This window comes from Empidonax traillii, unplaced genomic scaffold (assembly GCF_003031625.1).
Source record: "Empidonax traillii isolate 1590-97213 ecotype Southwest subspecies unplaced genomic scaffold, ASM303162v1 scaffold1674:size75124, whole genome shotgun sequence".
NCBI classification, from domain to species: domain Eukaryota; kingdom Metazoa; phylum Chordata; class Aves; order Passeriformes; family Tyrannidae; genus Empidonax; species Empidonax traillii.
In genome coordinates, this window is record NW_020956867.1 from 6,455 (window position 1) to 75,124 (window position 68,670).

The following is a 68,670-nucleotide window of genomic DNA, read 5'->3' on the forward strand; positions in this document are numbered from 1 at the left end:
GGCTGTGGGCAATAACTTGTGCCGACCTTTGGCTTCCTTCAGGCACAATCTCCATGATGCTTTATAGCACTCGGGTCATCTTGAGATAATAATCTTGCCAAGAGATAAGAACATTTGAGTGCTTCAAATAATAACCATACTCTCCACCTTTGGGTCTAAAAGCCAGTGATGCCTCAGAATTCTTTAGGTGATGCTCAGAGTCTGCACCTCGTACAGCAACACTGAGAAGAGCCTCAGTAGCAAACTCTCTGCAGGAACTCCTGAGATAATTGCCTTCAGCAGGGGTATAACCAAGACTCAGAGACCACGGTGACAGAATTGGGTATTCATTTCCACAGTTGTGCAGACAAGGAAGTTCACTGCCTATATGCAGACAGTTACTACATATATTCCTTTTTGGTGAGATTCGGTCTTTTTTAGTACTCTCACTCTTTCCCTCCAGATCTGCTACAAAGCATCATCATTCTTCAAGTAATTAACAACAGCAGTAATAAAGGAGTTTAAAAGTCTTACCTGAAATTTCCCACTGGGTACTTGAATCCAGGTCTAAAATTTTAAAGAAGAATATACCGTTAGAAGATATTTCTCCTCTAAGTGACTGCCACATTGTTAAACATCTCTAAGTACATATCATCTTCATCAGGTTTTCTATTTCTGAACTTCCTTTGGGGAAACAATTACAGCACCAGCTTCTGAGGAGAGTTTGACACGCAGTGCCTCGAGCACCTCAACTTTAGCAAACAAGACCCGGGACACGCAAACTAGAGCTGAAACCAGCGCAGGCTTCATTTTATATTTCCATTAAAAGAACTGCAGAAAATGAAGAAAAAGAGAGAGTGACCCACCTCCTTGTTCGTTAGAGCCAATAGAACCTTGAGGTTTGCTTGAAATTCTCTTACTGCGTCTCCCATGGAGCCAGGTAAGCAGCAACTCACTAGGAGGACAGAGAGCAACAGCATTTTGGCTTCGAGGAGGGCTGTGTTTGATTTATGCCCTACACACTGCCTATATATACTCATGTACACCTTGAATATTAAATGAAAGGGAAAGTTTTCTCACATAGGAAAAGGCACAAGACCATAGTGTGAATTATCACAGGCGCTGTGGGATGCCTCAGTGGGGACAGGTTGGGGGTTTCCTTCCTTCTGACATCAAGTAAGGGGAAAATACCTTTGTGGATAAGAGATGTCATTTTCTTACACGATATCAAAAACTCATCACAGGAAATAGGAGCATTCCTTGTACAATACAGATCTTTATGTGGTTCTAGTCTTACTTTTGCATCACATAATCGGAGAGATGGAGATCTGAAAAGCTGAGCAGTTTTTACATCCCACTCAGTAATATGCCATCCTTTCTTCAAAGGGATTTTCTAACATGAGCTGCAGTTCTAGGCAGAGGAAAAAATAATAGCAACTTCTTAGACACACAAAGACCGTAACACCACTTCAACAATTTGAATTTTTCAGCCTTCCTCCCTCACCCTCACTGCTCTGTGAAACTCAGCATAGAACACAGGGCTGGGAAAGGTATGGGTTTCAGCAGCAGCAGCCCAAAGTGAGAGCATGGCAGGCATTAATGGCAGAAATTAGCTGTCCAGGCATCAAGGGAAAACCTTGTCCGTCAACGTAAGCGGAAAAACACTGAAGCGCTTGTAAGTGGCTGAAATCTACTTTCAGATGCCTGGCAAGGGCTTGTGAGAGGGTAACAGTCAGTCATTAAAAGGTTACAATTTTCCAGCAAAATCGGACTAATTATTCAACGATGTGAGAAGAGTCATCTGGTTTTCCACAGCTACCTGCTTGAGAGTCACAGAAACAGAGAATATTGTGCACATCAAATGATTAATTTCTTAATACATCACTTTATGAGCAGATCTGTTTAAGTTTTGTTGAAAACACTGCTTAACTAAGTTTTTAAATTTTTTTTTTTTAATTCTTGTCCTAAAATTCCTCAAGAAAAGTATAACTACAGGTTAAACTTTGACTGCTCTTACAGTAGTTTAGAAGGGAAATAGAAAAGCTTGTAACCACTATTTATTCCTTTACTGAATGTTCCAACCAGACTGACAGATTTCTAGAAGGGATGACATGATAATATTCATCGCAGAAAACAGCGACTGAGGAAGTCCCTTCTGCTCCTCAGCCCTTCATGTTCACACTTTTGCATTCACAGATTTAGACTCTGAAAGGCTGATAACTGTGCTGGTCAGAGGAGACCGATCACAAGTGAAGAAATCATTCCCACTAAACCATCCCACGGTAGCATAAACACACACACTATTTAGAGAGTAGATTTCATCTTGATGGGAAAACAGTGAAACAGGAAACTTAACAGAAACACCGCCAACAGCTGTCTGCTCATCAACAGCTTGTGGAGAATATTCCGGAGGTCAGACCGGCTGCGGAGTCAGGACACGGTCTAAGCATCATCTAAAAGCAATGCGGAAAAGCGTTGCACTGGAGAAAGGGTGACAGCAGAGACTGATGGCGTTATTCTGCTGAACAGCTGAGTCATACTGAGGCAGCTACGGGGCAGGAGGCAACACAAAACTGGAGTGTAATCCGGTAGCATCTCTCCAGAGGAGTTGTATTTGCTTCTGGAAGACGGGCGTGGGGTTTACCTCCGGCAATATTTTTTACAGCCTGTTGTGCCAGTGTGGATCCTAACCTGCTTCAAAATCCGAAGCGGCTGTAGCTTATGCTTCGCGAACCCTTTCCGCGCTCGTAAAAAAAAAGCCGAATTATCACCGGGGCCCAACCATAGAGTGAAAGCCTGGACTGCTGGCTGCGAAACCACCTGCTGGCCGCCCGCTTCTGATGAAGGCCCAGGCTTACTTTCACACATCACCTCTGTTTACTCAGTTCAACTGAGGGGCCCGTTTTCCAAAAGACCGAGAACTCGACGCGACACAAGGCCAAGCCGTGTCGTTTCCCCCCCGCTCGCAGCAAGGAAATACAGCAAGCGTGGCGTAGTTATTAATCGGTTTTTGGAGTAGGCTGGAAGTCTAAACAAGTTAGATTCCCAGGACCAACCTGAGACTGATCCCATTGGCCTGGGGGGGTGAGGGAAGGGTGTTCATGGCATCTTTAGTCTGGCCCTACAGCTGGTCCTGTTGGGACCCCTGCTCCCCAAAGGGAGCAGGGGTCCCAACAGGACCAGCTGTAGGGCCAGAAGAGAAGGGGGAGGAAGGGGCAGTCCTCCTCCAGCTTGGGCTTTTTTTCTAACAACTGGAAGATTTAATAGTTATGGAGCAAAGAGGGAGTTCCATGCCCATAAACCGGCGGAGTTACCTGGAAGGCTGGGGGAAGGGGGGGGGAGCTGGGTTTGGGGAAGGGGGTTTGGCGGCGGGTGGCGAGCATCGGTTCTTTGGGCTCCTCCTTTCCCTTTTTTTATTACCACTATTATCGTTGTTGTTTACCCTTACTAGCGTGTTTGGCTTTGTTCTCGGTTATTAAGCCGTTTAACGAGTTTCCCCCCCCCCCCCCCTCACGTAGCGGGTGCCGGTTCCCGCGGCCCCTCAGGCGGAGGGGGCGGGGCCGCCATGGCGGGGCGGGGCGGGGCGGGCGCGGGGGCTGCCGGGCCGGGAGCGGCTGTGGCGGTGGCGGCGGCGGGAGGAGGTACCAGCAGGGCCCGGAGGAGGTACCGGCAGGGTTTGGGGGGGGGCACCGGGAACGGGGAGAGGGTTCGGGCGGGCAGGGCTGCCTCATGGCCTCCCCCTGGAAAGCGCCCGCCCCCGGCAGCAGCGCGGGAAAGCCCCGCTGCCGCCTCTGGCCCGGGCAGGGAATGCCCGTTCTGGGGGCCGAGCCCCGCCGGGCGCCCCCGGGAGGGCCGAGGCGCAGGGAGGGGGACGGGGGGAGCCCTGAGGGCAGCGTGGGCCGTGGGCCCCTGGAACAGGGGTGGAATACACAGCTGTACATCCCTGGAATACACAGCAGTACATCCCTGGAATACAGGACCATACACACCCCTGGGACAGGCGTGGAATGCATAGCTGTAAATCCCTGGGATAGGAATACACAGCCATACATTCCTGGAATACACAGCTGTACATCCCTGGAATACAGGACCATACACACCCCTGGAACAGGGGTGGAATGCACAGCTGTACATCCTGTACATCCTTGGAATAGGAATACACAGCCATACACCCCTGGAACAGGGGTGGAATGCACAGCTGTATATCCCTGGGATAGGAGTACACAGCCATACACTCGCGGAATACACAGCAGTACATCCCTGGAATACACAGCAGTACATCCCTGGAATACAGGACCATACACACCCCTGGGACAGGGGTGGAATGCACAGCTGTACATCCCTGGAATACACAGCCATACACCCCTGGAATACACAGCCACGCACACATGGCACTGACGTTTATCCCGTGGGTCACTGCTAGGCCTTGGGGTTGGAGTTGCCTCCCCCAGACAGGGGCAGCTCCCACCCCATGGCCTGGGAGGCTCCGGTGTCTTCCCCTTCCCAGCAGGAATCAGGACAAGGTGATGCTGGATGTACCTGTGAGGAACAGGCAGTGGTGAACGGTGTTGGGTGTTGCAGTACAGCAGTGGGTTATCAGAGAGAAAAATATTGGGGCCTCTCTTGTGTTTTGGGTATTCTAAAAGCACATGCATGGGGTTTGTGGTGTGGAATAAAGGGTTATTTTGGGCCATTGTATTTGATTTAATGATATATACTCTCTTAACTGCATTGATTCATATTCCACTTAACTTAGAGTTGATTAATTTCTGAGTTTAAAACAAATAAGGGGTTTGCCCACATATGTTTTCTACCTCGAACAGTAACTGAGAAGCCTCAGCTGTGTTTTTAAGTATATTCATCATATGTTGTGCTTGTATAGGTATTTAGTCAACTTTCGGTGATCTACTGTGATTTCTGCCCACTGGATTTTTCACAAAGCTCTGTTTTACAGGATTTACAACATTTGCACCTCTGACTTTGGAAGAGAAGAAGTTCAGCAAAAATGTCCAGGATTGAGAAAATGAGTATCCTTGGAGTGAGGAGTTTTGGGGTAGAGGATAAAGACAAACAAATTATCAGTTTCTCTGAGCCATTAACTATTTTGGTGGGACCAAATGGTGCAGGAAAAACGGTAAGGCTTGCTATATGTTTGGGCTTGAGCTGTAAAAGGCCTCAACATTAGAATAATGATCTTTACAGAAAGGTATTAATAATATTGCAAAAGTTGTGCTGTTTGCTGCACTGTTGTTTAGTATTATTAGAGATCTGCTTTCTTGCCTGGATTTTACAGATTTTTCCTAGAAAATTGATATCCTCATTAAAATGGATTTTTCAAAGTATTGTGTTTTCATGATACTCAAAAAATAAAATGTTATTTCTTATTTCTCTCTCCTCACATATTTTACTCATTTGTAAATATTTGGGCTGTTACTGTGCTTTTATCTGTAGTCCATCTTGGTTTCTCTAAATTGCCATTATAAGTTGATATTCATTTCTGTTTTCTTAGACTATAATTGAATGTCTTAAATATATATGCACTGGAGATTTTCCTCCTGGAACCAAAGGGAAAACATTTGTTCATGATCCAAAGGTAAGAGTCATAATGACTAGATGTAAATGTGTATTTACTCCTAAATAAAATACTTCCCTGCACTGGGGGTTGTGAGTGAAACAGGGATGCTCAGGCTGTAGGCAGACCTGGGCTGACTGTATTGATTCAGGAAAAGCAGAGAGCTGGGGGAGAACAGAACAGTCCCCACAGCTGGGGAGGCACATATTCATTCGGGCCTTGGGGAGAACTTTCTGTAACTGGGTTTCTCTTTGTTTCTCCCGAGGTTGCCAATGAGACAGATGTGAGAGCTCAGATCCGGCTGCGGTTCCGGGATGTGAATGGAGAGCTCGTAGCTGTCCAGCGCTCCATGATCTGCACCCAGAAGGGCAAGGCTCCGGAATTCAGAACGCTGGAATCTGTCATTACCAGAACAAAGTAAGTTGTCAAGTGGTTTTTTTCTTACTTTGACATGAAGATCTGTTTGATTTTGGTATATCTTTATGCATAAGATTAGAGAAAACTCCATAGTATATTCCTAAAAGCTACCAGAGCCTTTAGATTAAAGGTGGGTAGTTTCACCACTGTATCTGTTAGGTGATGGAAAACCCCTGCATTTCTTAGCCTCTACGTTAAGAAACCTGTCAGCTTGAATTTATTTGAAAATTGTCTTAGTAGTGATGGTGGTGAGGCCCTGGCACAGGTTGCCCAGAGAAGCTGTGGCTGCCCTTTGGAAGTGTCTAAGGCCAGGTTAGATGGAGCAGCCTGGTCTAGTGGCATCCCTGACCACCACAGAGGTTTGGAACAAGATGAGCTTTAAGGTCCCTTCCAACCCAGGCCATTCCATGGTTCTCTGATTGTATGATACAGTTTAAAATTAACATTGTGTGGAGTATGTAGGCTTTGCTTCCTTTAGAACATTTTCGGTTTCAGATCATTTTTGGCCTGTGTTTAACTCCCATCTGTTTAAATGTGTTCCCTTTACTCCAGAGCGTTTCTGCTCCCTCTGGTGGTTCCACCGAGTTTTGAAATGTGTAACAGTCAGACTACAAATACTGACACTGTTAAAAGCGCATGGTACTTATGGACTTGAAAATTGTTAGTTGTTAAATTTTTTAATCATTATGTTACAACGAGATTATACTGTTAAGAATGCAATTTACTTCTCAAAGAACTTGCTGGTAACATCTTTGGGGATTTTCTGTATCTGTGCTCCAGCGAGAGCGGGGAGAAGATCTGCAGCCTGAGTTCCAAGTGTGCAGAAATAGACCGGGAGATGATCAGCGCCCTCGGTGTTTCCAAATCGGTGCTAAACAACGTCATTTTCTGCCACCAAGAAGAATCCAACTGGCCCTTAAGTGAAGGAAAGGCCCTCAAGCAAAAATTTGATGAGATCTTCTCCGCAACAAGGTTTTTCTCTTTACTGTAATTAAATAAAAACTAAGTAAGAAAATGTCTTCCCTAATAATGTAGTTGTTGATGAAAATGTCTAAGGCACTGTTTCACACAGCAGTGTTGCTGCATTGCCAAAAGATCTGAAATTTTGTCTTTTTTTTTTTTAAAGGTACATTAAAGCACTCGAGGCTCTGCGTCAGGTACGACTGAAACAGGGCTTGAAAGTAAAAGAGTGTCAGACAGAACTGAAATATCTGAAACAAAACAAAGAGAAAGCCCAGGAAATCCAGGATCTTCTTAGCAAAAGAGAGGCTCAACTGGCTGCTTCTAAGGAGAATGTAAAAACAATTGAGAGCCAGCTTGAACCTCTAAAGGTAACTGATGATTGTGTTAATACTTGAATACAAAACTGTCAAAAATCTTACACTTTTATGTCTAATCCTTTGCCCTGAAGCAGAATCAAGCACACGTCAGCTCACCTGGCAGATGCTGTTCTAACCTGTAAACAGTCACTGGAGATTTGAAAACATAGAATTCTTTTGTTGCTTGATTAAAAATCTTTCAAATTTAGCTGGTATCTGAAACTAAACTAAACTAAAACTTAGCCCCTCCTACTTTTTACAAGTATTTTATAATGCTGAAGGTTTTACACTTAATTGATTATGAGATTCATAAGCTGGTGAGATATTTTACTTCTTTGTTTTACAGAGTTCTCTGACAGCAGTTGAGCAGAATCTCACAAAAGTAATGAGGCTGGACAATGATGTGAAGGCCCTGGAGAGCAGGAGGCAGCAAATGGAGAAAGATAATCAAGATTTGCAACAGAAGATGGAAAAGGTTTCCTGTGTGACAAAATCTGGGATTAATTTGTTTTATCAGCCTAAGAAAAATAGGTTTTCCAGTTTTGCTTATAGCAGTTTTTCCCCTTACATGTGTTAGTATAGAAATTCTGCATGGGAAGTGTTTGTCTTTATTTCTTGAATTCTGTTAAGGTAAAAACTGTACATTTTAAAAACATCAATAATTGACTTAATAAATAAATTTAATTAATAGAGAACAAAGATAGCTTTTTGTATTTGGTGTACAGGTTTTCCAAGGAACAGATGAACAACTGAGGGACAGATACCAGAACCACCAGAGAATAGTGAAGGAGAAGGAGAAGAGATTGTTGGACTATAAACGTGACTTGGACAGAGCCACTAAAGAATGCCAGAGGTTCAACAGTGAGAAATCAGAGCTGCTTGTTGAACGAGGTATTTTCGACTTCATCTCTAATCTTGTATTTGTTTTTAGTTACAACATGTAGTACATCTTGTCTTAGAACTGAGAAAACCATGAAAGCTGGAAGCCCAGCGTTCTCTGTGTCTCACGTGGGGAATGGGGATGAGTCAGAGGCTTTTGGGTGGTGTTCTTTCATATATTGGGTATTCTCTTCTTGATGGATTATGGGAACTTCAGCAAAGCTGCAGTAGTTGAGGCACAGAATACATGCTTACATAAAATAAGTTTGGGGGTTGTTTTTTTATCAGAATAATATTTTTAGTGTTTTAAGAGGCTTGCTTTTAATTTATTGCTTTATTAAATTAATAAAAATTTAGTTACCTGAAATAACAATCTCTAGCTACAGCTTGTTTTTACTCTGTAGCTTTTTGTTTTCTCTAACAATACTTCCATTTCAAAGGCTTCAGTAGTTGCAACTGCCTTTGAATCCTAAATATACCTTCAGGTTTTGAGCACTGACATCACTCTCTCCCTGTGAAGGTCGTCTGCAGCTGCAGGCAGATCGGCACCAGGAGCACATCATGACCAGGGATTCCTTGATTCAGTCCCTGGCAGCACAGCTGGAATTGGATGGGTTTGAGCGAGCCCCTTTCAGTGAAAGGCACATTACCAGCTTTCACAGGTTGGTGAAGGAGAGACAGGAGAGAGACACAGAAGCTGCAAATCAGTTGATGGTGAGAACTTTGTTGTTTCAGTAGTGCCGTTCTCCGTGTGTTACTGATCCTTACGTGTCTTGAAGGTGCTGGGAGGGAGTGTTGAGGGGGGAACTGAAGCCATTTTTCTTCTAGAATTTTTACTTGTGGGTTGCCTGGATCTTTCCATGGGAATTAGTTTTGGAACTGGGAGCGGTCAACAAGGCTGTTGGACAGGCAGCTTGTCAGATGGGTTTTTCTAGCAGCCCTCATGCAGGTGGATCACTGACAAGCTCAAAAGCCTGAGGAAGAATTACAGTGGGCAACTGGTTTAAAAATAAGCAACTTTTTGTTGAAGTCATGTTAAAAATGGAGTTCCTCTCACAGAACACTACTGCTATGATGCATCTGCATTTTCCTGTCAAAACACTGCAGCAGAAAACTTTGGACAAGTTATAATTTTCTCGGTATTTCAATGTCTTGTGTTACAGTGATGAGTATTTGCAAACCAATGTGGAAAAGTATTTTTAAATATTTCCTGTGAAAAAAATTAATGAATATATTGTCACTGACTTCTTTCAGAGAGACTTTGCACGAAAAGAAGCAATGAAACAAAAGCAGATAGATGAAATAAGAGACAAGAAAACTGGGCTAGAAAGAACCATTGACCTGAAGTCAGACATTCAAAATAGGAAACAAGATGAGCTGAAGAAAGTGAAATGTGAATTGCAGCAGTTGGAGGGGTTTTCAGGCAGAATTAGTGAGCTGGATGAGGAGATTGGCAAGACGGTAAGTTAATGTGTAACTGAGAAAATTATAGAAGTTTGAAGTAAGAACTTTGGGCTTTATCATTAAAAAAATTGATAAACCCCAAAAAAACATAAAACCCCCTTGATCTTTAGTCTGTCAGCTGCAGTTTTGCCTTTTACATGTGTTCTTTACAAATCTTGCGTCATTCCTGCAGCAGCTGATGAGCTGAAGAGCTTTCTTGGGTTTCCTTTAGTTAGAAATACACTGATTTGTGTCATTATTTGTGTTTTCTGACCATTTGTTTTTTTGAACAGGAACATGACCTGGAGAAGGCTGAGAGGAACAGCAATGTAGAAACACTGGAACGGGAAGTAGAGAGTCTGCAAAATGAGAAAATGAGCCTGGACAGAGCTCTCAGGAGGCTGGATCAAGAGATGGAGCAGTTGAATCTACACACCACAGCAATTACCCAAATGGAGATGCTGAAGAAAGACAAAGTAATTTTTAAATCAATATCTCATAAGAGAGGGACATAAAATTGATACAGTCCCTCCAAGATTTGTGTATTTTTCAGGTGTTTATCAACAATCAGATGTAAAGCCCTCATAGAAGCCATTACCTTAATTAATGCATGGACTGTTATAAACTTGAAGATAGGAAAACTTGAATTTAAAATGCTTCCTTTCCCCAGGCAGAGAAAGAAGAGCAGATTAGAAAAGTAAAATCAAGACATTCTGAGGAGCTAACATCCCTGTTGGGATACTTCCCAAATAAAAAGCAACTTGAAGACTGGCTTCATGGTAAAAATAAAAGGATTAATCAGACAAGGGATACCCTTGCTAACCTTAAGTAGGTATTAATTGATTATGTCTCCATATGTATTTATGGTTTTAAACGTTGGAAAGTTTAATATGCTCAACATACTTTTAACCTAAATTCATGACTGTTTATTTAGGTACCTGCAAAATCAGAGAAAGCATCTTACAGTGCTCTTGTAATGTAGAGCTGATACAGTTTGTGCTAGTTATTAAAATCACAATGTTTGTTGTGTGTCAAGGAGTGATAACAATCTGTGCTTGACGGGTGCAATAATATCTCATAAGCAGCAATGGATGATCCTGTTCTGTAAAGTTTTTTCAGGTTTTATTTGTTAGGAATGAGTTTCTCATCATAAGCACATAGAAAGCTAAAGGGATTTCAAATGAAACACTCTGATCTGTAGCATAGTCGATGCTGTAGATTGGCTGAAAAATCAGTAAAGAAGAAGTGGCAAACAGCTCTGGAATACCAATTGCAGATTAACTTCCTGTGGTTTTGGTTTTGCTTCAACAGTTTAAATCTTTGGTTTTGGGTAATAAAAGAGTTTCTTCACTGATGTTTCAGCAAGCGGCTGGCATTGATAGAAAATGACAAAACTTATACCACTAATGAACTAAAAAAAAAAGAAGCACAGTTGTCCCAGCATGAAGCAAAAATTTTTGATGTTTGTGGAAGTCAAGATTTTGACAGCGATCTGAACAAACTTCAAGATGAAATTGAAAAAAGTTCCAAACAGCGAGGTAAATTCATGCCCAGCTCTGCTTTCTCTCCCTAAAGCACTGATTTAGCTCTGATTATGAACTGTTTATTCAGCATAAGTCTTCTGTTTGTTTTTGTCCCAGCTGTGCTTGCTGGAGCCACTGCAGTCTATTCACAGTTCATTACCCAGCTGACAGAGGAGACCCAGTCTTGCTGTCCAGTGTGCCAGCGAGTTTTTCAGACAGAGGCTGAGCTGCAGGATGTCATCAGTGACCTGCAGTCCAAGCTGCGCCTCGCCCCAGACAAACTGAAGTCAACAGAGACTGAGCTTAAGAGGAAGGAGAAAAAACGTGATGAAATGATGAGCCTTCAACCAGTGAGGTAAAGTTCTTAGCAAACCATATTGTTGCAAGCTGTTTCCTTGCAAGTGCTTGTTTTCTGATTACTAAAACTATGCAGATTGTCAAAGAGGCTTCATTTTAGGACTGCTTAGTTCATCTCATTGTTAATTTATCAAGTTAATTTATCTTGTTGAGATAAATATTTTGAGAGCATCTGAGAATATGTGAGGGTAGAACTTTCCTTCACAAGAGGGCACTCTTGTACAGTGGATTATACCTTCTCATGAGCACTTGCTGTAATTAAGGTAAAAACCAAAAGAGATTTTGCTTGTTTTGTTTCATCTCACCTGTCTAAAATGAGAGATGTATTACCTTAGCTGGGTATGAAACGTAAGCTTAGTTAATTGTGGGCAAGGTTAAGGGCTTACTGTTTGGGTTAAATTTAATCTTCCACTATTAAATCATATCACAGATTTTGTGATCTTGAATGTCTTCAATTTATGCTGCTGTTTTTGACAAAAGAAATTTTAGGGATTTATATTTTATTTAAGGCAAACTGTAGCTGAACTTGAAAAGGAAATTCCAGACCTGAAGAACAAGATCCAGAATGCAATCAGAGATTTAACAGTCCTGAAGAATGAGATAGAAGAACAGGAATCATTCCTGCAGACAGCTTTGTCTGAGGAGGGCAGTGCCAAAGCATGTTTACAGGATATAACACTGATGGAAAGGTACCAGGTATGCTTTGGTTATTTTTTTAATATATAAATTATAGTCGCTTGATAGAATTTAAATTTGTAGTTATACACTAATATGACATAACTTTAAGGTCTTTATTTTAAAATACTTAAAAAGACAGTATAACACAGATGATCTTGGTACTAATAAAATTCACATCTTACATCATGATTTTTTCTTTTAAGGACCACAGAGTACCTTGAGTTCTGATTCAGTTCTGTGCTAGTAACTGGAAAAAAATGTATAATACAGAACTTGAGCAGACCAAAAGTACACTAAAGCATTTCTCAGTCCTTCTAGTTGTTTGGGTTCAGTGTATTGTCAGCATCTCCCACCTGCTTCCATTCACATGTCTCTGTGCCCTCTGAATATTTGGGAAAGGGAAATCCTACACTACCTGTTGTTCTGGCATAGCAGACATTTTGAACACTCTTCACGCCATTGTCACAGGGACAAGCTGTTCCTGTAAGTGTCCTGAGGGGGGCTGGGGTGCCAAAAGCCCATCCATCCACACAGAGTGATTTCCTCCACAGTTAGGAATTCCAGTTTCTCGCAGCCTGTGGCTGACACAACCCACCTGCTAATGATGTCACAGTGCTCCAGAAGAGGAGGGGAATTTGAAAGTGCCTCAAGCTCTGAGCTTATTCTTATGTGCCAGAGATGAAAAAAATACATTGTTGAACACTATTACAACAGTAATAATATTTTTCCTTCTACTTTCAGATTGATATTAGGGACGTTGAACGAAAAATTGCTCAGCAGGAGGCTAAACTGCTGGGGGTCAATTTGAGTAGGACTGTTCAACAAGTAAGCCAAGAAAAACAAGAGAAAAAACACTCTTGGGATACAGGTAGGCCTTACCAAACTGGTATTTAATTTTGATACTGGAAATAATGTTCCAAACTTCCTGCCATTAAAATTTTGGTTTACTTATTTTACATTCTGAAGTAACCGTATTCTCCTAGTTTGTCGTCACGAGTTTTTGGAGCCATGCTAGCTTGATTTAGAGTTAAATTTTCATAAGGAAGGCAATAATGGTTTTAAGAACAGATTGACCGTTTCACTCTGTCTTCATCTGCAGTCGCTGGTAAAATTGATTTAAAGCAGAAGCTGAAGCAGGACCAGCAAAGTGAGATTCAGCAGCTGAAGAGCACAGTGAATGAGCTCAGAGCAGAGAGGCTGCAGATGGTGAGCAGCATGCAGCGCCGGCAGCAGCTGCAGGAGCAGACCGTGGAGCTCACCACCGAGGTTCAGTCCTTGGGCAGAGACATCAAGGCAAGAAATACTCATCATTATTTAACCCTTGGCTGTGTTGTCCTTGAAATAAAAAATAATAATCTTGGTAAATTTAACACTGTCTCTAATCCTGCATTTTGAGAAGTGTCTGTCCTGTGCTGCTGTTGTGTATCTTGGGCAATACCCAGAACTTTATTAATATGTTTTGGGGTTTTTTAATGCACCCAAAAAAGAAACAGAATGTGAAAATTAAAAAGGACTTTTTCCAACTGCTTTTCAGGAAGCAAAAGAACAGGTATTTCCTTTGGATGCAACTTTAGAAAAACTGCAGCAGGAGAAGGAGGATCTAGTGAATAAAAGGACTGCAAGTAATAAAGAAACACAAGAGAAGGTTTGTTTGCTCTTGGCATAGCCGGGACATAGGATTAGATACTGGTTTTCAGGCATGTATGCAAACTGTGGTAATGAGTTTGTTGGGCAGTAACTTCAGCAGATGCATTAGATTGGTGGAGCTTTTAGGGAAGAAAAGGAACATAAGTCAGGCAGGACATGAACTCAATTGTAATTAACCCGTGGCAGTCTTGACAAATGGTTTCTTGGGACATTTGGAAATATTTATTGGCCAATGGATTGCAAAGCCCTTCCTGATAGACCTGAGAGGAACAGCAAGGATGGCCATCACCTGTCCTTGCCAAGAGACACACTTGCTTTTCCCAGGTGAAGGGACTCTTGTGCAAGCACAAATGAGCCATTCACCATTTGTTTGGAGAGACATTTTCATGGTTGTAAGGAGTATCTGGATTTCAAAAGCTGAAGGCTTTATTAGCAAATAAAAGAGAGTTATGATAAGCGATTGTACTTTGGCAAGTGTTACCCAGTGCCTCATCTTTGATGCAGGCATATCTGTTCTTGGACTTAAGACCACATTTCATTTGAGATCTTTTCCCTGCAGATAAATGGCATAAATGAGAAAGTTAAAGATATAAACAAGTACATGAAAGAAATTGAAAATTATATTCAACAAGGAAAAGAAGACTATAAAAAGGTAATCTAAAAACCAGACAATAAAAAGTTTGCATGGAGAGTACTTCTGTGCTTAAATCATACACCATTTTATTTCTTTTTAGCAAAAGGAGTCTGAACTTGCTGAAGTAAATTCTCATTTGGCTGCCTGTGAGAAACAGAAGGAAAAGATAAGTAAAGAGATGGAAATGACTCGACAAGATATTGACACTCAAAAGGTAGATGTATTGCTTAAAGTAGACTTTTCGTGGTTGAAATAATTCCTGGTTTTGATTTAAATCTGCCTAGGTCTGTAGTGGTGCAAAATTTGTTTCCTTCTAATTTATTTAATCAGCTGTTAGTCAAAAGGCTGAAAAAAATCTTGAGATTTGTGTATGCAAATTCAAAAAACATTTAATTATCATCTTATGGTATTTCCAAAAGGGTTAAGTCTGTCGGGATAGCAGCCAGCCTTTTCAGGAGTATCTTTGTGTGGAGAGAACGTGCCTTTTTAAGTGAAATATCAAAAGTTGCCAATTGCTGCAGATTTTATCATGTACTTTAAATTCCTGTGTATATATTTCAAATACTGCTTACGTTCTTCATAGGAAATATGTCTTACCCATTCTACCCCTCCACTTACTGTCTAACTTGTAGAAGTGTGATAGGGGGCTTGGTTAAATCTCATCCTAAACCACTTACCCCCTTTGGAACACTGATTAATATTCACACACAGAATCACTTGTGTTCACCTGTAAAGGAAATACTCTGAGTATTGAAAGATGAAATAATACTGCTGATTTCCATTGTGCTCCATTTCTAGCACAAGATCAGTGCTGAGTGTGACGATTTTCGTTGTTGTCAATTATTTTATGCTTTAGAGCTGTGCAGAACTCATACATTGTAGTTGAGAACCGATAGACTGAAGCATTGTGCACCTCCTTGCTTTCTGGGGGGCAGGTGCAGGAGAGGTGGCTGGAGGATAATCTTACTCTGAGGAACCGGAACGAGGAGCTAAAAAAAGTAGAAGACAAGATAAAACAACTTATGAAGGAGATGGGAGAAATGAAAGTCCCGCAAATGAAAAAGTAAGTACCTTGTGCGTGCTGTGCAGAAGAATTCAGGCAATATCTGAATGTTGTGCTCGCTGTGTTTTAGTGTGTCCTGGTCCTCTCTTCTCCCCACTTCCTTCACACCTGTGTTTGCTTCACATCCCCGTGGCAACAGCAGAAATGACTCAGTGAAATGAAATAGTGCTTCTGGCTAGAAACAGAAATATGTGCTCCTACCTGTTCCAAGCTAACTCTTTGTCATGATGTTCACTGCTAAATCCACATTTAAATGATTTATACTTCCGGAGAAGAATATTTACTTTTCATTTTCAGTCTGCTCACTTGGTCCCAGCAGCAAATTCTATGTTTGTTTCAGTAGTTTAATAATAAACACTTTTGAAAAGTGATTATCCCTCTGCCGGTTCTTGCATGTGAAATATTTATTTAGCTTACTGGAGCTTACCTCATAATTTTTCCTATTTTGCTCAGTATCCTAGCTAAATTCCACCTATGAAATTAATTATTTTTTATAATTCTATTATTAGCACTTTAGCATTGGAACGTGACAACGTGTTTCTCCCACTCAGAACAGTGATTTGAATATGTTCTTAACAACCTTTAAATGTTTTTATTTCAAGGATGTCTTTGTTTCAGTGGCATTAGTACTGTAATTGTAACTGGTAAAGACTTGGAGGATACAACATAATGAGCTACTGTCCAGCGTGAATGAGAACCCTGATTAAAAAATTGTGTAACAAACACTAAACACAAAAGACTTGTGTATCAATTGTGGTTTCACAGTGAACAAAAGCATTTAGAGGAGGAAATAGAATCTCTGAAAAGGAACCATCACGTTGCCCTTGGGCGCCAGAGGGGCTTTGAGGAGGAGATCGTTCGGTTTCGGAAGGAGCTTCGAGAGCCGCAGTTCAAAGATGCAGAGGACAAATACAGGGACATGATGATTGTTATGAGGACAACAGAGCTGGTGAACAAAGACCTGGACCTTTATTACAAGGCTCTTGATAAGTAAGTATTGTCATGTGTGAGGGTCATTCTGAAATGTTTCCATCTTTATCAGTAACCTTGATGCAAAAGCAGCTTTCAATTTCCGGCTTCCAGGATAGCCTGGAAATAGTAAATGGATACAATTCTTTGAGATGCATAACAACTCGTCTTTATAAATTTTGGCATTTAAACATAAGGATAACAAGGTACAACTTTTTAAGTAAATTAATGCAACTGCACTAGAAACTGCACAGGATTGGTATGATGTAGGATATCTGTAAGTTAATGTCTATAATGCACAAATAGTAAATACATTGATGATAATAATTGGATTTTAACACATAGATAAGTCTGATGATCGTTACAATTCCATTCCCAGTTCTTTGTAGGACTTGTTTGTATGGTTGTACATGTTGGGGCTCATATTTGCAGTGCAGCAGTTGGAGAGAGAGAAGGAAAGGTGAAATCCATGTTTAAATCCTTGATTATTAACCTGGGCCTTTCTACTTTCACTTCTATAGCAGTGTCTTTTAGCATCTTCTGGTCATACCTTCACATCAATAAGATAAGCCAGGTAGATTTTTTGTTTCCCATGATCATCTGCTGAGGTAAACTGTTGTGTTTTACTAAAGACTATTACCATATAGAGGTGTTTTTTCCCCTTTTCCAGTGTGGGTGGTTTTGTGCTTATATCAAAGAGGGCAAGATCATAAGAAACACGTCTGGCATTTGATGGAAAGTGTAGCAAACTTTGTGATTGTTTCTGTTTCCTCTGGAAGCTTATTTGCTAGTCTTGGACTGATTGGCCAGAAAGGGCATCTCCAAATTTGTAACCATGTACAAAGTAAAACATGTGGCTCCCTAAAACCCCCTGTTTGCTCAGTTAGAATGGTGAAATAGCACAATGTGTATAATTCTTCCCTTTCAGCTGTAATGGAAATGCACTCCAAGAATTTCCTTTTTAGAATTAGACTCTTTTTGTATGCTGTCAAATCATCTATTGTTTCTATTTAAGGCTAAACAGGAAAACAGTCTTGTAATTTCAAGAAAAATAGATAAGCATCACTTATGGGTAATCATCTGAAAAATCGGTGAGCTGAAATGCCTCCAGTGGCCAGAGCTGAGGATGGGGCTGGGAAAGCCAGCACTGTGGGTGTTCTGTGCTATCAGCTGATCTTTATTGACTCAATATTTAGAGGTGGTGATAAATATTGATGAGGAATGCATTCTTGGGGTTCATTTAGTAAATTGTTGAAAACACTTCATTTTTAACTTAACAAATTCCAGTTAGACTTGATACCTCAGTATTCCCCAGAACAGGTGGAAGAGCAGAAGTGGGAAAAGTATATGTAAAAGTGCATTTCAGAAGGATTATTTTATTTCTGCCATGTTTTTTGTGCTATGTTCACTTGCCATAAAGTGAGGGAGCATTTTTTTTTATTACAGAGTAGTTTTTTTAAAAAAACCAAGTCAGAAATGCAGTGTCCTGTCCTTTCCTGAATGCTTTGTAGGATTTCATCTGTTAATCATCTAAAATCATGGTGATATATTCACCAGGGAAATTAAATTCAAAATAATTATTGACATTCTGTGTTACTCTTGCTGCTGAAGAGAAAGGCAATTCTAGTCATAATGCCTGTTTGGGTAATTATAAAGTGACATTCTTGATAAAAATTCTCTGCTCTGGGGAGACTTCAGGTTGTCCTTTCCTATTGCTGTTGGCACTGTATTGTTCTGGAAGGCTTACCTTCAGATTCATCTCCTTGGTGTCCATCTGAAAATACACCTCACACAGAAATTACAGTTCTTGTCAAAAGTCATGTCAAGTCTCTCTCCATGCAACGAGTGGAAATAACTTTGTCTGCATTACTTTCCTACTTCTTGAGACTGAGCTGTTTCTGACAGTAGAATTATTTACACAACAGTGTGTGTTAGTCTTCAGATCCTTCTGCATTCAAAATGAACTAGTATTTACTCAGTTTTTAGTAAAAGTGTTTATCCAAAGCAGTCCATCGTTTCATCTCTAACATTCTGTGGGTTTTGTTGCTGTTCTTTAGAGCAATAATGACATTCCATAGCATGAAGATGGAAGAAATCAACAAGATAATTCGTGACCTTTGGCGAAGCATTTACAGAGGACAAGGTTTGTGATATTTTTTATTAGTTTATCCCATGTGTATCCATTTGGTGTTGAGCACTGCATATGGAACAGTGTTCACAAGACGAAAAATCTGGGATCTGAAAAGAGCTGGTTATATGGTAAAGGCCACATGTATTCTTCACCACTGTAATTTTTTTATTACACATTATATAGTAAGTTGCAGGATAAATAGAATTAACTTTCCCTTTTCTATGTTTTCCAAAGGTAAGGTTTCCTTGAGGCAGAGGAAATGCAGGAGTTCATTCTTTCCATTTTGGAAAAATTAATTTCAAAGATGTATCTATTAGTGGGAGTTCTGAAGCGAATTTTTGTTGTGACTGGATATTACACCTCATCTCCCGTTAATCCTGTGTTATTTTGGAAGATTTTTGATACTGTAAAAACTGTCTCCTTCTCATTTTCAGATATTGAATATATAGAAATTCGTTCTGATGCCGACGAGAACGTCTCGGCCGCTGATAAGAGACGAAACTACAATTACAGGGTGGTGATGGTGAAGGGGGATACGGCCCTGGACATGCGAGGCAGATGCAGTGCTGGGCAGAAGGTGAGGGCTGACTGTGTTCAGTGCCAGGGGTTCTGAGAGCTCACCCAGGGGTTCTGAGAGCACACCCAGGGGTTCTGAGAGCACACCCAGGGCATGCAGACGATCCCCTGTTCAGAAGTGACCGAAGCTCAGGCAGCCCCAGCTCCCTCCCCTGTCTGGGTTATGTCAATCTGTTGATATATATATCTGCAGTTCATGATTCTGAACATCTGAACCTTACATGGTTTCAGTTGGGCACCAGACTGGTTCCCTGCAGGGGTGAAGGCTTTGACTTCCCTCTCTTCTCGAGTTCAGCTCCTCCCAGCCTGAGGTTACCACAGCTTTAGGTCAATCCGTTTTTCCCAGGTTTTTTGTCTTCCTGAGCCTTTGGTCTTCTTTTTGCATCCACCTCTTGAGTTGACAGGACCTCTTTCCCTCCACATTTTGTTTCTCCCCTGTTGCTGACTGTAACCTTTCAGTTCATGTCACCAAGATCACGCCAAGCCATCCTTCCAGGTATTGCCTTTCCTTCTGCGCTGTCAGCTCGCAGCTCTGCTCTGCCCATTCCCGTGTCTCGCTGCTTTAGTACCACCCTGATGTCAGCAGCCATGCAGTGCTGTGGTCAGCTCGTCACAGCCACACCCACACACGCTGGGGCTGCAGGGTCGTTGTCACCTGCCTGTCACACTCTGCTGTCTCCCCGAGCAGTTTAGGATGTTGCTTTGCAGTCTCATGTAAATGAGAGTGAAACCTGAACACGTTTGTGAGCCGATATTCTGAGAATTCTTTGATCATGAACTGTGGTGCCAGCAGTCGTGATAGTTGGAAAATATTTTTGGCAGCACAGTTTCCATCGAGTGGTCTATAATTCGCACTAGTTCAGAAGATCTTATAGGTATGATTAGGCATGTTGATGCAAAACTAAAATGTAAGGGGGCAAACCCTATCTTCAGTTTTAGTAAGTATCAGGAGTTTAGTAACTCAAACTCAGTGATGCAGACAAATTTCCACCCTCCCTGTGCAGTAGGATGGGCTTGCACAGAGAGTGGAGGCAATGCAGGTGGCAGTGTCATAGCCTCCTTTCCTCATATCAGAACCCTTAACTTCCAATAGCTCCTGAATTTTGAGTACTTGACTTCTTTGTGGAGTCCATCTGTCAGTTCAGACTTGGAAGCTGTAATTTAGTTTTTCAGCAATTAATCAGCTATTGTCATTTTGTGAACTATCAGCACGTTGTTCTGTAAGCTGCATCACAGATCGTAATGGAATGAAAAATAGTTCCTTACATGTAGAACCTCTTTAAACACTCTGAGGAGTGAGATTTTTGTGTTGGTTTTTATTTCTTTCCCTCAGGTGCTCGCTTCTCTCATCATTCGCCTTGCCCTGGCAGAAACGTTCTGTCTCAACTGCGGCATCCTGGCACTGGACGAGCCTACGACCAACCTGGACCGAGAGAACATCGAGTCTCTGGCACATGCCCTCGTGGAGTAAGTGAGCTCTGCTTCTGACACTTTAGATGGCATCTGCAAATACACGTGCAGAGCAGCAGCCTTAAATTCCTTCTGTCTGGAAAAGGTATTTCTTAAATAATTATAGAGGGGATTTTTTAATGTGGGTAAAAAGAGTGGCCCATCAGCATTAGGTTTGTCGATGGTTCCTGTCATTCGTTCTGGGCAGCTGATTTTTTGTGCCCTGTGTTTGCAAGTTCTCTGAGAGGAGCACATGATGTAGATAAATACTCACTGGGCAATATCTCTTTGCAGGATAATAAAAAGCCGCTCCCAACAGCGGAACTTCCAGCTCCTGGTGATAACTCACGATGAGGATTTTGTGGAACTTCTGGGCCGTTCTAAATACGTGGAAACCTTCTTCAGGATCAGGAAGAACTCTGACCAGTGCTCTGAGATCATGAAGTGCAGTGTCAGCTCCCTGGGCTCGTATGTTCATTAGAACATCCAGTGACTGCACATCACAGACCTGACACATCCCACACTGCCTGCCTTGGCACAGCTCAGGTGAAGGTGCCTGGAAATGCAGGTCCTTTGTGTCGCATTCTGTCGAAGATTTGTCACTGTTTTAGCCGAGTCTAAAACTGTAAGACTTTTAAACTTTATAGCTTTCCACATATTTCTGTGCCTGGGCTTAGGAATTGCCATGATTTGAAAGAATTCGAGTGAATACCAGGCAGTTTAATTCAGGTGTATTCTATGCTTTAAAAGGGAAAATAAAGTTGTGAGTTCTTTGTGTATGTCCTGTTGGGGAGATCCGCTGCAGATTTCTCTGCAATGCCCTTCAACTAAGGATTATGTCCAACTCAGCCTTCTGAAAGCCACCAGGCCAGCGTGGCCCCAGCCCTGGGAAACCACTCAAAGATAAGCGAATGAATGGGACTTCCTAGCAATTACGTTTTCACCAATTCCCCAAAAAAAAGCAATGACCACACAGCTGGGAAGTGGGGAGAGCAGGCAAAGGAAAATGCTACTAACAGGCATCATGTTGCAGTTTTAAACAAGAAGCTTCACTGACTAGTACTACTTCCTGAAGGGAAATTTTCTTAAAGATACAATCAAGTCACACACAAAAAACCCCCAACTTTGAAATTTCAAGTTTTCCTGTGCAACCTGTTTATTTTAGCATGACATGTACACCCCAGTTCTGCATTGTCTCGAGAAGCAGCTCCCCAACCTCTGTGTATTCTGTGCTGCTCTTTCCCTCGAGCTAAAACCGTGACTGGCAGTTTCTCTAGGAAGTACTTGGGGCACATTTTTGCCTAAACCAGCCTTTCTCTGCTCCCCAGCTGCAGAGTTTATCCTCACACACACATTGAACATTTCGCCAAATCTTGGAAAACCGACCTCTTGGTGGGAAACCAACCTCTCCTATATCAACTCCAGTAAAATGATAAAAAACAATCCCCTTAATGATTTGAACAGTGGAGGTAGCTAACAGCAAAGAGACTCCACCAGCCCCAGGGTTTTCACATGGACTGGAAAACAACAAAAAAAGTGCTTTTGTGAATCAAGTGTAGGAGAAACTTGAACCACTTCTCATGATCTGCTCGTGGGGACAGAGAGGGCCTGGCTGTGCTGAGGGGCCACCCCAGGGGACCCTGCCCTGGCACAGGGCGGGTGAGGGCAGCAGGAGGAGCAGGGTATCCCAGCACAGGGGTTGCTGCCCCTACAAGGTGCCACACAAAGTGCAGAACCAAGCAGAGACATCTCAAGGCAAGCAAGGCACAGATTTACTGTGGTGACTCACTGGGCTGGTGATTTAAAGTGGTGAAGAAAAGGACTGTCCACTTACCATGGTGGCTGGAGTGGGGTTGGGTTTCCAGCAGAGGTGCCAGCACGGGATGCTCTGCACAGCAATCCATGCACATGACTCCACAGGAACACCCAGAGACACTGTGATTGAGCCCACAATAACCCCTGCAAAAACAACACTAGTGAGTGGAATTGCCATTGGGTCAGGAGTCCAGAATCAGGCAGGTGCCTGGGATGGTGTCTGCAAAGCAGGAAGGCACCCAGCACCTCTGGGAGCACCAAACGTTTCCCATGGCCCTAATCTTGCCCTGGAAGGGCTGGTTGGGTGCAAATCCCTTTCAAGGGCTTTGGATCTGGCTGCAGCCTCAGCCCTGGAAATGCTTTTGGAGCTGGGATCTGCAGGAGATGGAGGGCTCTGGCATCCACTGCTCGTGCAAGAGCCCTTCCTCCCCTGTCTGTGCCCCAGCATCCATCGCTTCAGTGCCAAGGCTTATTTTCAGTTTATCATCTGCCAACAACTTTCATTGGGAAAAAAAACCCAGAGGCCTCCAAGACATCCCTGTCTGAACACCTTGTTTCTTCGTGGAATTTAGAATTGGCAATAGAAATCCAACACTTTGATTTTCTGATGCTTCCTTCAGTGTCACCTCTGCAGTGCAGCTCTGCTTGAGGCTGCTGCAACACCTGCCCCAGAGGACACGGAGTTTAAGAACTTCCCAGAAGACTTTTTAATCAAAGGAGAATTTTTAATTTCTTAAATTTTTTTTTTAAGTGGTTTTAAACCAAAACTGCTCTCTGATCTCCCTGAAGTAAAAAAACTGACTTAGAGAACAACACATAACTCACTTCTTCCCGCAGTTTCCTCCTACATGGCATATTTTAGGCCAAAAGCTTTTGCATGCCCTAAAAATTACATTAGGAAGCCCAAACAGATATGATTATCTACAAATAAACACCACAAACCAAACCAATAAAAATAGATGATGCTTCCAAAAGCTTAATCATTTGCTGTCTCCCTGAGACTTTGCATTTAAATGTCACACAAGTATCATCTCATCTATTTCAGTATGACAGGGTTTGCTGCCCCCCTGGGCGAGCTGCCAGGAGCCAGCGCTCACTGCACCTGCTGCACCATCCCACCTTTGGGAAACGGGATGCAATCTGCAAATCCTCCTTCACCCGGCTCCGTCCTACCCGTGTGATTTGATTTGTGCAGGAGAAGGGAATTGCTGGCCTGTGCCTTTGCCTGCAGCTGCAGCAGCTGGAGGAGGTGGGATGGCTCCAGCACAGGGAGCATCCACTGTTTGTAAACCCAGCCACTGATGTAAGAGATACTGCGTGTGCTGATGCTACACATTACACCCTGACCCACATTTGGGCTTTTTTTTCACCTTGTAAAATGTCTTATTTAATGTCTCTGCCCCCTTCTGAAGGTAAGGAACAGCACACGTGGCCTGGAAAACGTGTGGTGGCTTCTCCGTGGGCATTTGGTAAAAGGGGCAGCTGGAATAGTGCTGGAAGTGAGAAAATGATTAGAAGGGTCATCTAAAATCAGGCCCTCAAGAACAACTGAAGTTGTTCTTCACCTCAAATTGAGGTGTTCTTCACACTTCAATTAAAGCATCCCCTGAGCCTCTTGATTCCAGCATTGTTTTTAATGCTGCGATCCCGTCCTGTCCCTCCACAGACCCCCCTGCCCAGGGTTGAATTTGGCTGCCAAAGCAGGTGGGGAGGTGACTCAGTTGCCTCCCTTTGCTCAAACTGCCAGGGAGGGACAGCTGAGCACGAGGAGACTGCGAGGAAGGAAAGGCAGAAGGAGAAGCAGATGCTCTTCCTGCCAGCAGTGCCAGGTCCTGTCCCACCCTGAGCCAGGGGTGGCCAAAGCGGCCAGATGGGACCTGCCATGGAATGGTCCAGCCCCCAGATGAGAGACTGCCTGTTCAACTGGGCAGGCACAGATTCAGCCCAGCTAAAGCTACAGACTGACACTCCCCTATTTCCTACAGAGCCAGGGAAGAGAAGGGGAGGCTGCCACGGAGAGCTGCAGCCCCTTCAATCTGCCAGCAATTGGTCCTACCTGTTTCTTTCCACTGATGTCCATCAGTTCCATCCGTGTCCACCAAGGCCATCCCATGCTGGTGGTGGTCGTGGCTCCAGCCAACCCTCTGCTCTCCATCTGGGTGTGATGGTTGTGGCATCCAACCTTGGCTTGGCTGCTGGGGAAAAAAAAACCAAAAACTGCTGCAGCAGATGGGCTGGGGGGAAAAACCCAAAAACTGCTGCAGCAGTTGGGCTCAGGGCACGCTGGCTGTGGGACAGGCAGACACACACACTGTGCTGAGCTGCCCCAGATACCACCAGCCCCTCCACCCCCTCCTGATGCCATGGCAATCCTCCAGCCTCCTGCCTGGCTCTGACCCAGCCTTTTGAATTCAGTAACTGGGAACCATCACCATCTTGTTTTTTCCGGGAAAACCAATTTTTCCAGGTTAATACAAGCCATGAATGGTGAGTGCTGCAGTCCTGTCACTGTAACAGGTCAGTGGTCATCCCACACAGAAAGAGTGCAGAGAAATAGGAAAGGTTTGTTTGAAATGTGAAGTTCAGGCTTCCTCAGGCTCTGTGACACGTTGACTTTACTGAAAATTTGGAAAAAAAAATGTTAATTTATAAAATGTAGAAACATTTAAGTTTAAATTCAACAATTTACCCTATTTCTAAGCCCCTAAGCAGGTACCAGGTGAAGTCAGGCTCCCCTGCAGGGGGTTGGCAGGACCATGGGGAGCAGCAGAGCCACCAGGTGCTGCTTCACCTGCACGTGCAGGGACAGATGGCAGAAGGACAACTGGACAATTACAGGTTTGTGTCTGTTCTTCTGCCCAAGAACTTGGTGGTTTGAATCCCTGAGCTACTGTTGGTTTTCTGATGCCCCCTGGGATGGCAGGGGGGGTGGGGGACCCCGAGCTGGGCGCTGCAGGAGCTTTCCTCACACCATGGAATTTGTGCTACAGAGCCAAGGAAGTCCTGGTTAAAACCAAACACCCACATGCCAGAAACCCCCCCCCAAGCTGCTTCTTCCTTTACATGCAAGAGGTTTTGTTTTTTTTTTTGTCTTTGCAGATGTTTAACATCTTGATAAAAGTTTTGAGGTTTTCTTCTCTTTCCAATCTTTGGCTGTGTGAGCTTGCTGGGGCTGCTGCCCTGGTGGCCAAAGGACGTGAATTGTTCTGACAAACAGTTCAGCTCTTCCTCTCCAAGAGCAGCCACGTGCCAGCCCTAGGAAGAAGGGGCCTTGCAGGAGGAGAGATCCAGGTACCTGCTGTCACATCAACTCCCTTGAGACACTAACAGCCAGGGCAGGAGCCTGGCAGGCATCCAGCCATGCACATCCCAGAGCCAGCTTTGTCTGGGTCATGGTGGAGACCAGGAAAGCACCCCTGGGTATTTCTCTGCCTTGACTTTACTCACAATGTGCCCGGTTCCATCCCGCACACGTTCATGGTTTCCCACAAGCAGCACGGCACAAACACGCTCGATAGTAAATAGATGCTCAGACATCAAAGAGAAATTCTTGACTTCTCATCCCAGTATCTCCTCATCCATCAGCAGGGTGATTAAAATCTGCATGTAGCTGAACAACAGATAACGTTATTCAACGGATAGAAAAGTGTCCCATCATTACGTAATGTCCTTCTTCGGGGTGTCACTTTCCACTGCCAGCAGCACAGGAAGACACCTATATTTGGCAGTCAATGGAGACACAGGTCCTTCTGCACGCTATAAAAATGGGCCTGTCCCGAGCAGCAGGCAGAGGCCGTGGCCAGGCAGCCCAGGCAGGGTGACAGGATGCTCCCCTCACTGAAGGCCGTTGTCGCTCTCCTGTCCCTGCTGCAGCTCATCTCCTCCACCTCTGCGACTCCCCTGCGCAAGCAGATGCTGCTGGAGATCACCCACCAAGTCCGACACCTCAGCTCAGGAGTGCAGGTAAATGTGCTGGCCCTGCTGGCCTGGCTTTGCTCCCTGACCATGGCAGCTCCCTGGTGATGGTGATGATGGTGATGTTCCCTCCATGCTCTGCGTGTCCAAGGCCAGGCACTGGCACTGCCTCCTGCCTGGGCCTGCGGGAGCCCTTCCCATTCCCTCAGCCCGCTCCATCCCTCCAGCCTGGGCCCCCTGGCCCCTCCCAGCTGAGACTTTGTGTGATCAGCACTTGACTTGGTGGCACGAGCAGCTGCTGGGGGCAGGCCAGGTGAAGTTTTCCACCTGACATTTGGCACACTGCAGGAAAAAACGTTGAGGAACAAGAAAACTGAAGTGGCAGGGTGACTGAGGCAGCTGGGGACGAGGGCATGGGGGCCTGGGGCACTGTGAGCTGCCAGGAAGTCCCTGCTCTGCTCCCATTGAGCACCCAGGGACCAAACATCCTGCTCCTTCCCAAACAGCTGCTTGCAAGTGCTGTGCAAATGCAGGTCCTGTGCCCAGGAGCCTGTTTGGAAACAATTTGCTGGAAAATGGATCTCAGTGGTGGCACCACCAAGGGTCTGGAGAGGGATGGATACACGGTGCCCTTCCTGGTGGAGGGCACAGCCGGTGACTCCTCAGGGATGGTCTCATGATGATGGTCTTGTAATGATGATTCTCTTGTGTCACCTCTCCAGATCCCCTGCAATGACACCCGAGTGGCACAGGTCCCCTTCACCAACAGACAGGTGAGATGGAAAGATGGGCAGCAAATGCAGTTGTGATAAACCCAGACACAGCCAGTGCCCTCCTCCCCCCGGGGCACAGCCCCTGCAGCTGGGACAGCTTTGTTGGTCCCCCAAGAGCTGCTCAGGTGCTGGGCCTCCACCCCACACCTCTGCCCCAGCCTGGGGCACAGCCCCGGGCCCGGCTCACCCTCGCCCTCCGTGTCCCCCAGCTGTCGGAGCAGGAGCTGCTGTGCCAGGCTGCCAAGGCGCTCTCCCAGGTCACCCGCTGCAACGACTACGAGCCACTGGTCACCAACCTGCGGAGCCTGCAGGGAGGGACGGTAAGGAGGGGCTGCAGCACCCGGGCCTGCTCTGGGGGGGACCAGGGGCTGCTCACACCGGCACTGCCTCTCTCAGGTGGGGCCAGAGCGGGCACTGCAGGACAATCTGCCTCCTCAGGAAGGGGGTGACAGTCCCCACCAGCCTTGGCCACCCAGAGCAGTGGCCATGGGGGTCACACAAGTGGCCAAGGGGGTCACACAGTGGGGCCCGTGCTCTGAGCAAAGGACAAACTCCCAACCTCCAGGGCAGCGTCCTCACCGCTCTGAGTAATTTATGTGGCGATGGAGGCAAACAAACCACCTGTCTGGGCTGGAAGCCTGGCTACCCACCCTACCAGCTCTAACGTATTCACGCTTTTCCTTCCCCAGACCTGCCTCCTGAGCAACGAAACCGAGATCTACCTGCGCCACTTCTTGCCAGCGCTGGGGAACTTCACGCAGGGGATGCACCGGCGTCTCCGAGCATCGGCCGTGCTGTGACACGGCACCGCTGCCACCCCAGGGATGTCCCTGCTGGCAGATCGAAAATAGGGTTTGCAGAGTGGTTTTTTATTTTGCTTCTCATTGCACGCACTTCCTCAGCCCTGCCCCAGCCCTGCTGAACCCAACCCACGTCCCGGGGCCGCTCGGCTGCCGCGGGCAATGTCCCTGCCCGGCAGGTACCCCCCCCTGTCCCCAACTGCCCACCCCAGTGCCCTGTGTTGGGGGTTCCCCACCTCAGCGGGGCAGGTCTCGTTTGAGACGCTGCCCTTTGCCCTCCCTCGCAGCCCTGCAGCTCCTCCAGCTGGGATGGGACCCTCCCTCCCCTCCCAGGGCTGTGATCACCTGTGGGGCTGTGGGAGGGTCTGCCCAGCCCGGGGAGCGTCCTGGAGAGCATCCTGGAGCGGCTGCAGGGAGCCCCAGCTCTTAACTCATTCATCTTCTCCTGCAGCACCTACCAAAACCAAAACCAGATTATCTGCTTCCTGTTCCCCTTCATGGAGGGAGGTTTCTTCACAATCATCTTCTCTTCCTAAAAAGATCAAAATCTAGTCTGAAATGATGCGTTTTTCGCTAACGTGTCGCTGCAGCAGCTGAGGGGGGACGACTCCTGGGAAGTGCAGCTTTGGAGAGCAAAACTGGGAGGGGAAACGGAGTTGGGGGTGCTGGAACTGTTACTGCAACTTCAGTGTGTCTCTTCTATTGTCAGTGGCTTTTAAGTTATTAATAGTGAAGACAGGAGAGTCTGTAGCAGAACTTTAGATCTCATGGGTGCTCATCAGCACCATATTTCTGGATTTTATTTATTATTATATGTTATTTAAATAACTTATTTTTATAGTGTGTAATCTAAAGATTCAAGATCAAAAAGTGCTGTCTGTTTAAAGCTTTTCTTTGCTTGCAACCAAAATAAAAAGGAAAAGCCAGTATTCAGGCTTTTGGGTAATTTATAGTTCTGTGGAATACAGTCATATTTAAAATACTGCTACCTCATTTTAGGGAACAGCAACAAATGAACGTGTTGATTCGTAATTTATTGTTCTTCCCTCTATTTAAAACAGTTGTATTATGAGAGTTAATATATTCAAATTATCATGTATTAGAATGTCTTCATTTTAATATATTTTTTTGTATCAACTATGCACTGATGTTCTTAAAGTGTCTCAGGGCTTAAGCAATAAATGACTGAAAAAGGAGCTCTTGGTGCCCGTGGTTTGTGTTGATTCCCTCCTGCCTTCAGCAGTAAATGAGCACTGGGAGGTGCTGCCTCCCTGGTCAGTCGGCACAGGGGGTGGGGTGGGGAATGCTGCCTTTTTGGGGCAAAATACAGCAAATTTCCCCAGTCTGCCACTGACAGAAAAGCCCCAAGAAAGCCAAAGGCACCAAAGAACCCACCTGACTTGTGGCTCAGGAAATGCAGAGGGAAGGGAAGGACTGGAGAAGGAAGGATGGGAGCCCTTGTTTGGGAAGGAGGCCGTGGTGGAGGGGTGTGCTGGGGGCAGGCTGGGGTCTGGGTGCTCTGGGGGCTGCAAGAGGAGCCAGTGGGTGCAGAGTGGAGCTGCAGGCAGGGAAAGGTTGGTCTGATGGGCCAGGGAAGGGGTGGGGCTGGCTCAGGGGCCACAGCCTGCCTGGGGCCAGCAGCACAGGAACACATGTAGGAAATAAATCCACCAAAGAACTGCTGGGAATTGTTACAAATGTAGGAAATGGCTCTAGATGTGTGAGATGGGGGCTCAACAGCATCCTTGGGATTTGCTCTGGGTAACTCCCAGCGCTGTGGGCATCAGGGCCTGGGCAGGATCCTCATGGGATGGGAGATGCTCCAAATCAGAGCCCAAGGGGCAGAAAGGCAAAGGAGGAAAGCTCAGGACACATTTGTGAATCAAGCACCTTCCCTTGGTGGGAAAATGGGCAGGTTCCTCCCTGGATGGTGGCTGGGACACAGGCACAGCCAGGGCTCCAGAAACAGCCCTGGGGCTGCAGCCATCCCTGCAGGGACTGATGGGGCCATCACTGCCATCAGCTGCATCCCTCCCCTGGGAAAGGGCATGGGAAGTTTTCCTTCAATGTTCTGTTGAACTGACCCTGGATGGACATCAGGGTCCCACCAAAGCCACCGTGTCACCCTCAGCTGAGCAGTGGGGAGGATACAGGGAAAGGCTTGTGGGTTGGGATAAGGACAGGGAGAGGACACTCAGCACTTACTGTCACGGGCAAAACAGATTCAACCTGGGGAAAAAATAATTAATTAAATTTACTGCCAATCAAATCAGAATAGGACAATGAGAAATAAAAACTGAATCTTTAAACACCTTCACTCCACTTCTTCCTTCTTCCCAGTCTTAACTTCACCCCTGATTTTCTCTCCCTCCTCCTCCAGCTGTGCTTTTGCAGGGTTTTTTCCCCTTCTAAAAACCACTGTCCTGAGGCACTGCCAGCACTGCCCATGGGCTCAGCCTTGCCCAGCAGTGGGTCCCTCTTGGAGCCACTGCCATTGGCTCCACTGGGCACAGGGAAGCTTCCAGCAGCTTCTCACAGAAGCCAGCCCTGTAGCCTCCCACTTCCAAAACCCTGCCACACAAACCCAGCAGGGCTGGTGACTTCCCATCATGCAGTGATGCAGTTTTCCACCATGATTCAGCCTGAGCAGCTCAAAGGTTAACTTTTTCTGTGCTTTGAGCATTTTCTGTTCACTTACTCCAGCTTTAGAGCATCCCACCATCATCACTGGGGAAATCACTGTGTCTGCAGAATGGGGCTACTGCCTCCATCCCCTTCTGCAGCACCACTTCCAGGCAGGGATCCTCCCACCACCACTCATCCCAGAGCAGCGGGATCTCCCTGGGCACCCTGGGGAGGACTCACCATCCATGGAGGACAGGGATGCAGCGCTGCAGCCAGGGCTCCCTCATCTGCTCTCCAGCACGAGTAGGGCAGGTAGGAAATGGCACAGCTCCACGGGCAAATCCCTCACAAAGGCCTTTCTGAGTCAGGGGCTTCATCTCCCTCCATCTGGGGCCTGTCGGAATTAGACAAACAGGTCACTCTCAGGGTGGCTGCTCCTGGACTCATCACAGGATGCTTATCAAGCATCTGATGGCAAGTTGCTGTTTGAGTTAAAAAAATCCCTATTAGTTATTACAAAACTCCAAAGTTTCCCAGCTCAGTTGTCTCTCAGTGTGATTTCCTGGGGTAGCACTGGGGGGTTGATGGAGTCCATCAGCCAAAGGCTCAGGCTGTTCCCTGAGCAGGGCAGGATGGATGGGGCAGCCTCCAGCTCCCTGAGATGCTGCAGCTGGAGCAGAGCCAGAAACCACTTCCCCAGCACTGACACCACAGGACCTCCCTCGGCAGCTCTCTGTCCCTTGTCCACATCCTCACAGGGGGCCACACTGTTTTGGGGTCCTGCCTGCTCAGGAGGGCCCCCAGCTCTCCACAGCCCCCCCGGGGTGATGCCCTGCTCCTGCCCAGGTGGGTTTTGTCTCCACATGGCTCTGCCAACTTTTTGTTCCTCCCTGGGTTAAGAAACCCAGGGACAGAAATCATTATGCAGATGAAGGATGCTTTGCCTGATCTGGAGATATTCAAATGAAATGTGGTGGAAGGACTAACAGGACACTTAGAGGAAAAGAAAAAGCAAAGCTCCATTACTAGAGTGCAGTGGGCTCCCCAGTTCAGCCACTTCCAGCTCGTGGTGTAGAGAAAGCCTTGGGATATGGAGAAATGGAGAATCCCCAGAGCAGGCACGTTTACACACTCCTGTGTGTGACCTGACTCCTACCACCGTTATCTCTCTGTGGAAATTTCCTACATTGAAACATCATGCAAGATCAGAAGAAAATTTTGACTTGCACAAATTGTTGTCCTAATTGGGAGCAACTTTGGAAAGTGCAGATAAGGGAAAAATAAATTTTTCCTTCTGATTCAGCAATCTTTACAGCCATAAATTGAGGTGCTCCCTCCAGAAATGCACACACAGGTACAGAGGACCAAAATATCCAGAGCCTGTGAGCTGAGCCAGTGCAGGCCATGAGCATCCTGGCCCGGGTGCTGCTGCCCTTCCTGGCGCTGCTGGCCTGCCAGGGTGACGTGGTCAGTCCCTGGACACACACGCTGCGGACAAACATGCTGAGGGAGAGCATCAGGCGGCTGCACCAGCTCCAGCACACACAGGTAGGGCTGGCTGGGGCTTTACCTGAGGGAAGGAACAGGCTGTTTCAGCAGCCTCGGGGAGAGCTGAGTCAGAGGGAGGTGCTGAGCACAGGGCTCCGTGCTGGGAAGGTGTCTGTGCAGCCACGTGCCAGGATGGGCCCGGGCAGCGCTGCCTCCAGCCTGACTGCTCCTCTCCCTTGTGTCTCGGTAAAGGTTTCCTGTAACGAGATGAACGTGACCGATATTTTTGCAGACAGTAAGGTAAGAAAGAAAAACTAACTTGTCCCTGTTCAAAAATAGTCATACAACCCTGATGGGTACGGGGAGAGGATGCTGGGGGCAGAGGGGAGCACAGGGCACCCAGAGGCAGGTGGGAAGCCCGGGATCCCCCCTGTTCTGCTGTGGTGCTGTGGAGGAGCAAGGAGCCCACTGTGGGCTGCCCAGCTGGACCTCACCCTCACCTTCCCAAACCACCTCTACCTCCAGCCAAAGTAGCACCAGCAGCTTCTGCCTGCCCTGGGGACAGGGGGAGGGATGGGCCTGTGCTCGAGCAGGCTGGGGGGTTTCAGCTTTTCCAGAAGGAAGAGAGGGCCATGTCCCTGTGCCTCGCAGTGCTGTCCCTGCTCAGCCCCCCCAGTGCTGTCCCTGCTCAGCCCCCCCAGTGCTGTCCCTGCTCAGCCCCCCATGCCCATCCCGGCCCCAGAGCGCTGGTTACACCCGCTGTCCCTCCTGAGCCCCTTATCTGGGGATGGCTCTCCAGTCAGCACAAGCCTTAACAGCAGAGCCTCTTTCTGCTCTGAAAACTGCTGCCTAAGCCCAGCTCCCGGCCCCAGAGTTCCTGTTGTCACAGAAAGCCCACGGGCTCACCTGGTGCTGTGCCGGCGGGTGGGATTTGAGGGGTGCAGCAGCCTTCCCTGGGGGGCTGGGGCTGAGCAGCCCTGGGGGGGTCCCCACACTCCTCCTGCCACAGGGACTGGCCCTGGGAGCGAGGAGAGGTGCCCGAAATGCTGCACAGCCCCACGTTCCCAGAGCTGTCGCTGGTTTGAAGCTGCTGTTGGGGTGAGGGCCGAGAGGATGGAGCAGGCAGAGCTCTCGGGGACCTGTCCGTGAGGGGGCACTGCGAACACCCCAGGGAAGAAAGTCAAGTATTTTTCTTAGCTCCTCATCTTCCACGTGTCTCTGCTGCAGGACTTCTCAAAGCCCCTAATGAATGCAACCTCTTCCCAGGCACTTTAGTTATTCCTGTAGCACCTCTGCCTGCCCAAACCAGCTTCACTCCCAGGGAACTCCCAGGGAGCAGCTCCCCGAGCTCAGGATCCCACACCCACACCACGAGCAGGATGCTCCAGCACAGGGGTGGTCACTGCTGTGCCACCCTCTGCCATGGCCTCTGCCAGGGGTTGATGGCACTCCCAGCAGGACAGGGACAGGAAGCTTCAGGGAGGCTTTGGTATCTCAAACTGCACTCTGCACCTGCAGAACAGAAATATATCATTTGCAGGGTGGGGGTTATTGGGTTTTTAACACTAATGAAGCCGTGGCTGTACTGAGGAGTTTCGCTCTCCCCAGCACGGTGACACCATGGAGCTCCTGTGCAAAGCTGCCACCGTGGCTCGGGAAGGCTGGAGCTGCCACAGGCACCTCGAGGGCATCTACACCAACCTGCTGGGCCTGCTCCGGGGGCACAGGCTGGAGCACCAGGTGAGGCACAGCTCCCACCCTCCAGCTCCTCCCTCCCTCACTGCTTTTGTTTTGCTCTCCCACCAACCTTTAAGGGCCCAGCCCAGGCTGCAGAACCCAATCCCTCCCCAGCAATCCCTTCCTAACATTCCCTTCCTCCCATTCCAGGCACCCTGTCCTGTGGCAGCAGGTAGCACCACCTCACTCAGGAGTTTCCTCAAGGAATTGCACCAAGTCCTTCAAGAAAAATACAAGAATCAGAAGTGAAAAAACACAATTTGTTTGTTTTTAAACTATATGAGTCTATTTTTCAAAGATTATTTATAATAATTCTTTAAATAAATGTATTTTTGGACTAAGTTTCTTGGCATTGCATAGGATGATACACAAGGCAACAGTTAAGAGAGTTCCAAGTTCACAGGCACTGGGGTGGTGCTGTAAGGGGTTGTCCTGCTATGGGATTAAGGCTCATGCTAACATGAGGAACACAGGTCTAAGCAGAGGGGAGAAGCCAGGCCACAAATGGGACCTGCTCTGGAAGCTGTGAACCCAGAAAGATGCCAGGTCTGGAGCCAAGCAAGCCCTCAGCTCTCCCTTCCCTTCACCTGTAGCCTTTATTATAACCCTACATTTATATATATGGGATTTACAGAGGGCACAGCCCACTGTGGCCCAGCAGTACAGAAGCTCCAGCAGCAACAGCAGTGAAATGGCAGTGGGGAACCAAACCCCTGCCTTGGGGAGCATTCCAGCCTGGGCACACCTGGGCAGTGGTTCCAGTTCCTCCAGCACCAGAGACTGGAGCTCCTGACACAGCTGAGTTAGAAAGATGCTGTGTGTATAACGTCATCAGAAAAACCATGCACAGAGGTGGAACTAGGAACCAAGAATTTTATTTCATGGTATGAACATGCTCCAGGGGCACAATACTGATTATTTACAGTATAATGAATTAACTTTAAACACAAAGAATAATCAAAAATAAACCGTTAGAAAACCAATAAATAGGAAGACAAGTTCTACAGACTAGCAGGTTTTCCCTCTATACAGGCCTGGCTAAGCAGAACTGTGGAGAAAGGTGAAAGCTGGACATGTGCAGACAGTGTAGTCAGTGAAAGGCACTAAGGACCGTTTCTCCTCCTCTTAAAGGATCAGGAACAAGTTAAATATGAAATAATTAATTTACACAACATTAAACAACACAAAGCAGAAACCTCAATGTTAAAGTCAATGTCCTGGAATGAGGGAAATCTTCTGGTAGCAAGATGCAAAGATGAGCACACAGTAATTTATGTAATATGAGTTTTGATAAATACTATAGAGCATGTACTGACCTGGGATGGCAATGGTTGTATTAAGCTCTTAAAAAACCCCATACAAACCAAATCCCTTCCTCATTAAAACACATTATGGGCCCATCAGACATTCACAGATGGCCCAGGGCTACAGAGAAGGCCCAAGTGGTAAACCTGCCAGCCAGACTCCTTGGTTTTACAGGAAACTTCTTCCCAGAACTTCTACACACCAGTTAAAAGGGAAGCCAAGCTGATAGAGCACACGACCATGACAGAATTCCACTTTAAATAAAGTCCTCTTAAAGAGCAGACAATTTGTTCTCCAAGCCTTTGTAACAGGAGATAACAACCAGTTTCTCCAATTTGCCAATTAAAGGTGTGCAAGCAATTATTTATTGTTTTCTCTGCCTCAAGGCTCACTTAAATATGCAGAGTACTATTGTTTTTAGCAGCAGGACTGTAACATTAACTGTAAAGCCTATGCCCTTATAGTTAAGTTTTAAATATTTTAAATGCAATGCCATGGTCCACAGTGGTATCTTGAAGCCTCTGTCAGGTACAAGAACTTTCAACTGTGTTTTTGAAAGCACAGTTCAGGAGAAACTCCCTCAAAAAACAGATCATTCAGTAAATGTTAGTACAAGATGTAACAAAAAGGAAATCCACATTGTCCCTGGTCCTGAGAACCAGGACAGGTCACAGCTGTGCATTTATCTGCTTGGACTCAGAACTGACAGGAGACTTCAAAGAGCATTGAAGCAATTTCAGTCTGTTTTGTTTGATGAGGATGAAACACAAGGTAACCCAACTCTATCCAAGCATGTTCACAATACAGCCAGCTCTTCACAAGCAAGACCAACTGCAGCTCAGAGCAAGGAGGACTGAGCATTTACCTCCAGGTGCTGGGCTAGAGAAAACAAATGCCCGTGTTTGTATCTGCATGTTGTATGAACTTACCTGGCACCTCCTCCCCCAAAAGAGAGCAGTATGTTCTTCTAGGTCATGATCCCAAAAAAACACATGAAAAAACCAGGGAAAAACTTCCAACTCGTTTAGAATAGCACTGAATATATAATTCAGAGTAAAATATGCCCTTCCAAGACCAGTTTTAACTACTACAGACCCTGTCACAGACCTGTTACAGAGCCCCACAGCATCAGTAAGAAAGGGCTTTGAACTCCTCTCAGTACTTCACAAGAACACTGGTAACTGCAGAGCAAGGGCTCAGGGCACCTGAGGAGCTGCCTTGTGCTCTGTCACACTGAAGGATTCCACTCCTCCTGTCAGCAATCACAGTTTTCATCCTCCAGGTAACCCTAAGATTGCAGGGAGGTCACAGTTCCTTCCCCCCTCATGGCACAGGAGCTGCTGAGGTGCCCACGAGCTGATGTGATGAGTTACAAAGCACCCACAGTCCAAAGGAGATGCATTTTCTCTGTGACACAAAAGCAATGTATCAAAGTGATATGTGTCTATTAGCAGCATAAATATCAAAGAAAAAGAGCAGCCATCACAAACAAATGGTTATTAGCAGAGACCAGAATTTTTCTCCTCTCATCAGAGCACAGCCAGAGACCCAGCACAGCCTACACAGGAGCACAGCAGCTGTTCCAGGGGGTTACTGTTCTGGGAAAACTGGGCAGTTCGTTCTGTTTGACTGCAGAGGAGTCCAATTCACCTTCAGTGTAGAGCACTGGCCTAGAGCCTTGTAGGGATGAAAGACTGGAGTCACAGTGCTCACAGCCCCTCTGCTGCCACCCAGTCCTGGGGTTACAGCACCCCTGAAACCCCCTCTGCTGCTCAGATTACAAAACTGCTCACACACGTATTAAAATTCCAGCCCCCAAGCACAAGAAGCAGCCAAAGCAACGCTGCAACACAGCCTTAAAAGAAGGAAAAAAGCTCTTTTTGCCTTCATATCCAAGGTCTCATTCTCCACAGTGCCAGCAGATCCCACACAAACTGATAAAAATACAAGCATTATTAGACACACTTGATTTCTGCTCCACTTCAGCAGAGCATGGTCCCTTCTCAGATGTCTCAGACTTTTATAGTTCATGTTTTTCCTATCCAGTTACTTCCTCTGTACAGCGAGACGGCAAAAGAGGACTGTGTATTTGACACACAACACTATCAGGTTAACAGCCACAGTGAGGAATTACTAAATAAAAAGATGTGATGCTCTTAAAGGTTTGCAGCAACCACATTCAAACACAGATCAGTGCAACAGGGGACAACAGTGAAAGCTGCCAGTTATGTGCAAAGCATAAGTCAGATCTACCAGCCTTAGTTTTAGGATTTCATTAACTGTTTAGAACTAACACGTCTAGCACTTAAACACACATCTAGAACCCTTATTTCTATACATTTCAACAAGGACTGCCAACAAGTTTCCCTGCACAACACGTTTAATACATGGAATTTCACAACCATCATATATACCAGTTTAATATTATGTTAATATAACATACAATATACAGGCAACTAAGGAAAAATACATTATTTTAAATAAAAAAGTATAGCCATGTTAAACTGTGCCATCTCTTGAATTCCATGTCCTGGCCAAACCATACAGACTCACTGACTTTTACAGGAATTCTGACCAGGTCACACTACTGCAGCAGGGAGTCAATGACAGCTCCTGGCTTGGCCGAACGTTTTCTGTTTGGAGAGCAGAAAGGAAAGGGAAAAACAACACCACACACACATCATTATGCTGGCTAGGAAAGACAGGGACCAGCCACATTTCAAGTCAAAAACTACAGTGTTACTCTTCCACAAGCAAAACCAACCAAACACAAGTGACGGAGGAAGGCCAGGCTGAGATCTCTCCTCTCCAGCAACACCAGTCTGCACTGCCAGCCTGGGTTACACTGAAACACAGGCACAGACAGCAAGCAGCTGCAGGAGGGGAATGCAGCAACACAGCATCGGAAAAATCCCCAGACAAGTCTTTCTGGACAAGATTTACTGCAGTAAAGAGACCTCAGCTTGGTTCTTGTCACACCAGTAAACTACACCATGCAAAATTTTAGTACTTTGCCTTCTCATTAAGCAAATGTTTGAAGACTTGTGGTAAGTTTGCATAAACAAATGTAAGCCTTCCCCTGGGTAAATCCCTCATTACATTCAGATACCCCAGAGTTCTTCACCTTCTACCCGTCTTGGGCCTGGATCTTCCTTTCGAAGTCCTCGGCCTCTCCAGCTTCATCAGGGACTGCCTCAAGCTTTCTTCAGTGTAAGCTAAGTAAACATGGGAAAGGTCCACTTCAAAGGGCTAGAAAAACACCAAAGAAACCCACAAGACAAGAATATCAGGATCATTTTATACACTGATCAGTGCTGCTTCTCTAACACTAGAAAGACTCCTCTCTTCAAAAGAAAAGCCAACTGAACAGCCTGGCTGTAAACAGTGAGCGGCAGGCACAGGCAGCAGGACTTGGACCTGTGCAGTTCAATACATCAGTGCAAGAGCAACTCACATCTTTCTCTTTTTTATCCAGGACGGGTGTCTGTTTCCTCATATTGTTTCCTGTATATGCAACACATTTCTGTAAGAGGAAAGAAAGGTCTGTTAGGAAAGTCTACTGTGCACAGTAAAACCGACTGCAGCTTAATCAGCTTCTTGCTGGGCTCGGTTCAGCCCCTCAGAGCTCATGGTAACATCAGCTGGCACACAGCCACTCTTACCAGCTGCCACTCTCCTATGTCTTCGTTCCAGTGAACGTAGTTTTCAATCATTTCCTAGAAAGAAATCCAGACAGTAGTTGTTAGACTTGCACAATCCACCCTCTAGGTGCACTTTCCAGAACATGCATCTCTAAGGCCTGCACAAGCTGCTTAAGAACAGTCTTAACCATTCCACGTTGTTTTTATCAGGACAGCTACATCATGTGCAAAAAACCCCTATTTATTTATACTCTGAAGACTACAGAAGACAAAATACCACTCCCAATCTGTATGTATTGGAGAGCCCACCAAAGCCTGGTGTCCCCACTATGCCAAAACCATCAGGACAGCAATAAACACACATTGTAACATAAGAAAAAAATTAGGAGGAACTTTTTTTATATTTTATATTAGTGTGCATTATATTTAAGCTTATGATTTCCCTGTATATTGGAGTCTAAGAAAACAAGGGGTGAAGAGCTCCACATTCAGTTTTACTGCTTTGTGTTGTATCAGACATCAGCAAGCACAACTTCAAGCACAGTGAAAAAAGCTTTTGAACAGACCCAGGACATGGGCACGCAGTGCACCAGTAAATACATGGTGAAAGTGATGTTATTATTTTTTTAAATCACAAGGAAAATAGGCTGCAGGAGAACAGAGATCAGCACAGTCCCTGTGCCAGGCTCAGGTGCTTTGCCTTCACCTGGTAGTCCGGAGGAATGAAGTTGTCTATGATGAGCATCTGCAGACGGAGCTCCCTGCTCAGCTGCCGAATGTTCTCCAGCAACCCTTCGATCTCCCTCTGATGCTCTTGTTGCAGATCTGCCATCTGAAAACAAACCAGGCATTTCAGAGGCATCAGTTAGCTAAAGACATGGTAACAGCCTAAAACACAACAGTCCTCAGTCTGTACAAGGATTTTGGGAAACAAAAGCAAGCTCTGGTTATAAGTACTAGAATATTTATCTCTGAAGGATAAACCCTCTGAAACATTCCAGCTTGGAGAGGGCTGAAAATAGCATTAAGTTCTCAGTTTCATAAACCCAAAACTGGCCTCCTGCCAATCCAAGCTCCAGCTACCAGCAGATGAAAAGCATGCAGACAAGTTCTATCCCTGGTGAGGTTTCAAGGAAAATCTCTGATCTCCAAGACCAAATGCATTTTTCACAGAACAGGAACCCCAGCCACTAGCCAGAGGACACATTCATCCAGTGACTGAGGAAGGACAGACAGCTCAGAGCAGAGGAATCTTTAGGCTGCAGCAAAGCAGGAGATGGTGCTGTCAGCAAACAATTTCAAACAATAAAATTGTATTTTATTTCAGAAATAACTAAAGGTTTTCTCTGAAGTTCTGGATATCTCAGGGTCTCACGCAACCCTTCTCACCCTGGCCTGGGGAAGAGCTCTACAACATGCCACTCCAGCACCAGACTTCACTAGATATTTCTGAATTATGTGACCCAAATGGAGAGCATAGAGAGACATTTCTAAATATATGGCACTTTTCCCAGCATTACAAAGCTGATGGTTTACCCTTCCCAGCTCCAGTCCCTCAGGGATCACTGGTTGAGAACTTCAGACACTAACCTCTGATTTTGCAGCCATGAGCATGGTCCAGACTTTCTTCAGCTTTTTGGTTTTCCCCTGTGCTTCCTCCTGGAGGTTGGTGTACTTCTCCTCAATGTCCAAGCGCTCTTGCTGCGTGCAACATTTAGCACAGACACCCACACATTAACACAACCAAAGAAACTCTCTGCAACAGCACCAACAAAAGGAGAAACTACCTGAACAAACCAAGCCTTTGCCAGGAGCACAGAGCCCTGGCTCAGCCCCACGGTGGTCGCAGAGGCCTCTGCAGGGCTGTGTGTGCAGAGCAGAGCCATGCCAAGGGACAGCCAGGGGTGCCCTGCCCTGCTGTGTGCAGGCAGCACAGCACAGAGCCCACCTCCTTCTCCTCCAGCTCCTTGCGCAGCTGCTCTGCTCTCTTCCTTCGTTCCTCCAGTTCCATGTTGGATTCTTCCAGCAGCTTTTCTTGCTCCTCTGCTTTTGCCAGCAAGTCCACTCCTCCCACGATAACCTTCTTCTCCAGTGCAGAGAGTTTCTCCAGCAGGGACTGGTGCTCCTGCCTAGACAGACAAGTAGGTGTGAGACTTCCTGCACTCCAGTGCTCACCAGGCAGCAGGTCCAGCTTGGTTTTATAGCCCAGACAGCACTCACAGGGCTGGAAAAACTTGTCTTGCCGTTTAGGGTTTAAGTGGGGGTGAGGCAGTGCAAGGGAGCACAGGGAGTTCCCCAAGCCCCAGCTCCCATGGCTTTCCCTCAAGCAAAACCAGGTCAGCAGAGAAGTGTGTCCTGCTGTGCAACAGCTCTGGGGGGCTGCAAGGCTCTGGGGACATCCCCAGGCCACTCAAGGCACCCCTGCCCAAAAGGACCCTGCCAGCACAGCAGTGCCCTGAGCGAGCTGCTGAAATGGAGGGGAGTGGACAGACACCAAGGCAGAGCAGCTGAGATGCAAAGCAGGAGTGCTGGAGCAGCCCCTGGGCAGCAGGACCCTCCTGTCTGCTGGGGCAGTGTGACCTCAGCAGCTCTTCGGCCTCGAGGGGAGGAGCCCTGCACCCCAGATGATGTGCCTGTCACTGTGCTGCAGGAAAGCTGGCCTGCTACACAGCACTACTGCTGCTCCTCACAGGGCCTGCCTGATTCATTTCTCTTTCTGGGCTACCTTGCACAACTGGGTGAAGTTAAGAAAACAAAAAAGTGGCTAAAGGGTAAGTTTGTCTTTTCCTTCTCTAAACTCTGAAAGCAGAGCAAGCTCCACTTTCACCCTGACAGTAGCAAGGGATGATGTTCCCTTTCTACAGGGTTTGACAGACACTTCACCACACATCTCCAGATATTCAAATGATTAAGGAAGGAAAAATCCACACAACCACACAAACTGCCGAGAGCACAGTACTCACTGAGCTTTAAGCAAGTCTTTTTCTCTCTTCTCCAGTTCAGCTCTGGCTTTATTTCTTTCTTCTTCTTCCATATCAAGCTTAGTTTCAAGAGCTTTTCTCTCCTCTTCAATCTTTGCTTGCATCTCTACCATCTTATCAGGGGAAACTTTCTTTTTGCCTTTTGGAAGAGATGAAGAAAACCAATTAGTTCACCAAAAATAAGACAGCCTCTGTATAAGAGCATTTTTTCCAAGTTCAGATTCAATACTGGCATTTAACAAAATCTTGATTGGATTAGATTGTGATGGGCACGACTCAGTCTTTCAAACCCCATTTTAGCATTGACCAGTTGTCACCAGTTCCTACAGAGAAGCAATGCTACATAACTAACACTGGAACATAATGCCCCCAAACCAGAAAACATAAGAACACCTGGAGAAGGAGCACTGCCTGAAGAGAAGCCTGAGCTGGAAACTCAGGTGTTCTAACAGTGCAGATTAGGCCAGAGGAAGGAAAACAGAAGACTGCCTTGACCTACAAGAGCTCAGCTACCAAGAGTCACATACTCAAATTTCAGATTAGCATCTCCACCACTCCCCTTGGTCACTGCCCTCCTTACAGGCTTACCTGAGCCAAAGTGGGCACTGAGATATTTTTAAGAACACATTACTGTGAAAATAGAGAGACCAGAGACTCAGAACAGCCCTATGAAAACCAGTCAATTAAAAGAAACTCTTGCTGGTATTTGTTTATGGCACAGTGACCACTCACAGACTGGAAAGTATCAAGGCTTGCTGTGCCTTGTCAGCTGTGTGTTTACAACAGTCCTACAGCAGCACACATGGGCCATTTCATACAGGTAACAGAGGCAGTGGCCAGAGCAACTCACTGCACCCACTGGCCTCAAGAGTCATCCCAAACACACCAGTTTGGAACAAAGTGTGGGGCTGCTGCTCTTGAAGTCACTCTGTGAGTCCTGAGCCAACTGTCCCTGTAACCCCAGGAGTGCTTGAGGAAGGTGAACAGAGATCCTGGGGGGTTATGTGGAGTGACAATGCTCAGCCTACATGCATTTCCTCAGATCCACAAGTCCTAAATCTCTCTTTATTCACAGATGAATCCTTCATTTTTCTGCTTTGCTCTTCTCCAGACATGCAAAAGCCCACCCTGTAGAACCCAGCTGCCCTGAAGCTGAAAGGGGTCCCTGACTGCCACAGGACTGGTTTTCACAGTCACGCAGGGCACACATGGCTGGAACCTGCTCAAGGCAGCTGTGCAGCAAAAGGCTTCTCTCCCTTCAGCCTGCATAGCATTCTGCTTCATTTATCCACAGACATGATATGCATTTTATTTACATTTCCATTACATTAAATACATACACAGTCCAGCAGATAGGACGCAGTGCCCATGTGCACACACATGCACACACCTGGACACGTGTCTGTTCGTGTGCACAGGAGCATTAATTCCTGTCATGGCAAGGTAAGGGCTTTGGCACTACAGCAAACCATTTCCATCTGCTACACTTTAGAATCAGATAATAAACACTTCTTTCCGGGTTTGTGGTGCAAAAATCTCACTAACTAGTCCTTGAGTAAGGAGCTTTCTGGAAGTGCTGCTCAGAGCTCATCATAAGAGATAAGCCAGATAAAGCTCCTTACTGTTAGGACGTAGCCCTATATATTCTCAGTTCAGGAGAAAATGGGAACTGAAGCAAGTTGTATGATCCTTTCACAAGCTCTGCAATTGTACTGTAAGGAGGTGAAAATCAATTACACCAACCTGCTTGATCTTGCATTAAGAGGAAGCAGAAAGCAAATCGCAGAGAGGCAGCAAACATGAAAAGAGGAGGAAAGAAAACATGTTATTGCTTTGATCATTTTGGACAAAGATCATTAGCACCAGAACAAACATTAACTTTGTATGCATGTTTCTAGACTAGGAAACACAGGATAATCATTACTGAAAACCCCTCCATTGGAGCAAACACTAATGTCTCATGTTCTTATGCTAAAGCAGAGGGGGTCTGTGTACTTTAGATTGCTCTGCATATCCAGGATAACGCTCAGCTCACTGGCATTCCTCTGCTCATTGAGTGCAGTGCTGATCCATCACCCCACTGCAGCCTGCCGCAAGGATCATGCCCTGAGAAACAGTCCAAGGGGGCAGACTCTCCTTCCATCACAAACTCAGCTCCTCCCCCACTCAGGAGAGCCAGGTCTGTCATGTTACCTGGAAAATGTCAGCTTACAGAACACACGTTCTGAGTTTTAACCAAGTTTCCAAGCCAATTCTTTGCAAGGTACACGAACAGTTGCACACAGGGAGTCTCAGCACAAGATTTCTCCATTTGGTTACACAGGGAATTAGTAGGTTAATTTGCAGTAACTGGTGCTTCCATAGAGGTACAGAGCCACTTGTTACTCAGGCAAGTGCAGCAAAAAAGGCCGGGCAGGAGAGGGATAATGAAAGACACCACATGCAGAAGGGTCACACCTGAGGACAGTTAATATCCCAAACCACAAAAAGCCACGCTTATCCCAATGGCCAAAAGCCCAGCACACCTTCCCCAACAGAGCAGTCTCCAAACCTGCAGGGGATGGGCTCATCCATCTGCTGACACACCAGCAGTTTGCTATTAACTGTCCTCATCCAAATAAAACACTCTGGTTCCAAGCAAGCTTTGAGAGAGCAAGACTGAAGCAAGCAGGACCCCAGGCTACCATCACATGACCCACCTGTCCCTGCAGGTGTGTTCCTGCTAAACCTGCTGCCATCCTTCTCTGAGCTGATGCTTCCCACTATCATCACCAGTAAAAACGTGAGTGAACTGTGCAGCAACACCTTCCACACTCTCTCCACACAGGGTGGAGAGTGGACTGCATCCATCCAGGATAGCCACAACAGTGGCTGAAGTCCCCACAAGCCGAGCCCTGAGATGTCATTTGTTTCCCCAGTCTTCACCGACTGTAGGGTTTCTACAGGCACAGAGGCCTCTCTGACCAGGAGCAGCCCAGACTTTCCCCATCACCAGACCAAAATTTGGATCTCTTGTTCCTCTGAACTCTCGGAACAGAGATCAAGAACTTGGTATCATGGGGCAGTTAAACCCCCAACCACCAAGGATATTTTTTTAAGTATCTGCAAAAATACAGCAAATCAACCAAGTGTTGCCACATTTTCTTTGCAAGTATAAACTTTGTGCTGTTTATCCTAACTGCTCCACTCATTTTCTCCATAACTAATTTTGAGAAGGCAGAGTCCAATATAACTTAGCACAGCCCATTTCACATGTCTAGCTGTCCTTTTGATGAACTCATATTGTAGTAATTCCCATTAAAAAGCTAGCTTGGATTTTTTTCCCATGTTCTAGAAGGCACATTTAATAGAAGTTGCAAACTGGGTTTTTTAAACTTACTACTTCTCTTTTGTCTTTAAATCTTGCTCAGGCAGCTTCCTATTCTGTCACATGCCTGGCTAACAGTGTGCACACTGAGTAACTGTTTCAAGCATGGAAGCAGCAAAGGAAAAGCATGCTTTAGCAGAGTTACAGCCTCAGGTTTATCTTTCCAACAGACAAAGCAGGGACAGTGCAACATTGCAGAATGGAGTGTGCAGATTATGGAAAGGCCAAAGCTTAAAGGACTTAAGAGCTCCCACTCACTAGTGAAGGACTTATCCAGAGGTTTCTCTATGACAGAGCATGTGGAGTCTGAACTACTGCTGCTGCTACTGCCTGGAAAACAGAAATGCGTCCCACAGAAACACCCAGAGAGGAAGAGACATGCAGATGGGAAGTTAGTTCTAAAGGAAAGAAACCCAGAAGAGCCAGCAACCTAGTCCAAAAAAAGCACAAGTTCCCATTAGGAAGCATTTGCTAGGATCCCTCCCAGACTCAGCTTGCAAAGCCACCACTTCCCAGCACAAAACTGCATGCTCAGAAAGACACTTCAGTTAGAACCCATCTTAACCAGACTACAGCTTAAAACCACATGCCAAGGCAGCTTCCATTTCAAGCAACAACAGCAGAGAACACCAGATCACAGTGGAGAAGGCTGTGGATATCTGCCATAGCAGAGGATTCTGGGACCAGGAATCCTTTCCAGTCTTATGTACATGGCAATGTGCACTTCTCCCTCTGGAAAGCAGACTCAGCTCACACAGGGACAGTCACTGCACACTCCTGCTGAGCAGCTCCCTTAGAAAACTTAACTAGAGCAGCTTGTCTGGGAGTTGAGTCAGTCAGTTATTTGCCCTCTACTCCTTTCTGAAGGTGGTCTCCTCTTGGGAGGGGATTTGGGCACGACTTGGTTCTTGGACACAATGGTCAATCTGTTCACTTCTAGAAATAACCACAAGGTGAAAAATTAAGTAGAAGTTGTTACAACTATCACCAAAGGCACGACAAAGTTCATTTATGACTGCTTGGACAGACATCAAAATGCAGAGAGTGCATCTAAAAGCAGGAATGCTTTAAGAGGAATTTTTTCAGCAGATGTGGGTGCCTCGGGACAGGAAGGCAGTTTGCCAAAATGAGTGTACCAGAGAAACTGCAATTTGAGGTGTAGCACTGGGCTTGACTTCTCTCTGCCTGTGAGGAATCATCAGCCAGGTTCCAGGAGCACAGCAAGCTCCCAGGAAGCCACAGCATGCCATGGTACACAGTGACCTGCAGTTCCAGGTTCAGCCACTCCCCTGGGAATTCAGATTTTTTACAGCAGTTTAACACTGATGTAGGGCCAAGACTTCAGCATGGGATTTCCAGAGTGCTCCCAGACAAGGGATGTGCAGCTCCTTTCTCGGCTACCAGGAAGACACCCAAACACTACGTTTTCCCTCTACCAATATAAAATAGGACACCAGCAGAGTCAGTTACTGAAGTTACTGTCCATAAGACAGATGAATCCTTTGCCTAAACCACAGCCAAAATTCCCCTCCAACCATACCCATGGTTATAAAAACCACATCTGCCTACAAATGATCTCTGGTGTCTCCTTCCTCCCACCCCTGCGAGCAGGGGAAGTTCCACACCGCCAGTCACAAGCCATCCACAGCCACCTTGCGGCCACCAGGGAGCCACCACAAAGGAGGATGTCACCACAAGCACAGCCACCCGAGTGGAAGCAGATACTACACAGGTTTGGAGCTGTCCATCTGCAGAGGGGGCACCAAAGGGCTCGGTTTCTAGGACAGGCATGATAATTGCAGCGGCACAGGGCAGCCCTACAAGTGCACTGGTCCCTGCCTGCCTCTGCCTACAGTTCCTACACCAGCTCCTGGAGCAGAGCAGACTGGGGGCACTGGCAGGAGTCTCTGCAGCCTTACCCCGCCGTTTCTTCCGCTTCTCCCCGTCCTCTCCAATCTCCCCATCGTCATCTTCGTCCTCCTCTTCAGAATCACTGGTCTCAGAACCAGATATCTCTTCCCCTGGAACAGAAGAGTGTGCTTTGTGATGTGCTCTCCTTCCTCTCTAATCAGCTTGTTACTGTGACAGCAGCATTTGTCCAAACCCAGCGGTGCCTGACACCAGCTTAGGAGCTCCTGCACAGGTCCTTAACTGCTGAGCAGACAGACAGTTTGCAGGAGCTCAGGAAACTTAAGGACAATCAAGATAAGCAATTGAATGCTGTGATGTCAGTGTGTACATGTTAGAGCTCCAGAGGCTGCTTTTCATGGGAAATAAAGCATCTTTCCACAGCTGAAGCTACAAAGTTTTCCTAGAAGCATCCCACCACACCTCCTCTTCCATCTCAGACTTCTCTCTCAGATGAAAGAAGCATTACTATTTCCTGCTTCTCCTGAATGCAGCAGATGCCAAACAGCAAGTCATGTTGGAGTTACTGCTACAGCTGTTCTGTGCTGTATCTCTGGAGAGAGATGTGCCAAGGCCACTGTTTAGTAAACATCCCTCTGGCAGGGTCACTCCACGTTGGTGGACTCACAGTGACACAAGCTACATGAACTTACAAGGCTTAAAGAAGTTTCTTGTTTCTCTGCATGGTGTTTGAAAGTCAGCCCCAGTTTTAGCTCCACAAATTCAGTTCAGTTTTCCTCCTGCTAAGTGCATTCCCCTTCCTCCTCAATCCTCCTCATTCAGGGGAAACGTCTGACCTGCTGTTACAGCCCACTTTAACTGCCTAAACCATGGCAGCTGTGCCAGAGCCCTCCCCCGGCCACCAGGGAGCCTGGGCACCCGACCCTGAGGCCACCACTCACCCGAGTGCCAAGTGCCACCTAGTGGGCAGAGCCAGCCCCCAGCAGCACCCACAGACACCCCTCGTGGCACCCAGCAGGGCAAACAAACCAGGACACTGCGCTGCCCCCGTGGCCACCCTGGCGTGGCACGTTCCTGGTGACACCAGCACTGGTGCCCAGAGGGACACGAGGGGGAGGGACAGCCTCACCTTCCTCCAGTTTTTTCTTAAGCTCTTCAATTTCCTTCTGGAACTGGCGGAGCATTGCATCCTTGGGATCCTCGTTAATCCTGGCCTTGTTCTTGATGTTCTTGGCTCTGTTTGCATACCTGAGGGTGCTGATGGTCTCGTCGTAGTTGTAGTCTGCCGGGCCGATGTTTGCACACTGCAACAGAGACAGGGTTATCGGGGACATGTCAGAGCCCAGAACACTGCAGGGACCCCCCAGCCCTGAGTCTCACACTGCTGCTCTCTCCCAAGCTTTCCTGCTGCTTCTACACCAAAGCTGCTCTTGGCTACCCAAGCACAGCTTCTGTTCAATCTCACACACGTGGATATACACACACACCTCTGCACAGAGCCAAAGGGAAGAGATGCAGAGAGAAGATTCTCCAGGCTGCAAACAGCTCAGAAATAGAGAGGTAAATGCCAAACTATCTCAGCTCACCATCATGGTTTTGGAGTTGCCCCCCAGGGAGTCCTGGAGGAGCCGTGTCAGTTTGGAATTCCGGTAGGGCACGTGGGTGCTCTTGCCATCCACCAGCGCAGAGATGACATTCCCCAGGGTGGAAAGGGACAGGTTGATCTTGGTGGCTTCCTTCAGTCGCTGCCCTGTGGCTCCAGTTTTTGTCTGTCTTTCAGAGCCCTGCAAAGGGAACAGGAAGTTAAAACAAATCCCCTAATACATCTCCTCCTTCCAGACAGAATCAGCTACACCTGAAGTCTTGCTGGCAGCCATGTCAGTAACCACCTCATCTATTATTGGAGAACCTGGGTGAGTACCTCAGACATTGCTAGAGAGACAAGTCAAGCACTCAGTGCCAGCAAATTCTGGATTACTCAAAGTAATGCAGCTGGAGAAAATGGAGATTTTGTCCCCATGAACAAAAATGTTATGGGAAATCAGTTAGCAGTTAAAAGGCACCTTAGCTGGAGCTGCTAAACACCATCTACATATCTTCCTATCAGCAGATCAAGGGAGAGCAGCAACACCGCAATTATTTTGAAGAGTTTCAGAGAGCATCCTATGCACACACATCATATAAATAAGTTAAGATGCAGACAATGAATGCTGTTTGTTAGTCTTGCTTTTCCTACATCTTCTCCAAGAAGAAGTACCTCAGTGTCACTCTGGGGCTAAAGGCTTGTTTTATCAGCACAATTACATCGGTTCCAAGTGAGACAGGGAGGGAACCTGCAAGTGATGAACTGCACGGTCAAAGCCCTCTGGAAAAACCTCCCCAAGCCAACCCAAACCTCTCTCCCAGCCCCTGCTGGCGGCACTCACAGCCAGATCCACGAGGTGCAGCTTGCCCATGCGCACGTGCATGTTGCCATCCACGCCCTTCTCGCTGCACTCGATGGTGATGGTGAAGATGGCGTGGGAGCGAGAGCTGTGCTCGTTCATGTTTGTGGCACCAACAGAACCTGGGCACACAGAAAAAGCAGTGATGCCTTCAGAATTAATCACATGCTCCTCTAACTCTTCCTGCTCTCAGAGGAAACCTATCCCCACCTCTTTACCCCGCCCTGTATTTCAGAAGAGGGCAGAGGGATGCTCAGACTCAGTAGTAAAGTGTATTCTTGGGCACTGAAGTTGCAGTACAATCCAGCCTGGACTAGTAGAAGAGTTACAGCCTGCTGCAGCTCTAAGCCAACCAGACTCTCAAGAGCAGCAGTTGTCCTCATCTGTTTCTTTAGGGCTAAAAAGACCAGTAATCTAAGGTATCCACAGCTGATCCTTGAAAACAGCTGTATTTTCAGAAATAAGAGTACAGGAATCCACGCCAAGAGCAACAGTAGCCAGAACTTTAAGTCAATAAATAATCTGAGCTTAACTAAGAAGTGTTCCAGAAGGCATAAACCACCTCCCACTCAAAGCACAGGGCTACGTTCATCCTGATCAGAACTGAAGAGGGAAAAGGAACAAGAGACCCACTAGCAGTTCTGACAACACTGACTGCCCTCACTGCATCCTGCCTTCTCTGGTCCCCTGCTGGCACTGCCCAGTGTGGGAGGCACAGCCTTCTTTACCTGCCCCTGCACCAAAGGGGTTCGGGAGGAGAGCACCTTTCTGTTCTGCTCAGCTGAACAACCTTCCCAGCAACAGGACTAGGGTCTCTCCCTGTGGTCTGGAAAGCAGCCCTTTGCTCTGTCTGAGCTTTAACCTGCCCCCAGCAAGGCTACGTACGGTTCTTGTGGCCCAGAGTCATGATCCTGTCCATATCATCTGCATTGTTTACGACATAAGCTGAGAGGTCTTTGATATAAACTCCCACATCAGGTCTCTCTTTAACCTAAGAGAGAAACAGTCCAGACTGAGCATCCCTAAGAGACCCCCAGCAGCAATTCTCAGTGGTACTGTAACAGTGCAGGGATCCACCCCTCCAGGTTCTGGTTGGCACATCAAACGCTCCACGCAGAGCAGATAAGGAATAAACACTCATGCATGACAACATTCCATGGTTTTCCCCTGGGGACAAGACATGACTTCAAGTCTCGCTCTCCAATTCCTAGAACTGCTGAGGGGCCCGTGGGGCAGCACTGCAGGTACAAAACCCACTGGCTGGAACAGCCAGTTTCTCACTGTGCAGCTGACCAAGCAGAAGGGATTCAGAGAAGCCAGTAGTGACAGCCAGCTATTGCATCTTCAAGGAAAGAGGACTGCTGAGGAGCCCAACCTCCCGCTGCCCTTCACGTGCTGCTGTGGTCTCAAAAGCAGAACACAGCTCTGAGTCCAGCACACAGCACCTTCAGGAGAGCAGGCTCACCTCCAACCTCTGTGTCTGGTCCTTTCCCAGCAGGTCCCGCACCTCCTCATTGTAAATCTCCAGGTAAGAGACACGAACTAAGAACCTGAAGATGAACGGTTTGTTTAGTGAGAATCTGCTCAAGTTCCACAAACACAGTCACAGAGAGCAAAGAAAATGCAGTGAAATACCAACATAATCTCGCTGCCCCCCTCAAGAACTGCCAGAGTGGGAGCCTTTCAGCTCAGGTCTGAGGTACCATTTCAGTGTCATTGTCAAGGTCAGGCTCCTGCTGCACACAAAAAGGACAGAAGCAGTGAAGAGAAGCTGTTTACCTTGTGTCCCCCTCTGCCTTGGCAATGTGACCGAATATATGAGCAAAGGAATTGGGAATGATGCCTCTGAGCTCAGGAACTGCTCGGACCCCTTCCATGGTGAAAGTCTTGCCTGTTCCAGTCTGCCCATATGCAAAAATAGTACCTGGGGGATAAGATAAACGAACAAACTCTGAGAAATTGCTAACTGCAGTTTCATTTCATCCCTTCTTAGCCTGATAGCACTAAACACCTCTAGTGTTACAGAGCTGAAGTTTTCCACCCACTCCAGTAGCTGCTGTACAAGGCTGGGGCAACAAGCGCTGGGCAAACACAGCAAACAGGGCTGAGCAACTGTTCAATCCAGCCTGCAAGACTCCTAACAAAACATCAGCTGGTTTTAACTGTGCAGAGGTATTAAAGTCTGGAGTACCAGCACACTTAGGTTCAACATACAAACAAAGCAGGCAAGCCCAATTAATAACACGGTCAATTAGCAGAAGATAATTATGTACCAGCTGCAAACCCAACTATTGCTCCAAGCCACAGCAGAAAGGGTGTGAGGGTTCTACAGCACAGCCACAGCACAAGCCCAGCTCTGAACCTGCAGGTGCAGCTACAATTTGGACTAGAGAATCAGCCTTCACTGGAAGGCATCCAGAAATGTTACTGAGATCCCTGACTCTGGAACTCCAGAAATATAACAGTTCTTACTTTCAGCCTAGCACTGCTGAAAACTCCAGCTTTCATTGTCAAGCCATGACAGATTTGGAAAACTGAAAAGAACATTTTGGGTGGAAGGGACCTACTATGATCCCCTAGTCCAACTGCCCAACCAATCCAGGGCTGACCAAAAATTAGGCTTGTTGTTAAGGGCATTGTCCAAACGCCTCTCAAACACTGACAGGGCTTGGGGCATTGACCACCTCTCTAGGAAGCCTTTTTCAGTGTCTCAGTAAAGAAATGCTTCCCAAAGTCCAGTCCAAACCTCCTCAGGTACAGCTTTGAACCACTCATTTTTGAACCCCAAATTTTCATCAGCTGAAACCCTCATGTGTTCGCACAAGAGCTTATGAGGCATTTTACAAATGCTGAAGAACTTTGTAAACTGTTGTTGTTTGTAGCACACTGTTACAGAAGGCAGTAACCTGCTTTCCTTCATATAATACATTTCCATGCAAAACAGACACACACAAATCACGGCCGTACTCTTCGCATCTGTAGGAAGCAACAGACTGTCTGTGGGGTAGGCTAGAAGTGTTTAAGCAGTCATCTTAGTTCAAAACAGCCAAGTTCAGAGTTAGGAACGCAGCAGTTCTCTGCAGAGGTCTGTGTGCATACCTACTGCTGCAGGGCTGTGGTAGCTGCCTGGGTGCTGACACTGAGCAGGGAAGAGCCTCTGAGAACTCTGATAATAAGGTAAAGTGCAGATTTTTGCAAAGAGAAGATACAGGACAAAAACACAGAGCTAACTGACCCCAGCTGAGTCTTGTTCATCACCAGTCTCCCAATGTCAATGACTGCAGTGGGTACAACCACCAGAACAGCAAGTACCTCCACGCTATTTTAAGTTCACAGCCACAACAGAGACAACACAGGGCCACAACTCTCAGAAGGTGAAACTTCCTTAACAAGATCAGCTGGAACTCCATCAGTGCAAAGAACAGGAGATGGGATGGGATCCTTCACTTAAATCACAGGACTTACCATTGTATCCCTCTAGGACAGAGTCAATGATAGGTCTTGCAGTTAAATTATAGACATCCAGCTGTTTACTCTCTGGTCCAAACACTGTGTCAAATGTAAATGTCTTGGGAGGCTCGTTGGAGGAGTCTGTTTTATGCACAGTTATGGTCCCTCTCATCTCATCCACGTTCACAGCCATTTTGTAGCCCGTGGCTTTCTCGCGCTCGTTGAGGGGCCGGCACCGAACCACCACCTTGACATTGTCACAGCTCTCAGGCCTGTCCAGCTTCTCAGGCCTGTTGATCTGCAAGTGTTTAAAAACCAAAGAACACCCAGGCGAACACAGTGTGAACATAGAATCAGAGAAAGGCTTGGGTTGGAAGGGACCTTAAAGATAACCCACTGCACCCCCTGCCACGGGCAAGGACACCTCCCACCAGTCCAGGTTGCTCCAAGCTCCGTCCAACCTGGCCTTGGACACTGCCAGGGATCCAGGGGCAGCCACAGCTTCTCTGGGCAACCTGTGCCAGGGCCTCCCCACCCTCTCAGGGAACAATTTCTTCTCAGTATCTCATCTAACCCTGCCCTCTGTCAGGACAAAACCACTGTGTGTTTAAGCACAGATGCTGTGGAATCAGCTCAAGCAGGTGCACACATCTCTTCATGACTGTGAACTTGGGGAGTTAAAACCAGAACTGGTTTATAATTAAAGCTGAGAGAATAACACACATTTAATCATTCACTGCAATCTGTTTGTTTGCCAACAGGGAAACTTAATGAGTAAACCTTGAGCATTTCACATCCATTGTGGTCTAAGAGTTTTTTCAGGAAACACTTTCCTACTTGCAAGCAACCTGCAAGCAGTTTGCTGGAAGTGTGTGCAGCCATGACATTCTTTCACATTAATACTGACCACACTCTCAGACCTCACAGATAACATCAGTGGATAGCAGGGAGCACTGGCTGAACGGAATTCATTTCAGTTACAACCCTCACTGTACTTGCTGAAATTTAATCGTTTAGAAAATCTGAACGTTGTACTATAAAACCTCACAAACCTTTCCTTTCGTGCAGTTACCAAAACAAATCTCGAAGCAGGGCTGATGAGTCTGCTGTCACATGCTCTCCCGATCAAACAAACCTAAAGCCCATTTGCTCCAGTTCAGCCTCAGACACTCCCCTCGGCGCGAGGTGCTGCGGCTGGGCAGGTACCTGCGGCTGGAGCAGCGCTGCTGGACCTCAACGGCAAACAAAAGCCTCTCCCCACGCCCGGCTCCCCTCAGGCCTCGGCAGAAGCTGCTGCCGATCGCGGGGAGCGGCTCAGCCCCACCCGGGCGGGGCAGGGACCGTACACGAGGTGCGGCCAAAACCAGGGGCGGGATTCGGGAGCCGCCACGAGCCCGCCCGGACGGGGACGAGACCCTGCGGAGAGGCAGAACCCCCCAGCCCCGGCTGCCACGGAGCCTCGCCTGGCCCACAGCCCCTCACCGCCCGCAGCCCGTCACCGCCCCTGGCCCGCTCGGCCTGACAGGCGCCCGCAGGGAGCGGCGGGGCCTGCGAGCCCCTCCCAGCCCACGCCGGGCGCGGCGGCTCCTGCCCGCGGCGGGCGAGGTGCGGGGCAGCCGCAGTGTGTGTGTGTGTCCCCTGTCCCCCATCCCCTGTCCCCCATCCCCCGCTCACCGGCATGATGGCGATGGCGGCACCGCCCGGGCGGCGGCACCGCGCACAATGACGGCACCGCGCATGCGCCGCCCCGCCCCGCGCCCAATCCGCGAGCCCTGCGGGGGCCCCGCCGCCAATGGCCGGCCAGGGGAGGCGGGGCCGCAGCGGGACCAGCCAATGGCGAGGCAGGAACGGCGGGGGCGGGCGGGGCGTCCTGTCACCATGGCAACGGCGGGGGGGCGGGCCCGGTCACCGCCCGGGCTCTGAGGGGATGATTGGGGTACGGGGGGGCTGCCCGGGCTCTGAAGGGGGCTCTGAGGGGATGATCGGGGAATGGAGGGGCTGAGCGGGCTCTGAGGATTATCGGGGTCCGGAGGAGCTGCCCGGGCTCTGAGCGCTCTGATTGTGGTTCACTGGGTCTGACTGGGCTCTGATGGGTTTCTGGGGATGCAGCTCCAACCTGTTCCCCACACAGAAAATCCATCACCTCCTTTTCCTGACTGGAACGTTCTGAATTACTCCTGAGACAGAGAGAATGCAGAGTGCCTTAAATATAAACAAGACAGACCAAGTGGCACAGAAATCAATTAGCCCTGTGAATAGAAGAGGCACGTGGCCAGGTTGTCTGCCATTTAGTGTAAATTCTCCCGGGATGCTGCTGGGATCCTCCACACCTGCTGTTCTACTCACCCTGCTGCATGTCCACATCCCACTGTCCACGTGCCGAACATTTACAGGAACTAGACTAAGTTACTCCAACAATCTGGCCTTTTCCTTTCATAATATATGTCAATAGGAGTCAAAGACATAATTTTGTGCAACGGGAAAGGTCCATGAATAGTTTCCCTGGCTCCTCAGTCCTACCTGTCTCGCTCCCTCACGTGTTTCTGCACACCCAAATCCTGTTGGCAGGGCCTTGCTCCAGTCCCACTCCTCCCCTGGCTGCCTTGGCTATGGACAACCAGGGCCTGGGATCCCAGGGCAAGGCCAGGAATGCCCAGCACGGAGCCCCAGGCACAGGCACAGAGCGAGGGCTGTGTGTCAGCTGTGCTGTGTTTTTGCCAGAGGGAGGGAGGTGGGAGCAGGAATGTGGACAGGACTGATCTGGGGCTTCCAGAACTCCCCCACCAAACTGACCGGTGTGTCACAGGGCCGGGAATGACAGGACAGAGCCATTCCCTCACCCCAGGGAGTGTCTCCAGGTGAGTCAGGAAGTGCAAGGACCAGGTGTTCAGTCACTTTGCAGTTTATTCACTGCCATGGTGCTACCCAGAGCTGTGCTGAGCGCTGAGATCTGCGGACTAATGGACTCATTTCACAGCAGAAAATGTAGAACTGGGGGGCTGGGGAGAGAGCGGGGAGAGCCTGTGTGGTGAGATGGACCCAGCTGGGCTCTGTGTACGATGGAAACAGTTTTGCTCAGCTGCTCCTTTAAGTGCGGCAGAACCATGGCAGTGTGCACAGAAGTGCCCTGCCAGCCTTGTCTCTTTTATGCAATAGTCTAGAAATGCTACTTCTTACCAAGTATTTTTACTACCAGATGAAGCAAATTAGGGTAATTTGATGAGTAATATTAAACAAATTGGTGGTTGATGTTGTCTGTTCTGTGCAGCTGCTTGGCCCTTTCAGTTCCCCCACAGCAGGGTTCAGGTGTGTGCCAGGGTCCTGCGTGAATTGTCCTGGCAGCCAGAGGCCTTCTCACCTCAAAGCAGCTTCCAATAAGATAGAAGAAAGAAAAACCCAGTACATTTCTCCAGGTGCCTTGGGGGAGTCACAAACCTGGCTCAGCAAATTCAAGGGCTGCTAAAACTCTTGCAGAGTAAATCAAAGGCTGCTCCTGAGTCCAGTTTCTCTGTCGAGGCTGCCTCAGTGGAACAGGTGCTGCGTGGAGGCTGCAGCTTTCCCTGGGTGGGAATAGCAAGCACACTCAGCCCCTCGTTTGTAAGAGCTCATTTTGGGAGGGCTGGGTGCTTCCCTACTCACTGCCCCAGTACAGCCCAGTCCCAGGCCTGGGGCACCCAGCTGGGCATGGCTGGGTGGGCAACACAAACCAGTGGGTTAAACAGCACCAAAATGTGCCCTTGCCCTCCCTCTGCAGACACAGCCCACAGTTCCCTTCAATTCAAGCCTCCAGACATCCAAAATGCTAATTAGAGCACTTAAAAAGATTTGAGTCTTCCTTTGGAGATATGTTAACAAAATCATCAAAGCACTAACCGTATTTTTCTTCTAACTTTTCCTCCCCCTCAGGGCACAGATATCTCTCTGTCGAATTACAAGACTGCACTTCTCTGGATTGCAGAAATAAGCTCCAAGTTCCAGTTTTACCCTGAAGAGTTTGCCCTGGTGACCAGCGTCTTCAGCAGGCTGTTGGCATCAGTGAAGGCAGAGATCTCTCAGCTTTTCCCTGGCCAGATTACTGCCTGGGAATGTAAGGAGCCTGTAATCAGTTTACACACAAAGCAGGGACTATGTTTGGCAGCAGATTTAGGGAGCAGTCAGGGTCGCTGCTGGGGAAGGCTTTAAGCACACACATATATAATGTATGAACGTGAGTGTTTGATGAGGTTCCACTGATGCCCAGGCCTCGTTAAGAGTGTTTATACTGTGATAAGTCCAAAGAACTCATTATCATCTGGCTGTCTCTGCTAAACACAAAGCATTTATGTTATTGCTTTTAATATTTTAGTTTTGAAAGCACAATTTTTAAACAAAATTTGCAACAGCAAAGTTAGGAGCTGAGCTGAGCCTTGCAGCTCTCAATCCCATTTAGATTGATACTGGGACATAGAATCACAGAATCATTAAGGTTGGAGAAAGCCTCCAAGATCATCAAGTCCAACCTTTGACCAATCACCACCTTGTCAACTAAACCAGAGTGCCACGTCCAGTCATTCAGTCAACACTTCCCTGGGCTTAACAACCCCTTCCATGAAGAAATTCTTCCTGAAGGCCAATCTTAACCAGTATCTGAGGTGAGGAGTAACGTTGCATTGTAAATATTGTGGCATTGCATAGTCTAAAAATTGGGGGATACATGAATAAAGGTTGAACCAATAAGAAGATTTGTTCTGCTTCACTTTTGAATTTCCTTGTTCTATTTCCAGATTCTGTAGCTAAACTAATTCAGAAGCAACTGTAACTCAGATGAAAGTTTGAAACTTGTGCACGTGTCATAGAATGCAATTATTTCCCACAAGACTCTTACCTTCTTTACTTGATGTTTTCTTCTCCCTTCAGGCCCAATTAAAATATCTGCAGTGCATTGCAATTTCTTGCCTTGTCCTTGCAGCAAAACCAGTGAAGAGGGTGAGGTCTGTATGTTCCATTTTCAGCACACTGGAAGTTGTTCATGTTTCCAGGTCTTTCAACAACTTGGACATAATGAAGAAGTGTTAATTTGTTTACCCCAAGTAACAAGGGCTCTTGGATGAGCATTCTGCTTTGCACACACTTGTTGAACCTCGTCAGATCCCTTCATAGGACAGAGAAGCACACACAGCACTGTGTCGGACGTTGGCCTCTTTATTTTTTTAAATTTTTAAACTTTATACAGTAATCCCATCGGTGCAGACACTGGTGGTACAGAGCACTGTAAATGCTCTCCAGCTGAGATCTTGAGAATGGAAAGAATTATCCTGGATAAGCTTCAGTGGGATCTTTACACAGCAACACCAATGGATTTCTTAAACATTGTAAGCACTACGTTTTGCAATTTTTTTCTTTAAAGAAACAACTCCTTATCAAATAAGACTAGAAAACACACCCACACACACACACACACACACACACACATCCTTCCCAAGATGCTCTGCAAACTACCTGTTCCTACCTATCTGCAAGTCTTTTAAAGAATATTACAGTAACTTTCTTTTTAAATTAATTTTTAAAATTTTCTACTATTTAAAACCTTTCCTTTTGCTGAAAAAAATTTACTCCTGTCTTCAAAGGGCAACTGAAATGGATATTAAAAAGATTCTCATAATGCACAACTCTATGCCATTTTTATTTTTTTAAGTACACGCTGCAAAAATATTTCTAACTATTTCCCTTCTATTAATACTGTACATAGAAAGCTGTCAGAGTGTTGCTACATTTCACACACAGGTTTTTTTCTTAAATCACTTTCCTTTTCATCCCACTAATTATTCATTTATGCAATGAGACCACCCCGACCTGGCACTTAGTTCACATTGCAGTTACTAAACATTTGATAGAAACAATTAAACTTTGTCTTCAAGAAACGGTCATGTGCTAGTAAGGCAAAATTCATGTGATACAAACACATCCTGGATCCCTTTTTTAAGGTTATGTGCAAATATCGAGCCATTTTAGGCTGCTGATTGTGAGAACTGCCTTTTGCAGGTGCTTGTTTCCTCGGGAAGTTCAGAGTGCAGTTGGTATTACTGGTGCTGCTGGATCTGGAGCTGCTGGCCTGAACTGAGTCTCCCGGGCAGCAATCTGGACAACGCAGAAACTTCAGAGATTGTTAGGAAACACAGACCTTGTACATTCATTATCAGTTCAATGATTGGCAAGTACAAACACAAAACACAAAGAAAAAGGTGGGGGAAGCCTTCAGGTTTCCTGGTATGAGATGAAATTCATCTGTACTTCTGGGTGATGACATATGAAAACATAGAAACTTCACTGACCTCTGCTTTTCTCTGTATATATATTTATATATATATATGTACACTTTCTCTTCTCTCCAGTTCCATGCCATGGGGATGTCCAACAAGCCCCATCCCACCCAGCTGCCTCAGAGGAATCCTTCCCTCCACGTGGCGCTCTTGACCAGGCAGCTGCAGCACTGGATGGCCTCCCACCAGCTCGTGCAGTTGAGGGGCTCCACGCTGGTCTTGGTGATCATCACCTTGGAGCTGGAGAGGCAGGCTCCTGGCTGGCTTTGTGTTACTACTGATCTGCTAAAGAAAGCACAGGTAGGAAGCAAAATGGCCTTTGGTCACAAATCCTGAGGGCGGGACATGGTAAATTAATAAAGCCATGTGTATTAACAGCCAGCACTGCACTTCAGCAGCTCCTGAGACTCCCGTCCATGTTCTGCCTTTGCTGCAGGCCCTGCTGGTGCTGACAAAAGGCAACAAAACTGCAGCTCAGGGGTGGCACTGGGGAGAGGGACATCCCTTTGGCACAGAAGGGAGCTTTCCAATTTCTTGGCCACAGATCCTGAGCCAGGAGAGATCTGCATCTTTCCTTGCAGGTGAGCAGTGCTGAATTCATCCACAACGAGCTTGTGGATTGAGAGCTAACGTGCTTGCAGCCACCCAATGCTGTTTATATTTTCTGCCTCATCAGCCAAGCTGTCCAGGGCCATCCCAAGGCAAGGCTACCCTGCCACCACCCTTCTGCAGGGAAGAATTCCCATCAGGGGAGGTTGAGGGTTGCTGTAAGCCAGGCTGTTTCTGCACCTCTCACACCTGTCTGGTTTTATGTCCCTCCTAAGCAGTGTGTGCTGCCCCTCAGTTTTAATGTCATTACATACAGAAAGCTGGGGAGAGGAGGGACTCAGTCACAGTCCTTTGACTCAGAGCTCCAGTTGGCAGGCAGCTACAAACTGCAGGAAGAACCAAATGCCTCAGTTTATTTTTAAAATAGCCCTGATAAAGTTTGACAGATGGAGCCTTTCATGCAGCTCACACCATTGTTCTCTCATTAGAGCTGATCTGGCTCACCCTGTGGGAGCCTGAGCAGGAGCTGCTCTCGAGGAACGGGGAGTCCCCACTGCTGCCTCTGGAGCAGCTCTGGGGTGCAACCAAGGTTTGCAGTCAGCAGTGAGAAGCCTCAGTCAAACCTCCAGTTTTCTTAATGCCTTACCCTGGAATCCAGGGATCTAGAATCTGTGCTTCTTCCTGGTTAAGCCATTAAAGACCCAATCACAGTTCCTTTAATTAATTCCCCTCAACCACATTATTTCTTATTAACTGTTAATCTTCATAGCAAGGCGGTTTCACAAAGGTCAGGTTAAACCTCTCTTAGACTTTAAAAAACCAGCTTCACACATTCTTTTAAAATAAGTGGGATTTTGGTTTTGTTTTAAATAATAGGGCCAGTGTTTTGAGGTGATTGTTACCCTACTTTGAAGGTGTAATCCAGCCAGTACAGGATGGATACCACCACACCTGCAATCCTGTCACAGAACGGGAAGGGGTTCCAGATGGACTGGCACAGGCTAAATACTGGGCAGGTGTCTCAGGTAATGACATGGGAAAAATAATTTGGGGACAGGGATGGGACAGGAGCAAGGGGACCCTCATGCTGTAACAGCAGAAAGTTTCTGGCCTCTCTCCCCTTCCTCACTGTCTTACCTTGCAGGAGAGGAATTCCTGAGCAGCAGCCCTGCAGGACTGATGGCTGAGCAGCTGCTCATGCTTTCTCAAGGGTTAAATCTGCCAGGGCTCGCTCTGAGAACACAGAGCTCTGTGTGTGTGCAGGGAGAAAGCCACACTGCTCTTCCAACTGCCAAGAGAGTGCCAAGTGTTCCAGAAACATCAGTGTTGGAGACAGTGCAAACAACACGTGTGAAGAGACACGGCCTGAAGCAGCAGTGGAACCCACGAGCCAAGGCAAAGCTGCTGCAGGCTGTGAATGCTGCACTGAGGGGACTCTGCCCAGGCCAGGGGGGCTGCAGGAGGACTCGGGGTGCTGGTTTAGACCAGATGAGGGTCACGAGGTCCCCACACACCCGGGACAGGCAGCACCACGTCTGGGACAGGGGATTTATTCATCCTAGCCCAGGGAAGGTTTTCATTTCATGGTAAGGCTCCACTACATCTTCCCTCCCCCTGAGCAGCACCTTCCTTTTCTCTCACAAGCTGTGACTTGACTGCCTGGCTTTGGGAAGGAGGCAAGTTGTCTTTTGTAGTTTCCATAACATAAACAGTCTGCATGTTCCTGGAATGCACCTGGAATAGCCCAGCCAGGGTAAGATGCCATCCTGGGAAGGGAACAGTTCACCTGGAGCCTGCCTGCTCTCCCAGGACACGCTGTGCTTCTTGCTGGAGCACAGGTCCCTCCTGCACACCCATTCCAGCACTGCAGTTACCAGGAAGGAGCAAACATCACAGATACAAGTTTCAGCAGGTTAAAAGTGTCACTTACCTTTGTGGTTCTGCTATCACTCAGAACGGGGCTTCTGGCCCCAAAGAACAGTTACAGGAAGGAGCTGCTCACATACCAGGACTGTTCTTGTTACAGAAGAGCATTTTGGGCAGTGGGAGCTGCACTGATTCCCCTCTCTCTGGCAGAACAGGGGCACAGGTTGTTAACACCATTCCCCTCCCTGCCCAGACAAGTCCTGAGTGACCAGATGAACATCCCCCCCAGGTGACGATGACCATGTCCCCTCTGTGACTGGATTGTGTGCAGCAAACACCACAGACACAAGTTTACTCCACCTGCAGCTGAACCCACCGCTGTGGATCCCATTTGCTACACACCAGTGACTGCTGAGAACATGCCAGGGTCAGCGAGTGCTGGCACAGGTCTGCTGTGGTTATGCTAGTTCTGTGAGGATTGTTGTTTGGGGGAATATTCAGTCCCAGTAAAACTCCAGAGAATGTTTACAGAGTGCTTTGAAAGAGCTCTTATGGTGCCTCATCCTGAGCTGGTGAGGTCCCTTCCCTGTGGGGTCTCGGCCCAGGGGAGGCACAGCTCAAACCCAGACTCCCCTTGCTGCTGCCTCACTTCAGGCCAGACTTCCAGATGCCTGAAGCTGCCACCACCTTGTAAACGAAGCTGCAAATCTGAAATCCCCTACAGAGCACCTACAGAAGGGTTTTAAACCACCCCCAGAAAAAACAAAGCAATTCTGAGCTCCCCCATCCACCACAACGTCCCCCACTCATAAACCCCACAAAAACGAACCACTCCAGGTGAGGGTGGAGCTGTCCCACTGCAGGCCAGACTTGGTGTCACTACTCACAGGGCACGTGTGATGACTTAGAAGAAGAGTTCATATACACATTTGCACAAATGAAGAAACCCCTGTGGTCAGAGAACTGATCAAGAGACAAGAAAACTGCAGAGGGAAGAGTAATGCAATAGTTATGCCTCATTTCTGGGGCTGCATCTATACAGTTGCTGGGGTTTTTTCCCCTAATTGGCTTTAGTGTGTTAGATTCAATTTGAACAGTACTTACAGTTCAATTCTGTAGGAAGGCAGAAGAGTGCACTGAGATGGAGCGAGGCATTAACTCCTGGCAGGTCCCAGAGCTCCCCACTGTTCCTCCTCAGCAAGGTGTGCAACTGCAACCCCACTGTGACCAAACCATGGTCACAACAAACAGACCTTCATCAACCCTTCTGAGCAATTCGGAAAAAGAACAAAACGCTGTTATTCCCAATTCACCTATCCAGCTGGAATCTGACTCCAAACTGGATGAAAGCTCTGCCAAAGAAATTGGACTGGTTGGCCTCAGAGAACACAGGCAAGTTTAAAACAGTCATCAAAGCAGCAGCAAAGGCTGTTCTGTGGCTCAGCTCAGCCTGATGGTCTCACAGGGCTACAGCTCCCTGTGCAGGGCACTGCAGATGTGCAGACAGAGCCCTCCTAAGGACCTGCAGCTTGGAATTCACGGCCCCCAGGACACAGCTGGCTCAGGGCCTGGTGCTGCCCACCTGGTCCCATTGTCCCTGTCACACGTGGTGCCTCATCCCTGTCCCCCCTGGCTGCCCCAGCCTCTCCATCTCAGCAAACCCCTGCTTACAGGGACACGACTGCTCAGGGAGCCCGGGGGCTCCTGCCACACTCACCCCCTCCCTGGCACTGCTGCTCCTCCCCATCACAGCAGGCAGGGGCACAGGGTGCAGCTCCCTCCAAACCTCCTGCTAAGGACAGGTTTTTGGCTGGTTCTGCCCCCTGAGCCCCAGGGCAGCAGGGAAAGCTGCAGCCTGGACAAGGGGAGGGAGGCATGGGGGGCACAGGGAACATCACCCCTTCATCACAGGGCAACAGGGTTAACGGGGGGACACTGGGATCATGGGAGGCTGTGAACCTGGACACAGCACGCTGTTGTTGCAGTGGTTATACCTGCATACAAACCATAGTTTTAACAAATGTTTGTTAAACAAGTCAGTTTTGTTTTTATTAAACCCAACTTTGGTACAAGCAGGTCATTCCTGAGATTCGTTTACAAGGTTGTTTAAAACAAAGATAAACTGGGGCCTCTCCCTGTTCCTGTGTGAAGTTACTGGGGCACAGACGTCACACTTTGTTTTCCCCCCTTCCTTTATTTTTAACAAGTATTTGTGTAAGGGGAAGTCAGTCTGCAACAAACACAGAACTCACACCAGGAACACTGAGATCCAGCTTTAAACCATTCCCCTCCATTAATATGTAACATTTAGTTATCCTTTAAAAGGGTTCCCTTCTCACCCATCCCATCCCAGGGGGATGAGCAGAGCCCAGGCAGGGTTCCCCAGCCTGAAGCAGCAGGTGGGAGGTGGGCAGGGAGCTCTGGGGAAGGGGTTACAGGGTCAGGCAGCACGTGCTGCCCTCAGAAAACTAAACAGAGGGAGGTTGGGGGGTTTTGGTTACAAAACCTGTAAGTACACAGAAGAAAGCTGCACAGAGGAGTTATTGCTGCGATAGGTGAGAATCCAGCTGAAAGATTAGGGAGTCAGGCTAGAGATGTCAGGTTAGGGACACCAGGTTCTCCAGTTACACCCCAAAACCAGACAGGAGAGGACCCAGGGGACCCTCTCACTGTGGCAGCTCAAGCAGCAAAGCCAAAAGCCCCTCACACGACCCCAGCTTTGTCCCTCATCTCCCTAAAGTCAGTCAGTGTTAACTGCTTTGGAGGGGCTCTCACCTCAGAATTAGCATTCTGGTTTTAGTGCCAGCCATGCAGCAGCCTGAATTAGCAGTTTACCTTTTGGCAAGTATCTTGGATTTCAACTTTACCAAGAAACCTGATCAAGCAAACTGTTCCCCGTCAAAAGACACGGTGCATCTTAGTCCTTGCTACAGATTCTCTTCTGTGCAATGTATTGCAAGCTTAAAGGTGAAAGCACCAATTAATTTCTTCTGCATGAGATGTTTTGGCCTTAATAAATCTTCTAATTAACATATCTTCCTGTTGTTATGGAGTACGCACTGGGAAGACTAAAGAAGCTACAGAAAGAACAAAAGAGAATCAGTGTTTAAGTTTCGGTTGTTTACATTGAGCAAAGACAGCACCAAAGGTCAGAGCCCCACTCGAGGGTAGCTGGGGCTGGGCACAGACATTTAACTCGGAGAAGCTCTCCCAGCTGCCAACATCTCGTTTGGAACTGGCGATCAGAGGATTGATTTAAAGTTTCCCTGAGGAAAGACTGCTGATGGAACACCTGAGAACGGAGACCTGGGATGGGAGAGGTGAGGAGCTGTCCCCAGCCTGGCCAGGACTGCGGGCACTGCCAGGCACACACGGAGCTGGGGCAGTGGCTCTGCAGCCTCCTTGCCTTGTGGATCCCTCCCAGCTGCACAGCCCTCCCCGTGGAGCAGCCGAGGACAGGGAGGCAGGGCAGGGTTTGGGGTGTCTCCTGAAGGAAAGCACCAACACGGCCCAGGGCCTTGGCTCTGGAGCTGGGAAACAAGGGCAGCACCCACCTCACTGCTGAGCTGCTGCTCTAACAAACCCATCCAGTTCTGTTCCTCAGACTGGGCTGCAGAACCACCTCCCCCCAGGGCACCCCCACGGCAAACACTGCCCGTGCCGGTCCCAGGCCAGCACTGACACCATCCCAGCCAAGGCCAGGGCCAAAGGTGACTGCACCTGCTGTGTGTGCAGCACTGCCCAGAGAACACACAACACACAACAGCCCTCTGCTCTCCCTGAAAGCAGGACCCAGACCAACGCTGTGCTCTCTGCTGGCCTCGCCCTCAGCACACGCTGAGCTCCTTCAGAAAAGGGACACAGCTTTGCAAGCACCCCCAGCAAACCCTCCAGCTCTGCTGCCTTTTCATCCCACCCTTCAGTCACCTCTTTGGGCTCCATCACATCAGCAAAGCTGCTGGTACAACCTGCTCAGCCACCAGATCCCCCAGAGCAGATGTACCGACAAGCTTCAAGGCTCCTTCTGCCCTAACAGGGATGGCTTTTGATTAATCTCTCAGAATTTCTCCCCAGATTACACATAAGGTGCATTTCTGCATACTCTACGATTAGCTAGTTGTTAATTAATTAGCCAATTATATCTTTGCATGTTCCCAGTAGTCACAAAACTTGCAATCACGACACATTGTTTTGACAGATAATACAGATAATGACTAGATAGCACAGGAAATGCACCACTAAATAAACGACACCACAAAACTCAAAATACACGTGAGATTTAATAAAAGAAAAAAAGTACAAAGTGAGTGGAAGGAAATGAAAATAAAAAAAAACAAAACCACGAACCCAAACACGCTGGGAATGACAAAGCAAAGGGATGCAGCATGTCCCAGAGGGTTGTGTCCCCCAGGCAGGTCCCCAGGAGCCTCCAAACCACCCACCCATCTCCACTCCGGGGCACCCACCAGCCAGGTGTGAACCCCCTCAGAGACCCACAAAACACAATTTAAATTAGAAAGCAGACAACATACATGATGGTAAATGTTTAAATGATAAAAAAATGGATAGTTTTTTCCCATTAATACCAATCTTTTACAGGTAAATGTATAAAACAGGCAAAGGATGTGTAACAGAATGGTTTCAGTCATTTCTGAAGGGTTTTCTTTCACTTCTTCTAGCCTACCAGATGTAAGTCTTCGGACTGGATGAGATTAGAATCACCACATATTTGTAACTTGTTAAATAAAAATAAGATACAGAACTACCTCTATACCACAATATTTAAATCTTGCCTCAGCCAAAGGAAAAAAAAAAAACAAGTACTGGGGAAAAAAATATGACTGAGTCCCATGGGGGAGATTGTGATGTTGAACAAGCAACTACAAGGACAAGGGCTGTCCACCACAACATAAAGTCAAAGTAATATAATAATCATAGTCATTAAAATATCATTACATACATTCTGAATGTCTTCTTCAGAAAAAGCTGTAAATTTCTCCACAATGCCCATGGATTTGAAGGTTTTTACTCTTGCTTTGTAATCATCATTTTTCTTAACTACCTGTTATTCTAGGAAAAAAGGATTGATCTGTGACGAGCCAGGGCAGAGAGAAATCATTTGCATAGATCTTGCTGGCTGCAGCATGAGATCAGGAGAGAACTATTGACTGGGAGCACACTGGTGAGGCCGTGGGGGCACACCAGTACCACCAGTTACTGTTTTATGCCAGCATTGGCCTTGAGAAGCAAAACACTGAACCAAACAGTGCTGCTTGCTCAGGCAGTTAGTGCACCAGTTTCTCTCATTAGCAAAAATCAATAACAAATCATTTGCTACATGATTGGACTGCAGTCAGAGGTGAGGTGGAATTGTCTTCTTGCACGAAACAGAGGGTTGGGTTTGAGAAAACCACACTCACCCTCAAACACTTGACAGTTACTGTTTAAAACACATCTAACCCAGAGGCACAGCCTTAATCATTAAATGTCCAGCTTTCAGCAGACTCCCAACAGGTGCAGAGTGTTTCCTCTTTGAACAAGAGCCTGTTCCAAAAGGTACCGGTGGGATCTCGGGGAGGTTCTTTCCTGCGAGCATCAAGGAACACTGACAGGGCTGTCAGGATGTCCACAGGAAAGGCCACTGCCCAGAGGAAAACATTTAACACCTGAGCACGTATTTAGAGAGGAAAAAAGAGCTGCTTTAGTGGGATATGCAAGGAAAGGAAGCTCAGAATGCAGCAGAGCCCAGGACAGCTCAGCCCAGGCTCCTCCTCTGCACTGCCCCTCAGGAGTTTGCTGAGAGCCCAAAGACAACCTTTAGTAACAACCATATCAGGAAAGTCCTGCAACATTAACAACTCAATAAAAACACACACACTCACAACTAACACTTAGCCAGCCAGTGTTTTTATAAACTCTAAAGACACTATGTGAGGGTTAATATAAAATAGTTCCTCCTGTTTAGCCTGGGATCTGATGGATGGATGGAATTGGGTCCAGCTGTTTTTCCATGACAACACAACTCGTAACTCTCTGTTCAGTTATTGTCCTGCCTAGTCACAAAATGGTTTGAGTGGAAAAAATTCCTATTGATCCTAATGATTCCTCTGAGCTCAGATGCCCAGGAAAACAAGGCTGTGATTTCCAGGCATGAGGAGTGTCCAAGGAAGCACCTTGTAAGAGGAACAGAGCCTGTCAGCATAAATACAGTGCACAGCTCAGGAGCAGGGGATTCTCCCTACTAGGCACATGGTAAGTTTAAGGTTAAAGGGTAAAAGTAAAGATGATGGCTTAAATAGTTTCCACAACAGTAAATACATTGGTAAGTGACAACTGAAAAGTTACACAAATCCTGTAGTTTCATATTATACAACAAACTCTTATGAAAACTTTTCTCTATAAATGTTCTACTTTAGCAGTAAAGAAAATTCAAAACATTGTCCCATGAATTTTATTAACCACTCTCTCTCTTTTCTTATATATATATATATTATAAATGATGTAGAAAGTGTTTAGAGTAATTCAGGATTAAATACAGAATTACTGGAATGAGGGTTACTCTTAGATTCCCAGGGCAGAAAGCCTAAGCACTCTGTTTTTCTACCCACTCTAAAAATTTATTTGAGAATTTTGTTAGAAAAATAAACATTTCGGCATTTTTCATACCACTCCTCTCACTGTGCATGTACAGGGGAAGGTCAATGAGCCTCGAGCAGTCACTTTAGCCAATTAAAAAAACTAAATGTAGAAAGCAATTATTTAGCTGGTGGGTAAGATGAGTTCAGACAAACACTTATGGTCACTTGATACACGGCTGCTCAGTTGCTGGGCTTGGAACAAAACACCTTGAGGGATTAGCTGGCTTTGTTTAACAAAATGTACAGGTTAGGTAAGTTCCTGCAAACCTCCTGATAACTCTGAACAGGTAACAGCAGGTCACTGCCACCACTGGAGACGCTCATTTTCACTTTGGTCCACTCACACAATGTTATGAGAAGGGTCACAGGGTGGGAAACTCAAGCAACTTAACACATGAAAGCACCAAGTCCACTCTTGGCCTGAAAGTCTGTGTGTGATTAACTGAAAGAAACAAAACATAAAAAAAAAAAA

The 68,670-nt window shown here is 47.0% G+C and overlaps 3 protein-coding genes and 1 pseudogene across 5 annotated transcripts; 3 read left to right on the plus strand and 1 right to left on the minus strand.

The window, feature by feature from the left end:
• Positions 1-5,857: 5,857 nt before the first annotated feature.
• RAD50 (RAD50 double strand break repair protein) lies at positions 5,858-21,415 on the plus strand. The gene is made up of 23 exons (XM_027908304.1): positions 5,858-5,972; positions 6,755-6,940; positions 7,095-7,299; positions 7,634-7,762; positions 8,013-8,178; positions 8,687-8,880; positions 9,421-9,627; positions 9,903-10,085; positions 10,280-10,437; positions 10,972-11,147; positions 11,250-11,487; positions 11,999-12,185; positions 12,909-13,035; positions 13,267-13,460; positions 13,702-13,812; positions 14,374-14,466; positions 14,549-14,662; positions 15,384-15,511; positions 16,277-16,501; positions 18,538-18,623; positions 19,046-19,188; positions 20,521-20,654; positions 20,931-21,415. The coding sequence occupies exons 2-23, from the start codon at positions 6,807-6,809 to the stop codon at positions 21,115-21,117; spliced, it is 3,519 nt and encodes a 1,172-aa protein (XP_027764105.1). The 5' UTR covers positions 5,858-5,972; positions 6,755-6,806; the 3' UTR covers positions 21,118-21,415.
• A 10,553-nt stretch (positions 21,416-31,968) lies between these two features.
• On the plus strand, positions 31,969-34,038 carry IL4 (interleukin 4). Its single transcript, XM_027908303.1, has 4 exons — positions 31,969-32,112; positions 32,305-32,352; positions 33,661-33,792; positions 33,940-34,038. The coding sequence occupies exons 1-4, from the start codon at positions 31,969-31,971 to the stop codon at positions 34,036-34,038; spliced, it is 423 nt and encodes a 140-aa protein (XP_027764104.1).
• Positions 34,039-34,648: 610 nt separating this feature from the next.
• KIF3A (kinesin family member 3A) lies at positions 34,649-54,608 on the minus strand. 3 transcript variants are annotated; one of them, XM_027908305.1, is made up of 19 exons: positions 54,521-54,608; positions 52,862-53,144; positions 51,176-51,320; positions 50,862-50,946; positions 50,282-50,387; positions 49,379-49,518; positions 48,539-48,736; positions 48,082-48,256; positions 47,003-47,104; positions 45,342-45,413; positions 43,460-43,468; positions 41,699-41,855; positions 40,684-40,864; positions 40,326-40,436; positions 39,442-39,567; positions 38,757-38,810; positions 38,549-38,617; positions 38,219-38,343; positions 34,649-37,727 (listed from the first exon to the last, which is right to left on the minus strand). In XM_027908305.1, the coding sequence occupies exons 1-19, from the start codon at positions 54,524-54,526 to the stop codon at positions 37,679-37,681; spliced, it is 2,193 nt and encodes a 730-aa protein (XP_027764106.1). In that variant the 5' UTR covers positions 54,527-54,608; the 3' UTR covers positions 34,649-37,678. The 3 variants fall into 3 exon arrangements, with proteins under 3 accessions (XP_027764106.1, XP_027764107.1, XP_027764108.1); XM_027908306.1 differs by lacking the exon at positions 45,342-45,413; XM_027908307.1 differs by lacking the exons at positions 43,460-43,468; positions 45,342-45,413.
• On the plus strand, positions 54,569-59,971 carry LOC114070739 (annotated as a pseudogene).
• Positions 59,972-68,670: the final 8,699 nt, after the last annotated feature.

Bases quoted from the DNA above. Each gene is read 5' to 3' on its own strand.
- IL4 (XM_027908303.1), top strand. From the start codon at position 31,969: ATGAGCATCCTGGCCCGGGTGCTGCTGCCCTTCCTGGCGCTGCTGGCC. The intron at 32,113-32,304 runs GTAGGGCTGGCT...GTCTCGGTAAAG, and splicing joins ACCAGCTCCAGCACACACAG to GTTTCCTGTAACGAGATGAA. The intron at 33,793-33,939 runs GTGAGGCACAGC...CTCCCATTCCAG, and splicing joins GGCACAGGCTGGAGCACCAG to GCACCCTGTCCTGTGGCAGC.
- KIF3A (XM_027908305.1), bottom strand. The intron at 50,388-50,861 runs GTGAGCCTGCTC...TTTCTCTCTTAG, and splicing joins ACCAGACACAGAGGTTGGAG to GTTAAAGAGAGACCTGATGT. The intron at 38,344-38,548 runs GTGAGTTGCTCT...GTGTTTTTCTAG, and splicing joins TGGATAAAAAAGAGAAAGAT to CCCTTTGAAGTGGACCTTTC.
- RAD50 (XM_027908304.1), top strand. From the start codon at position 6,807: ATGATCAGCGCCCTCGGTGTTTCCAAATCGGTGCTAAACAACGTCATT. The intron at 11,148-11,249 runs GTAAATTCATGC...TTTTTGTCCCAG, and splicing joins AAAAAGTTCCAAACAGCGAG to CTGTGCTTGCTGGAGCCACT. The intron at 19,189-20,520 runs GTGAGGGCTGAC...TCTTTCCCTCAG, and splicing joins GATGCAGTGCTGGGCAGAAG to GTGCTCGCTTCTCTCATCAT.